General features: G+C 31.9%; 8 protein-coding genes and 1 non-coding gene across 14 annotated transcripts in view; 3 read left to right on the forward strand and 6 right to left on the reverse strand.

Annotated features, from left to right (window-relative positions):
- The window catches only part of LOC114164433, a 3,596-nt gene extending 1,874 nt beyond the window's left edge, over positions 1-1,722 (reverse strand). For 2 of the 3 annotated variants that reach the window (XM_028049103.1, XM_028049104.1), the window contains exons 1-2: positions 1,270-1,722; positions 21-147 (exon numbers count right to left, since the gene is read on the reverse strand). In XM_028049103.1, the coding sequence (XP_027904904.1) occupies positions 21-147; positions 1,270-1,470 (328 nt within the window). In that variant the 5' untranslated portion in view covers positions 1,471-1,722. The remainder of the gene's footprint in view (positions 1-20; positions 148-1,269) is intronic. The other variant, XM_028049102.1, reaches the window with a different exon arrangement.
- Positions 1,723-16,692: 14,970 nt separating this feature from the next.
- On the forward strand, positions 16,693-16,764 carry TRNAD-GUC. Its single transcript has one exon. It is a non-coding gene; the product is annotated as a tRNA-Asp (tRNA).
- A 4,173-nt stretch (positions 16,765-20,937) lies between these two features.
- Positions 20,938-23,297, forward strand: LOC114164000 (protein BRASSINAZOLE-RESISTANT 2). Its single transcript, XM_028048449.1, has 2 exons — positions 20,938-21,597; positions 22,301-23,297. The coding sequence occupies exons 1-2, from the start codon at positions 21,355-21,357 to the stop codon at positions 23,036-23,038; spliced, it is 981 nt and encodes a 326-aa protein (XP_027904250.1). The 5' UTR covers positions 20,938-21,354; the 3' UTR covers positions 23,039-23,297.
- A 342-nt stretch (positions 23,298-23,639) lies between these two features.
- On the reverse strand, positions 23,640-27,848 carry LOC114164001 (DNA-3-methyladenine glycosylase 1). Its single transcript, XM_028048450.1, has 4 exons — positions 27,285-27,848; positions 25,039-25,180; positions 24,803-24,944; positions 23,640-24,670 (listed from the first exon to the last, which is right to left on the reverse strand). Exons 1-4 carry the CDS (start codon positions 27,640-27,642, stop codon positions 24,350-24,352), a joined length of 963 nt encoding a protein of 320 aa, XP_027904251.1. The 5' UTR covers positions 27,643-27,848; the 3' UTR covers positions 23,640-24,349.
- Positions 27,849-29,262: 1,414 nt separating this feature from the next.
- On the forward strand, positions 29,263-35,294 carry LOC114164098 (lysophospholipid acyltransferase LPEAT1-like). 2 transcript variants are annotated; one of them, XM_028048614.1, is made up of 9 exons: positions 29,263-30,060; positions 30,667-30,783; positions 30,893-30,930; positions 31,191-31,255; positions 31,861-31,929; positions 32,568-32,701; positions 33,269-33,409; positions 34,591-34,654; positions 35,029-35,294. In XM_028048614.1, exons 1-9 carry the CDS (start codon positions 29,608-29,610, stop codon positions 35,046-35,048), a joined length of 1,101 nt encoding a protein of 366 aa, XP_027904415.1. In that variant the 5' UTR covers positions 29,263-29,607; the 3' UTR covers positions 35,049-35,294. The 2 variants fall into 2 exon arrangements, with proteins under 2 accessions (XP_027904415.1, XP_027904414.1); XM_028048613.1 differs by lacking the exon at positions 35,029-35,294 and having other exon boundaries at positions 34,591-35,027.
- Positions 35,295-36,101: 807 nt separating this feature from the next.
- LOC114164410 (J domain-containing protein required for chloroplast accumulation response 1) lies at positions 36,102-43,979 on the reverse strand. 2 transcript variants are annotated; one of them, XM_028049080.1, is made up of 9 exons: positions 43,244-43,979; positions 39,797-40,575; positions 39,370-39,692; positions 39,112-39,214; positions 38,517-38,584; positions 38,375-38,428; positions 38,213-38,290; positions 37,540-37,716; positions 36,102-36,509 (listed from the first exon to the last, which is right to left on the reverse strand). In XM_028049080.1, the coding sequence occupies exons 1-9, from the start codon at positions 43,720-43,722 to the stop codon at positions 36,471-36,473; spliced, it is 2,100 nt and encodes a 699-aa protein (XP_027904881.1). In that variant the 5' UTR covers positions 43,723-43,979; the 3' UTR covers positions 36,102-36,470. The 2 variants fall into 2 exon arrangements, with proteins under 2 accessions (XP_027904881.1, XP_027904882.1); XM_028049081.1 differs by having other exon boundaries at positions 38,517-38,581; positions 43,244-43,976.
- Positions 43,980-48,107: 4,128 nt separating this feature from the next.
- On the reverse strand, positions 48,108-51,370 carry LOC114164855 (zinc finger protein GAI-ASSOCIATED FACTOR 1-like). The gene is made up of 4 exons (XM_028049626.1): positions 51,013-51,370; positions 50,473-50,869; positions 50,177-50,376; positions 48,108-49,170 (listed from the first exon to the last, which is right to left on the reverse strand). Exons 1-4 carry the CDS (start codon positions 51,128-51,130, stop codon positions 48,467-48,469), a joined length of 1,419 nt encoding a protein of 472 aa, XP_027905427.1. The 5' UTR covers positions 51,131-51,370; the 3' UTR covers positions 48,108-48,466.
- Positions 51,371-56,795: 5,425 nt separating this feature from the next.
- LOC114163861 lies at positions 56,796-65,740 on the reverse strand. Of its 2 annotated transcripts, none has more exons than XR_003599433.1 (16): positions 65,556-65,740; positions 64,382-64,590; positions 63,793-63,929; positions 63,609-63,719; positions 63,392-63,493; positions 63,190-63,298; positions 62,895-63,095; positions 62,294-62,462; positions 62,119-62,200; positions 61,936-62,029; positions 61,543-61,639; positions 60,671-60,764; positions 59,378-59,445; positions 57,790-57,963; positions 57,554-57,676; positions 56,796-57,342 (listed from the first exon to the last, which is right to left on the reverse strand). XR_003599433.1 is itself a non-coding variant. In XM_028048223.1 (16 exons), exons 1-16 carry the CDS (start codon positions 65,566-65,568, stop codon positions 57,181-57,183), a joined length of 1,950 nt encoding a protein of 649 aa, XP_027904024.1. In that variant the 5' UTR covers positions 65,569-65,740; the 3' UTR covers positions 56,796-57,180. The 2 variants fall into 2 exon arrangements, 1 of the variants encoding a protein (XP_027904024.1); XM_028048223.1 differs by having other exon boundaries at positions 59,373-59,445.
- Positions 65,741-66,781: 1,041 nt separating this feature from the next.
- Positions 66,782-70,805, reverse strand: part of LOC114162096 (glutamic acid-rich protein) — a 4,625-nt gene continuing 601 nt past the window's right edge. Inside the window, exons 1-11 of the mRNA XM_028045873.1 lie at positions 70,754-70,805; positions 70,604-70,658; positions 70,412-70,511; positions 70,139-70,331; positions 69,868-69,921; positions 69,642-69,784; positions 68,676-69,258; positions 68,380-68,491; positions 68,210-68,259; positions 67,865-68,008; positions 66,782-67,174 (exon numbers count right to left, since the gene is read on the reverse strand). The exon at positions 70,754-70,805 is cut by the window's right edge and continues 601 nt beyond it. Coding sequence (XP_027901674.1) covers positions 66,944-67,174; positions 67,865-68,008; positions 68,210-68,259; positions 68,380-68,491; positions 68,676-69,258; positions 69,642-69,784; positions 69,868-69,921; positions 70,139-70,331; positions 70,412-70,511; positions 70,604-70,658; positions 70,754-70,805 — 1,717 coding nt within the window. The 3' untranslated portion in view covers positions 66,782-66,943. The remainder of the gene's footprint in view (positions 67,175-67,864; positions 68,009-68,209; positions 68,260-68,379; positions 68,492-68,675; positions 69,259-69,641; positions 69,785-69,867; positions 69,922-70,138; positions 70,332-70,411; positions 70,512-70,603; positions 70,659-70,753) is intronic.

A 70,805-nucleotide genomic window follows, 5' to 3' on the forward strand; every position in this document is an offset into this window, starting at 1 on the left:
ACTGTAAAGTGTAGACTCACCCATATCAGATCCATTCCACTGCATATTTTCAAATTCCAGGTCATCATCTTCCTCGTTACCCGTGGGTGCTTCAATCACACTGAGAGCATTTCTTTGTAACTTCACTTCAATACCATTTGTAAGAACCTGCATTTGTTTATAAACAATTCAGAACAACTTAAAATAATTATCTAACAACAAGTGCTAACCCGGTTTCGAATAATAAAATCAAGTTCATGTTTAAATATGCTAGAAGAAGGACCCCAGACTAGCTTGATTTCAATGGAAATTGTTCACATAGTCATTCAGTTATGTGTATACGAACAAAGGAATTAAAAGGGGATATCGGGGAAAAAAGAAACAGTTGCGAAGCATTGTAAGATTAAACCTTAGAGACAATACCACGGATTCTGCTGGAGGTAAAACAATAATTCTCTTGCCGGAATGAAAAGGACAAATGGCGTCTATGTGATTCAATCACTACGAATAGCATAGTTTTAATACAAACATAAGCCCAGAACAGTTATTATATACCTTATCTCCCGGAGGAAGAAGAAGAAGAAGAAGAAGAACATGCAACAAAATTAACAAACCCAAATAGAAAAATCGCAGTCAGTTTTGAGTAGAAAACTAAAAAAAGGTTTTCATAAATAGGAAACAATGACAAAATGCCATAAAGCATTCATTCTTAGCTCTGACATCAAATTATCAATATCAATCAGTACCACAAACCATAGCAAAATTTCATTTACTTTCGTCAACAAATAAAAGCAATTACAAGACCCAACCAGTAGCTGATCCTTGTAAGGCAGCCCATAAAACACCAGATCCGGTGACGATGAAAGGCATGCATCGAATACCCACAAGTAATGATTCAGAATTGCGACTCAAAACACATGCAAAGACAAAAACTATCCAAACCGCAACAAAAAGAACCCGGCATTTGAAGTTCTAAACTAAAAGAGTTAGGTCAATGATTGAGAAAACAATTGAAGCAATAGGGTTCAGAATGGATTAACTTAAAACCTGTCGGATTAGTTTTCGAAAAATAATAAGACACCACCAAAGGAAAGGGCTTGAAAGCAATTAAATTTTAGCAGAATCAGAGGAGTGACGAAATAAAAACCCAGAAAATACCAAAATTGACCGGGATAAGACATTGGTTTGAAGAAGAACCACGCAGTCTCACAACAATGCAAACAATCGACATTAGTAACCAAAATTAGAAGAAAGAAATTAAAAATCCGCAGATGGGAAAGAGAAAACTACCAGCCAATGCCATCCTCCTAGACCAACGGCTTTCTTAACAACACCTTGGAGACCAACGAGCACCGATTTGGTACGGTTATTTCCGGTTACCACCACTTTGGTGTGACGTGGCAGCACCGATAACTCCTCTTCGCTGCTGTCTCCGCAGCTCTGCAAATGAGAGAACCCACCATTGACTGAGCTTTCCATTGCCTCAAGCATTTCTAATTCAGCGGTAAAAAGGGCAAAGTCGGAAATCAAATATCAAAATTGCATTCGTACGGAAGATCGTGCATTGCTGGGTGTGAATGTGGGAGTTTGAGGAGCAGAAGAGATAGGGTAGTGGAGAAATTGGGGAAATTCTGCATAGAGAAAAAACACAAGTTGAGAGAGAAAGAGAAAGAGAAAGAAAGAGAGAGAGAAACGAGTGAGAGTGACTGGTATTGTTAATTGGGTGTGTTGGTATGAATCCCGACGAGACGAAATGGCCGAATCAAATACCGCCACGTCAGCAATGGAGGGTGGGCTCTTTAATCATGAGCTTGGACATAGCCGAGGTTACGGCATGAACATCATGGTGGGTTTGGTTTTCAGGAGTTACTCCTCTTCACATTTCTCCCACACACTTACCCCCTTCTATCAATTATTAACCAAATAAATAACCATTCAATTTCCTTTATTTTTGAAATAAATTAAAAACAGTGAATTTCATCCAATTCCAGAATTTATTGATTTTCGTATTTGTTCCTATTTCCATCACTTTACTCAACTACTGAGAATATATTTTTACTGAACAAGAAATTGGTGTTGTAAATTTGAAAATGGTGCCGTTGGAAAGGTGAATTCAGTGGTGGAAGTGGCATTGTAATTAGCAGTGAAGGATATTTGGTTACTACGTATATAATGTTTTGTCTGTTATTAACATGGAGTACTATGATGATATTTCTGGTCAACTTTCAATTGCAGAAAATATGGATTTGTGAGCATGTGCGAACCTACTCATGTACACATCTACTGTTATAAAAGGAATGTAGTAACAAAAGAAAAATGAATAGAGTTCAAATGTTCAAGGGTTCTTTCCTAATTAAAACAACAATCAATAAAAGAAGGATAAGATGGGGTATGGACAATTTTGTAAAAGGATGATGTTAATTTTCTTCATATTATTTCCTTTCTTCTTCTAAATAATTTGCTCGAGTTCTACACTAATTAATCGTATTTTATTTGAGAAAATGTTATTGGAAATGTGAAAAAAAAAATATAACATTAATAAATAATAAGGAAAAAGACAGAGGAGGAGGGAGTAGGAAGGAAGAAGGAAAGTACGTAATAGTAATAGAAAGAGAACGTAATCGGGACACGCGAAATTCATCGTGTGGGCCCCACTTTCACAGAACTCTGTACCTGCCGTCGGTGTTGTCCTATCCAATCCACCACGGGAAATTCCAACTCACTGCGCTCTCTCTCTCTCTCTTCACAGCACCACAGAGCCACAGCAAACATCATAAAAATAATCAAACTATTAAATTAAATTATTATTAAATTTGATACCAGTTGTGTTGTGTTGTCTGGTTTCTCTGCTCTCTCTCCCGCCATTCTTCGCGCCACGAGGGAGCAACAGGAGCCGTTGGATTTGTCTGGATTTGGACAGAGATAATAAAGATAGAAAAGATGACAATAAAGTTGAAAATAAAGGAAGGAACTAAATCTTTTTGGGGACACCATTGGCATAAAGGATAATGCTAAGAATTGGGGAACAACGGTAAGTTTTTGTGAGGGTTACCTGGGTTTGAGTCACTGCAGGTGAACACGTAATGCATTTTTACCGGGTGTGAGCGAATCCCCTTTGAATTTAGATCTTGTGCGCTAAGTTGTTCAGTGCTAACGCTTCTACTGAAACCAAGAAAAATTCGAGTGGTGAGATGAACTCACCATTTATTACAGGAAAGAGAAAGATGAGATGTTAGTAACATCTTCATCTTTTTCTGGACTGAATCTCCTTCGGTATGGTTTTAATGTTTATTCGTTAAAATAAATTGTTGCAGTAAGCTTAGCGCGTAGATTGGAGGTTAGAGTTCTAACCTTCTTCATCGACAATACTGCTATGATAGCATTTTACACAGTATTTTCATTGGCAGTTGAGATTTAATTTGATTAATAAAAATATGAGATAAATTCTTTCATTTATATAACGATATCAATACTTACATTAACATGTATGCTCACATCTCTTCTTTTGTAATTAATAAAAAAATAATAATATTTAATTTTATTCAAACAACTAATTGTATACGACAACAACACAATTAATATACAGTGTGAACAAGACAGCACGAGTTGAGAGTTATGTAAAATAAAACTAAGACTAACAAACTTAAATGTCAAACAACTATACGAAACAACTATAACTAAACTATAGATATTATTTATAATAAATTACAAATTAACATTTTTATCCTTATCTAAGATTCTCAACCATGGAGAAAGTCTAACACATTTACCATTTGTAAGTACAATCTTTATTTTTTCCTTAAACCAGATTAGTGTCATTGTTATTTTCATTTTGGATGATTTGTTGACTTCACTTAACTATTTAATTGTTAAATATAGTTTTTTCATTGTTAACAAAAATTAATTTGATCTATCCTTTTTGAAAATTTTATAATATTTTTTTTAGCAAACACTGACTTAGTTGTTTGCATATATGTAGAAAATTTAATTTTTTTCAAAATATAATTATGAATAGTTAATATTTATCTTTTAATTTGTTAGAATTAACAACTTTTTGAAGAACATAAAATAGTAAAAAATGTAAAAATAATTACAAATGGATACAATAAGTAGTATTGGGATTATAAACTGTATTTGCCGTGAATTTTGTTATAAAAAATTGTCTATATTGAACTAAGTTTATCTTTTACAAGATTAATTCATAAATCATACCATATTGAATTATCCTTTCAATATTTTTTTTTCATTAATCTCTTTTCGGTATATAAAACTAAATCATCTTGATCAGTTATTACATTGGAAACCATCATTGTGCTTTTTTAAAAGTGGTATGACAATGTAAGTTATGATTTGTTTGCTGCTATTGTTATAAATCCTTAATATGGAAATGTGAATGATATTACAATGTAAAAAATAACTAATTGTTATAATTAACTAGGTGAATAAATATTTGTTTTGGGTGTTTTTGTCATGGATAATCAGTTTGATTCAATGAAGTATCAACCAATTTCAAAGTTTGCATGTATCTTTATTATTTATTATTTATTTTAGGTTGGTATCAAAGTTATAAAATAAGTATCATCATATATTTCAAATTGTTTATAAGCCGATATGTTAACATGTACACCATAACCAAACAACCAAATTGTTTGAGATTTCCTAAAACAAAACCTAAAAAAATTATCACGTGAAAATGTATTTTTTTAAGAGAGTTCAAGGTGTTTTTTTGGAATGAAAAAATATAAATAAAAAAGTTTGATAACACACATTTATATAACGTGATGATAATATCTAATAAAATAAGAATTAATCATGAATAAAGGATAAATACAAAGGAAGAGGAAACATACACGATTAAATACACAAATAAGGAAGACAATGTTTTTCAAAATTCAAAACAAAGAGTTCTAAGTGGCACAACTTAAAGTATTTTTAGTATGATTGTTCAAAATGAATAAAAAAAAAAGTCAAATTTCTCATTGTTTGACAAAGAATGATAAATTATTATGTAAATTTCATACAAACAAAAAGAAGTCACGAAAAATTATGCCTGTTGAATTCAATATGTTGTAATGATATGAATGGAAATAACTGCATATCTTCTACTATTATAGAAAAATATAAGCATCATGTCAATGAAAAGTGAATAATATAATATTAAGGATTAATGTCACTATTTTTCTTATTGAAATTGTATAATATGTGCCTTGGTATTTAAATAACTTGTTGAACACAAGGCGATTGCAAGAAAATATCTTATAATTTTCATAAAAAGTAAGATATACAATATTTATCATTTATACACAAGATCGGTTACACATACAAAAATTTAGTATTAATTACATGTTTAGATCTCTTATCGAAAGTCTCAACATCAATATCCAAATATATTTATATTCTTTCTCTCCTCAACTTACTTTTGACATCAAATATATAAACACTATGAACACGAATCGGAGATAGCACAAACAAATAAATGAATGATGTAAGGACTATATAAATTGAAAATGTTTTTATTAAAATTGTTTTGTTGCTAAGCAATAGTAATCTTATTCTTAAAAATAAGGGATGACATGATGATAAAATATTATAAATCATACATGCAAATATTCGTGGACTGATAAAATATAAAAATGAATTTCTTCTACTTCAGTGAGGATTATACCTGTAAACGTGAATTCTATTCTATTTTGAATCATGAAAAGTTTTAAAACATTTTAAGATTTACCAAAAAAATGAAGTTGAAACATCTATCAAGTGTTTAACGGACAGGGGATAGATACTCTTGTTAGGTTTTTATAAAGGGGGTGTCATTAAAGAGATACAACACCATTCTCAACTAGAGATGGCAAATAAACCCGTGCCCGTGGGTATCACCCGAACCCGTCCCCGTTTTGACGGGGAATCCCCGCTTTGACTGGGTATGGGTATGGATATGGGTAATACCCGAAATTTTCAACTGGGGATGGGGATGGGGATGGGGATATATATATACCCGCCCAAATACCCGTCCCCGCTTAAATTATTAAACTATTTATAATTTATTAAATAATCTAAAAAATATATATAAATAAATAATATATTTACACATAAAATATAATATAATATAATATAATATAATATAATATAGTATATATACATATAAATAAAATATACTTATATATATATATATATATATATATATATATATATTTACACATATACATGTAATATAATATAATATAATATAATATAATATAATATACATATAATATATATACATAATAATATAATATAATATATATAATATATACGTATAAAACAAATTAATCATTTAACTAGTGAGATCTTTTATAAACAAATTTATAACATGACAAATTTATAAAAATTTAAAAGAAATATATATATATATATATATATATATATATATATATATATATAAGCATAAAATATCTACGCATATACATATAATATATATACATAATAATATAATATATATTATTATATTTATATTATTATATAATATAATATAATATATACTTAAAATAAATATATATCTATAAAATATATATATATATATATATATATATATATATATATATAAACATAAGATATCCACACATATAATATATATACATAGTAATAATAATATAATATATAATATAATATAATATATATAAATAATTATATATATATATAAACATAAGATATCCACACATATAATATATATATACATAGTAATATAATATATAATATAATATAATATAATATAATATAATATATATATATATATATAACATATTTCTCATTCTCTTTGTTTTTTGTTATACACTTTGTTTACTCTCTCAATTGTCTAGTTTGTTTTTCAAGATTTAATTTTGAAGGTAATTTTTCTTCTTCTTATTACATAATTTTTACTCTCTGTACATGGTTATGTTCAAATAGGTGTTCCTCAATTTCATTCTATGAAATAATTTTTAGGTTACACATTTGATTATCTTTATTTATTTATTTATTTTCATGAAAATGTTTGACTCTTATTTTGTAGTTCTTCTTTTTGTTACTTTGGTTATACACTTTTTTACTCTTTTTTAATTGTTTGGCTTGTTCTTTAAGGTTTAAGCAGATCTTCAAGGTACTTTTCCTTTTATCATAATCTTAATTATACATTTTTTTTTCCGTTATGTTATGTTCAAATGGATATTCTCAAATTTGGGTCACACATTTAATTATCTTTACTCCTTTATGATAATTTTATTTATTATTTATTTTTTGTTTCATGATAATGTTTAATTATTTACTATAGAGGCTTTGATGTGTACAAGAAGTTGGATATGGAACTCAAACCATCTAGGTAAGTTACTCAAATTTATTAATATTTTTTGTTAGTATTTTTTGTGAATTCTCATCTAATATTCTACATTTAGTGTTTGTAGGTGTTAAAAAATTAAAAGGAAAAGATGTTCTCATGAGTGAAAATGAATCTGATGAAGAAGGTACATTATATTCTAGTAATTAAAATTTTCAATTTCAATTATTATATCATATCTAATTTTTCATTTTTTTTCTATGTGTAGGTGGATCGAATGCAAATGAAACCACTGATCATTTGTAAAATTAATAAATATTTTGGTTATTATAAAATTTTAGTAATGTGTAATTTTTTAGCTTTTATATAATTATTTGAATTTTATTTAGTTGTTATTTGATACTTTAATTTGAGATTTATACTATTATAATATTTTTCTTAATATTTGACATCATTTAAAATCAAAAAGAGTATGTTATTTTAATATTGAATATTTTGATAGTATCATGATTCCGTTGGTGTGATTTTTAAATTTTTTTTATAAAAAATATTTAATTGATATATGGAACAATAAAAAAATGGGTATGGGTATAAGAAAACACCTGTTACCCGGAGAAGATTTTTGATAGTAGGACTATACTGGGGAGATACAAACACCAATGAGACCTGAGCACAACCACATAAGGAATTGACACCACTCTCAATCCAAAACCTTAAGTCAATGAGTTTATGGGTCTTTATTCTTATATAGTGCTTTGCTTTCTCATTTATAGTCAATGTGGGACTTAGACTCACACTTGGATTCCTAGCAATCTCCCCTTCAAGGATGGGTCCCTTCAACCACATTGGTACACTCCCGCTCTAGCGGAAAGATTCCCAACCACGAGTACTCATTTTTTGTATCGCCGTTTTTTTTAACTCTAACTCTAACTCTCACAATTTCAAATTATTTGATCTAAGAGATAAAATAAAGAGACACTTTATTACAACATGATGTCACACTAAAATGGGACAACAAAATGTTAGTATTGAAAATTGATAAATATAGCATATTATATTATGCACTATTATAATTAAGTGAGAAACAATTATTATTAAGATAAAATTTTCCCCTTTGTAGGTTCTAGAGTTTTTTATTGATTAATGTTTTTTTCCTATTAAAAACATTTCAAATTAATATTTAAGTGTCTATTTAAGTCCCGATGACGCTATCACATACATTTTTTTCAACGTGCATCACGTCTATACAATGTCGTACATCAAGTTTACACCAATATGGAAGATTAAAGAAGATTGATCGTTTCTTCCAAATGCTTTTTTCCGTGGTCTTTTTCTTTGGATGTTTCCCAAACACAATGTCAATGTTTTCCACTTGGTTGTATATTTCTTCACCATTGCGGGGTCTCGCTACAACTTCATCCTCAGGACTTCCATTAAATGCTTTTTTCATTCTACGATAAGGATGATTTCGAGGAAGAAACTTTCGATGTCTTGTATACACAGTTTTCTGACCGTGCTTCAATTGAATATAACTCGTGTTTTTTTCACAAATGGGACATGCAAAATGACCTTTAACACTGTAACCGCTCAAGTTTCCATATGCTGGAAAATCATTTATGGTGCAAAACAACATTGCACGCAAACAAAACAATTCTTCAGAATATGAATCATACACATCGACACCTTCTTCCCATAATAGTTTCAAATCATCGATCAACGGCTTTAGGTACACATCAATGTCATTTCCAGGTTGTCTAGGACCCGATATCATCATAGACAACATCATATATTTCCTCTTCATGCACAACAAAGGAGATAAATTGTAAATCATCAGCAAAACTGGCCACGAACTATGTTTGCTACTTAAGTTCCCATAAGGATTCATACCATCTGTAGCAAGTCCAAGTCTTAAGTTTCTTGGCTCAGCACCAAATTCTGGATATGTTTCATCAATCTTCTTCCATTGTGGAGAATCAGCTGGGTGTCGACGAAGATTATCACACTTTCTTCCATCAACGTGCCATTTCAGGTTTTTTGCATCTTCTTTAATGGAAAATAGTCGTTTGAATCTAGGAATTATAGGAAGGTACCACATCACCTTAGCAGGTGGACCATCTTTGTCTTCATCGCCACTATTTCCATCAATTTTCTTTTTAAACCGCGATAAACCACATGTTGGACACGCCTTCAGTGAAGCAAACTCGTCTCTGTATAAAACACAATCATTTGGGCATGCATGTATCTTTTGATATTCCAAACCCATTGGACATAAAACTTTCTTCGCTTCGTAATTACGGATAGGTAACGTGTTATTTTCTGGAAGCATCTCCTTTAACAACTCCAACAATTATGTGAAACTTGTATCCGTCCATCCATGCCTTGCTTTTAAACTGAATAATTTCAAAGTTGCTGACAGTCGCGTAAAGTTAGTGCATCCTGGGTATAATTGTTCCTCTGAATCGGACTTAAGAGAATCATATAAATGAACTTTTCCAAAATTCTCCTCCCCAACATCACGTACCATATCTTCTAAATGATCATTCATCCAGTCATCTACATAATCTGTTCCTCGTGACGTTGTAGGCTTGTCTAATACTTCTCCATGCCAAGTCCAAAGTGTATAACTTCTCATTATACCAAAGATGAATAGATGATCACGCATTGTTCCTAAGTCATGACGTATTTGATTAAGACAACGAACACAAGGACAAAAATATGTCCCGTTACTTGAGATTGCGTGTTCTTGAACATATTGCAAAAACTCAGAAACCCCCTTTTCATACTCTTCACTTATGCGACGCTCATTCATCCAGCTTCGATCCATACTATATGTTCGTAAAAAACTCAATCAATCTCAAACTTTTAACTCTCACAAGGTGAGGCCCTACCCATTCGAAAAAATTATTTTTCATAATTTGCTAACACATGTACAAATAAGTCAAACATCATAAATTTCACAAAATTTCGACAGCATTTCGCATTGGTCTCTGAAGTACACGAAATGAAAGTGATTAATCATGATCACAATCAAGTATGCATCCAGAGAACAACACAAATTAGCCTCAATCGAAATTTTATGAAATTTATGCGTAAACCTCAATGTACACATTGTAGCAAATTATGAAAAATAATTTTTTCAAACTGTCCAATCGGACAATTCAAGATTTAATACAAACGATTAAAAATTTAATCATTTGTATTAAATCTCAAACGGGAACTAAGTTTCGCTCACTGTATACTATAAGTATAATAAATCTACATATATAAAATAACACTGCAACAATAATATTCAAAAATAAAATGCAATGAGAATTATTTTAAATGCATATATCTAATAATAAATATAATTTTATTTACTAATTTTACAAATATTATTATAAAATTTTAAATAAAATATAAAAATAGGCCAAAAAAATTAACAAAAAAATAGTCTAAGACTAAAACTATAATGACATTTATAAATTAATACAAGTAATTCTATACATACAATAAACAAATATATACATACAATGAAAAACTAACCTCCTCTAATTGAAAGACGAACTTTGAGAGGAAGTCTAGGGTCTCCGCACACTGCTGGCCAAATGGGAACGAAGAGCAAGTGGGACGAATCTCAAAACGCTGCAAATGGGGATGAAAACGGAAAATAATCGGTTCAAAACGCGTAAAATCAACCCATAATTAAACCCTAACAAGTTTGATGGCGAAAACCTTTTGAAACTCACCTGGAGGGGGTCGGAAATGGCGTCGCCGGCGGGAACTCTCGCGAAAACGATGAACAGCGCGAGGGTTTCTGCGTTTTGCGCAGGATAAAGCAAAACTTAACGTCGGGGGTGTTATGTATGACGTTAAGTGACGTCGGGGGTGGGAGGGGCCGACGTTAAGTGACGTCTGGCGCGCGCTGGTCCGACGTCCCTTGACGTCTGTCGAGCTGGGGGCCGACGTCCTTTTTTGAGTGACGTCGGGGTATTTTTGAACAGACGTTAAGTAACGTCTGCCCGCTCCACGTCAGACGTTAAAAATGTCTCATTATTTACAAAAATGCCACCGCTCATTTTTAACGTTGGGCTTTTTTTAGACAGACGTTATTGGAGTGACGTTAAAGGCCTTTTTTATGTTAGTGATTATACAAGACGAAAAGGAAAATAAAAAATTAAATTAAATTTTTAATTATTTTATACAACAGAAATTAGGAAAAAAAAATACAAATTTCAGCACTTCTTTAATTGCATATAAAGTATATGTAAACAAGAAAGAAAGAAAGAAATATATATATATATATATATATATATATATATATATATATATAAATTTGTGTTAATATGTTAATTAGAAAACAAGATGCAAATGAATTAGGGTAATTATTTGTACAAAGGTTTAACTTTTTGTTTTCTCTTATTTAAATATGTGGAATTACAGATGTCAAAAATTTATAAAAATAAATGTTGGATTAATTCGTTAAATCGGCAGTCTATCTTAAGACGAAACGGATTATAATTTTTAATTTATTTATTTGTGACGGATGAGTCCAGTCTAACCCATTTTTAAGAGATCATACACATGTCGGATTAAAATGGTTCGGGCCCACCGTTTTCACACCCATACTTGGAATGGTCAAAACTAATAGGCACCTAAGTCTCTTTACTATTTGTACCCCTCCAAAAAAAAATCATCGAGCAGCCACCCAATCAAACAAAGTCTAAGCATCGAAAACTATAATTAAAATTATCTCTCTAAACCAGAATTTGAGATTAAAGTTAGTTGATTACAAAAATTTTAAAATAAATTCAAAATTGAATTCCACAATACTGTAATGTAACTAAAGTTAACATATTTTTTTTATCCTTTTACATAATTTAAAAACGTACATTTTTTTTGTATGGTCAAGAGAGTTATTATTTTCTTTTGTCGGTAAAAAAAAACAGTTGTTGTTTTTCACTATAAATATAGCTCAAAGTCACAGAATAATAATACTATCAGTTTTGACTAACTTTCAATGATAAATGTGAATATTTTAATTCAACTCTTAATATATTTTGTTATTAAGTAGTAAAAAGTTTATATTTTTTGAATAAAGTGTGAATACTTTTGTTAAATGTATTACTTAGTTTTTCTACGTGTTATTTTGTGTTAATATTAAATTATGCAAAGAGAAAGGAAGGCAAGAATAAAAACCTTAATACTCTTGTTTGGATCTCCTAACATTTTATTTAGGTTATTGATTTGATTTGATTTATCCAATTTATCAGTAAACTTTATTTACATTATTATTTTACTGAATTATTGATATTATCATTATTATTATTATTGTTATTATTATTATTATTATTATTATTATTATTATTAGGCATTATCTAGTTGATGAATGAAGAAACATAGTGTTATAAATCCATGAAATGTATAGAAGAAATAGTGGTGGTGGAGAAGCATACCCTAATAATGTAATAATGCATTAAGTATGGAGTAGATGGAATGAAGAAGTGGGTGTCTGAAGATATTTAGAAAGAATGAATGGTGTGAGAAAGAGACACGTAATGAGTGTGAAAGAGACAGGTGCATGATGGTTGTGAGGTACCTCTCACATCACAATTCACAAATTCAAAATTTCACAAGGAGTGGTTCAAACCAACACAAGTAATGTCACAACTCGACAAAACAAACACGTGGGTCCCACTTTCCAACAACTTTCTTGTTCCCTCTGCCCCTGCCTACCATTTTTCACGGATTATAAATTATTATAATAACTCTTAAGTTAACCCTATTATTATTATTAGTCTCTCTTACGAAAAAAGCAACACCGAATTACTTAATAAAAAAAAGAAAAAGAAAATATCTCCACAATCGTTTAAGTATTTATTTATGCTTACCCAGAAGGTCTCACGAGGACTATAAATGGTGGTCAATTCAAAATATCAGAGTTTGATATTAACCGCACTCCACTTCAAATTTGTAAAGCATTTATTATTGCAATTTTCATCGTATGAGTGGATACGCTCTTGTCTCTATTTTTTCAAGTTACGTTCTCGTCACTAATAATATCGGAGAGTTAGATGACATGAGATTCCAAATTAATGTAAACAACGTTTTGAAATCATATTCAAATTAAAAATTCACTTTCTTTGAAATTATTATATGGATGTTCGTCATCTCCCAGGTTTAAGTTTGTTTGTTTTTTTTTTTAACTAAGCATACAATTTTAAAATTATATTATTATGTTGTTGTTTTTTATAATTTTAAGTAACTTTACACTACTGAAAAATGGTGTAGCTACAGTAACATTCTTTTTTATCAAGCTATTTATATTATACCGCAAATGTATTAAGATGATAATGGATCAGACGGGTTGAACTGCCTACTTTCATTTTTGGAGTAAAATTATATATTTATTCTAGAAGCACAAAATTTATTTTCATCCTTATATTCAATAAATATAAAATTGTTGTCTTATTTACATCTTATCGAATAACATGTATACTCATTCCTACATTCAAACTTGGCTTTTAAATATTAGTTAAGTAATATTTCTACAAAAAAATAAAATAGCCAACAAAAAAAAAACATTGTACAACAAATAAGTATTATTTGTTAGAATTATAGGTTAAATATGATTTTAGCCTCTTAACTTTAAATAAAAATTAAAATTAGTTTTTTTTTTGAAATTTTTGTCTAATTTAGTCTCTCAACTTTATAAATGAGTTAATTTAATCCTTTAAACTAAATTTTGTCAAGTTTATATAATGTTTTGATATGTTTCATGATAACATTTGAGTTGTACTATTTAATACATTATTGTTTCACTATTAATTGATAAATGAGTTTTACGGGCGAAATAAAAAAAATATTTTCAATATTTTTTATTATTTATAATTTTATTTTATCTATTTTTTAATATTAAAAATACAATTTATTATTTTTACTATTTTATACTAAAGATGTATTTTTAATTTAATTATTTCCGATTTTAATAGCTATTACATTTTTATTTAATTTCAATACTTTTACTACAATTTTATATAATAGATATATTTTTACTATTTATCATTTTAATATTATTTGATGAGTTTATCAATATGCATTTGACAACTATGTTCGTTCACTAATTGAACTAATCAGATGACTCTAACAATATATATTTTGATAAATATGTCCATGCATTATTAAATGAGTTTAACAATATATTTTTTTGTCCAAACACATCTTAAACTTGTATATCATTGTACATTAGACGAGTATGTACAATGACTAACTAAATGAGTCTTACGGTACATATTAAATAAGTTTGTTTATATACAAGTTAAACATTTCTCTCAATACAAATTATAAAGTATGTTCATTTACTGATTATACGAGTTTTGCAATATATAATACACAAGTTTATTCATACACTGAATAGGTGAATCTTAAAAGAATATATTTATACACATATTAGACGAGTCTATTAATATATATTAAACGAATCTATCCATTAACTGATTAAAAAAGTCTTACAACACACACTAAAGGAATTCCTCTATACACAAATTATACAAGTTTATTAATATCTATTATTATTATTATTATTGAAATTAGTATTGCTATTATTATTAGTAGTATTTTTAAATTATTATGATTTTCCGTAATATTACTATTTTATTTAGTATTCCTATATATTGTTCACCGTTTTTATTATAATTTTATATAGTATATATAATTTGTATTATTTTTAATTTAATTTTTTTTCAATATTAAAATAAAATTAGCCATCTTTATTCTATTATATATATATATATATATATATATATATATATATTTCATTTCAATGTTTTAAATTTCAACGACTTTTACATTCTATTTAATTTTAATATTTTTCTTACAACTTTATAAAATAGATATATTTTAATTATGTATAATTTTAATATTATTTGATAAGTCTATCCATACAATATTATTATTACTATTACTATCAATATATTTTTTTATTAATATCAGTATTAGTAGTATTACAATTTTAATTAATATTACTATACATTGTTCACTATTTTTATTATAATTTTATATATCATATAATATTTTATTAGTTACAATTTTATTTTATCTATTATTATTTTTTCACTGTTAAAAGTATATTTAACTATTTTTACTAATGTTCTATATTTTATATATATTTAAATTTTGATATTTTAAACTTTAATAACTATTACAGTTTTATTTAATTTCAATATTTTTACTGGACTTTTATATAATATATATATATATATATATATATATTTATTATTTATAATTTTAATATTATTTAATGAGTCTGTAATTATACTTTAAATGATTATGTTCATTTTCATATTAGACAAATTTAACGATGTATATTTTGATAAGCATGTTCATATATATATTGATTAAATAAACTTAATAATATAATTTAGACAAATCTATCTGTAGATAGTTTAGATGGATATAATGATATAGATTAGACGAATTTATATAACAAATGACCAAATGAGTCTTAACGTTTATACTAAACAAGTTTTTTTATACACAAATTAAACAAATGAGTATGTTATGATTAAATTACAAAGAAAAGGAAGATAAAGACGGTAGAAAGAAAAAAACATTAACAGCTGCTATTAATACTCTTTTTAGTACAAAATTACTTTATGTTCTAGGATCAATGGATTCATCTCATCTTCACTATACTGTCACATCTTAAATTTTGCGTTCAAGTACATTATTACAAATAAAATCTTATCACTTCTAATCAGTTTGAAGAATCATACATAGGCAATACAATCTCTTCTCTTTGCTACTCTTTGGAGTTTATGTTTAAGATTTAAACCTTAAGACAAAACTTACATACCGTACCATAATTAACAGGTACAATTTATATTATTTTTTAATTAAATTTAGAGTTTTACTTCAGTAATTTATATTTTCTAAAATAAATTGCATATTATCAAAGTTCAAATTTAATTAAATAGCAACACCAAATACCTATATATTATACTTCCAACATCATTAGATGACATGTAGCCAAAAAATTAGTTAAATTTTTCGACAGTTTTTCGTCGAAAACCTGCGACTTCCTTGAACTTGAGGGCAGGTTCAATTCTTGAGGAAATAGGATGTATGAAAAAAAAAAAAAAGGTTAAAGGGGGAAGGTTCTTGGTTAAATAACTTGGCCTTAGTTGCAATGTCACTGTTCAAAGTCTAGTATAACTTAGTGAAAAACAGTTTATTTAACTGGCTATTATTTTTGGTTTATAAAAAATTAACGAGAGTTTCAATTTCAGATAAGTTGAGAATAAGAAGATTGAAGATAATTAATTATTAATAATTTTAACATCGTAAAGATATAAATAGGTAAGTGAAGTTCTTTGGACACCACAATCTAATGCCTGAGAAATTTAAAACAACAAGATAAATAAAATGTGTTCAAAGTACAAATCAACAAGGCCGTTGTAGTATAGTGGTAAGTATTTTCGCCTGTCACGCGGACGACCCGGGTTCGATCCCCGGCAACGGCGTTTTAGTTTTTGTAAATCATTTCATTTGGTTTTCTACTGCATTTCATGTTATTTTTTATTTTTCAGCTATTTTTTGTACGTATATATTTTTCTACCTTGTTCAAATTATGTCTTAATTTTCTTTTTCTCAATAATTTATATCATTCATTTAAAGTTTTCTATTTGCTTCAATGTCGAACTATTTTGATTGGGACTTGTGTTATGAGGATTGAAGCACATGAAAAGCTAAATTTTCATGTTAAATGCAGCATATTATGTTGCATGGGGAAGCATGATTTGTGAACTGTGAAGTCTGAAATCTTCTTTTCATGCTAACCCATACATTGCATATTTTTATGAAGAAAAATTAAACTTAACAGCATATTAGCATGAAAAGGTGTAGTTGGAAGGAATAAATAATGTTTGAGACAGCATAAACACTGTTTTTTTTGGTGAGAGAGAGTGGATGTGAAGTTCCACTACTAAAACACAAACTGGGTTCTATGGTACTAAGAAACTGGGAAATATCATTACCCTAGAATAATTATATTATTTATTCATTATATATTGACTTTCTCTAATCAAATATATCTTGTTTCACGTTTCTCTGTTCTCTTTATTATAAAAAACATCCTTAGAATATTTCTCTTTCCAAACATGTTCCACTCTAGCTGTTCATCATCATCCATCTTAGGATTGTTGGTTACACAGGGTGTCTTTAGTCTGTTTCCCATACAAATTCACAAATACGGATCAAAATATATTGGGATGATGTATTGCAATGAAATAAAAAAAAAAATCATTTTTATTGTTTGAAAGTAAAATATGGAGTTAAATGAACTGTAACATTTTAGTTTCCATTTTTTCAAAAATATATTATTCTTGGGAAAATCAAATTTAGACTAGTAAAATTAACATGTCATAGTCTTACGATTCTATTTCATCGAATAATCTCAAATTAATCTTTGTCCATTAACATTATTTCCACATATGAACAAAACTAAATTAAATAGAGTTTATCTGCAGTTCTCTCCTCTATCATTTTATTCCGTATTACGAATTCAAACATTATATACTAGTTTTGATAGATTATAATTTTATGTGAACCATAATTTATACAGTCTTTAATACCTCATTTTTTTTTGTCTGTCAATGTTATTGTTGGCTCCTAGTTGATGTAAACTTCTTCTTAGAGATGGTAGGTTCAGCCTCTTTAGGTTTGGTCCGTAAAAGGCTTGCACATCGTGGACCGGCCTGTCCCGTCCCTCACAATTTGTATGGGCTGCAATTACTGGTTTGTCCCACACATCACTTAACCCGCAGGTCTGCGGGTCTTTTAATTTTTTTTATTTTTATGATAAAACTTTCAATGTTTAAAATTGGGAAAACTTTCACAAAATTAAATAAAGATTCTGGGGATTTTGATGATAAATTGATAATTCAACATTTTCATTATATTCTTTAAATTTTAGCATATTAAAAAATACATAATACTTGTCTTTTGTAGTTATACAATAATTTGGAATGTTAATACAAGAGTCCATAAAAAAAAATTTAATATAAACAAGTGTGAGTTTTTTTTTATGTGGGACGGTCTGTGCGAGTTGCGACTTATGCAGGCCGGACTGTGACAAATTTACGTTCAACTTCTAGGCCCGCCTAGTATATTTTGTGCGGGCTTGTGGGTCGGCTCGCCAGGCCAGATCCTAATTGATACCCCTACTTCTCTTCCTCCAACACAAAATAGTTTTTTCTTTTTTTCTTCCTACTTTGGCTTGTTATTACTCTATTGTCCTCTATTAAAATTCATGTATTTTTCCTTCTCATTGTATTTCTCCTTCTCATTGACGTTTTAAGGTTTACATTTTTCTCTTTACCTATTTTAAAATATTTTTAAAATTTGTATAAGATGATAAAAATTTTATTATCTTCATTGTTATGTGTTATTTAAATTGTTTTATTGTTTGAATACTTGTTCAGTGCAATTTTCCTATAATTGACTTATTATATGCACAATTTTAATTTGTTTGAATTTGAGATCAAGTGTCGTGATTCTATTTCTAATTCTATTTCTATTTTATCCAAATCGTTAAATTAAGAATAAATAAAAATAATAGAGTATTACCATTGAAAGATCTGTAATTTGTTATTGAGTTTTAAACTACAATTCCAAATTTGGTATAGGGAAATTAATCCCAAAATTTCAACTTTAGTACAGGTAGATTAATTCCAAACCTAATTTCATTAAATTTATTATGGTATATAGAGTTTAAGGATTTTTAGGAAACGTTTTTGTCATTATGCACCGTTTCGTAGATCCAATTCTGACCGGTGACCACACAGTTGTGATCATCTCGACCAAGCGACCACCATGTTGTCAATGGCGCATTCATTGGTGTTGTCACTCTCTAACGTGCCAGATCTTTCGTCATTACTATCGCTAATGGCGGCGCATCCGGTAACCTTTCTAGCTGCGTTTTCCTTCATCAGACTCGTCTCCGTGTGATTTTTCATAAATTTAATGGAGGATTACCTTTTGCTTTCTAGCAACGTTTTTCTTCATCAGACTCGTCTCCGTGTGATTTTTCATAAATTTAATGGAGGATTACCTTTTGCCTCTATTATGGTTAAAAAAAATCGAAAGTCAAGATTTTCTATAGTGATGTTACTAGTATTTTATAACCGTCAAATAAAAAATAAAAAAACTGTAATTGTCAAATAAATATGAAAATAACTGTAATTTATGAGAACAATTTACTAGTGAAAACCGTACATAACCTTGAATACACTAATTTAAAATACATTGAATAAAAAATACATCATCAAGTAGTAAAGAAGCATTTACATAATAACACTTATTATTTAACTCACAAAATTTTGGACACATTACTGTACTTCTCTTTATTTGAAGAGATGTTACACAAAGATGTCGTTTTTCTTTTTCTTACAGCGAGAACACTCACATCTTTATATATATATATATATATATATATATATATATATATATATATATATATATATATATATATATAAAAGAAATAATAATTTGTAAAATGGTTTATCAGTTGTTTTTAATTTTATTTTGCTTTCCATCACATGCAGCAATTTAGATTTTATTGGTTTAAAATTGTTGAATGTTATTTTTTCACTTTTTAATTTGTGGTTTTATAAAACACCCACTCAAATATTTTGGGAGGTCTGGTCTTTCTATTAACCCTAACATTTTTTGTGTGCAACCTTGCCATAACATAATTAACTTTTGAAATACTCACTTAAGATTTGTGTAGATTGATTTTATCCCTTTCATGACAATGTAAGAAATCTTTGACATTATTAATAAATAAAACTCAAAATTTCAATTTAAAGCACGAGTATACAAATAAAACTATAATTATAATTTTGATATATTATTATTAGTCTAAGAAATTTTATAATTTATCAAAGAAAATTTTATAATTTAATTGGAACACATTAGGAATATGAATATTTTAACATTCTCATTTAATCATACACTCCTATATGATTAAAGATACCTACTTTTACACTAACTTTGAAAATCACATTTATATCAAATAATACCATTTTTTTAACCTTCTTCATTTTCTCTCACAGTATCTTATTTAAAAAAAAAAAAAGTGTCTCACTTTCTCTGATAGTAATAATTTCCCTGGCAGTGATAATGCGACAAGGATCCAACTTGCCTGCCATCCACCACTTGTATTTTAGCATTTCAGTACTGTGCAAGAGTTTTCATCTCGCGTCTTCTTAGGAACACATCCTCAATAATTGAAGTAAATAAAAATCAGATAATTTTATTAAACAAAACTGACCACTAGTAATTAGAGTTTATTAAAATTTAATGTGATTACGAAATAATAGTTGCATTGCACTGAATTGAACCACATACACAACATGCAAAAGAATAATTAATCCTCAGAAGAAAAACAAGAAAGAAAAAAACAAAAATAGACAATGCTTTAGTGGGTTTGGAGACATGGTTATATTCATGCCTGTGGCAAAACTCTTTCACGCCGAACCCGGGTCGGGTCTCCGCATGGTGATATAACGCATCTTTGTGTTGAATGTTTGACCCGTTTACGTTAAAGTTGAGGAGAGAAACTGAAAAAAGAAAAAGGTTATAGAGAAAGAAAAGAAAAGGCAAAGGCAAAAGCATTTGGCAACAACAACTACATCGAAATTCGAAGCTGCATCACATCATGCATTGTGCCATGCCATCATCATCATCCATAACCACTTTGAAACGCCTTAGTTTCAGTAGAGGTGAGCTATGACCGTGTGTGGACCCCACACTCTCTAATAATTAGGTGATCAAAAGGCAGTGCACATGTTATGCAAGCCCTCCGCACCACCATGCCTTTTATCGCGTCTACCTTGTCAATCACGCCCCCATCCTTTTAACGGTGCTGATACGCGTGGCCTTCAAGATATTCGATGAGGGTTTCCGCATCTTATAATATCCCCGCAACTAGCTTCTAAGAGGAGAGAACAGCTTCTATTCTTCAACAATAACAAGAAGGGGAAGCACACCGCATTCCTCGTGAGCTTCTCTGTCTTTGTTTAGATCGGTGCCACGCGCTGGCGGAACTTGCAATGACTTCCGACGGAGCGACATCGGCGGCGATCACCAATCGGCGGAAGCCGTCCTGGAGGGAGAGAGAGAACAACAGGAGGAGAGAGAGGCGGAGAAGAGCCATAGCCGCGAAGATATACACTGGTCTCCGCGCTCAGGGGAACTACAATTTACCCAAACATTGCGACAACAATGAGGTTTTGAAGGCTCTCTGCGCTGAAGCTGGTTGGACTGTTGAAGAAGATGGTACAACCTATCGCAAGGTACTCTTCTTTCTCGTCTTCTTAACATGCTTAATTTTACGGAGATCTAGCTTTTTCTGATTTTTACTGTTTGATTCAAATCCTGCTTCAATTGTGTGAAGCCTCACTGTCACTTTTTTTTTTTTTTTGGTTCTTGAATGTATCTATCGTTTTCTGGTATCTGTAAATGAGAGAGAAGAATGTGATGTACTTTGGTCCAATTAGGTAATATATGAACCAGCAAGGAAAATTTTCCTCAACCAATGATGTGCCTACTTGGGTTCATGCTTAATTGTGTCAAATAATCACGTTTAGTTATGAATTAAATGCTTAACAGTCTATAACTAGAATAATCACTTTCAAATAGGAATAATAGGTGATTTAGAACAAATTTGTGTTTTTTGTTTTACAAATGGGAGAATTGATGTTGACTTGAGTTGAAACATTGTTTTGGTTAAATTTTGCACCGAATAAAAAATTACACAAAAATTGCTAATTTTGGGATAAAAACATTTACAAAATAAACTGCTTAATTTCATAATCTATTTTTACTCAAAGTGGATGGCATAAGTCTTAAGCTCACACGAAATGTGGTGAAGTAATTGAGCAAAATTGGGATGTCTAGTGTAGATATATGTATGCTTGCACTATTTATATTTAGTAGAAAAAAAAAAAATGTATGTACCGATTTGGTTTGCGGATATAATGATTGTTTGTGGAACAGGGATGCAGGGCACCACTTCCAGGTGATGGTGCTGGCACCTCCACCAGAAACACCCCTTTTTCATCGCAAAATCCGAGTCCCCTCTCATCGTCATTTCCGAGTCCAATTCCTTCCTACCAAGTGAGCCCCTCCTCTTCCTCTTTCCCGAGTCCCTCTCGTTTGGATGACAACAATGCCTCAAATTTGATTCCCTATATTCGACATTCGTTCTCTGCTTCTCTCCCTCCCCTGAGGATATCAAATAGCGCCCCAGTGACCCCGCCTTTGTCCTCACCAACTTCAAGAAACCCCAAACCAATCCCAACATGGGACTCCATAGTCAAAGCCTCCATGGCATCATCCTTCAACCACCATCATCATCACCACCAAAATCACCCTTTCTTCGCGGCTTCTGCCCCTGCTAGCCCCACACACCGCCACCTTCATGCCCCGCCCACTATTCCCGAATGTGACGAGTCTGATACCTCCACTGTTGAGTCTGGCCAGTGGTTGAACTTCCAAGCATTTGGACCTTCTGTTTCTGCAGTGCCCATCTCTCCCCCCTTGAACTTTATCAAACCTGTTGTGAGTCAGCAGCACCAACACAACCTTAACCACCCTGATAACCGTATCCAAGAGATGAGAAACTCAGAAGTGCAATTTGGAGTGCAGGTGAAGCCCTGGGTTGGGGAGAGGATTCATGAAGGTGGATTGGATGATTTGGAGCTCACACTAGGAAGCGGGAAGACGCTTGCTTAGGCCGCAAGCAAAACTGTTTCGTGCGGGGTATGCCAAATTGAAAGGGTGAAGACGTGTTGGACCCTACAATTGTTCATTCAATTTTGGGGTGTTGAAACTTGAGACTCAGTAATTGTTAGTAAATGGTGATGCTCTCTAGTTGCAAATAGCAGTTGGTAAGTAATCACATACTTGTTATTGGAATAGGCAAGTATCAGACGTCATGGCACTTTATGATTATGGTTATTATTTGCAAAACCAAGATTCTTATTTTACTCAACTTTTTATGATATCAATTTTATTTATATTTTAAAGGATTGAATTTTTTTAAAAATATGAATGAATAAAATCAGAATCTATAAGTTATTTCATATGTTTAATTGTTTAGAACCGGTGTTTGCATAGTTACTTTGGCAAAGTTTCTTATTGGAACCATTAATACGTGAATCTAGATTTTCTGAGTTTTTTTTTTTTTTTTTATTGTCATCCTCTATACATTAAAAATACGGTACACAAATTTTTTTCTCAATATATTTTAAAACATTAGAATCTGTCTATTTTAAATAATAGAAGAAGAATAACACAGAAAAATCAACCGAAAATCTAAATTCTCAGGAGAAGAACAACACTTGAAAAACCAACGGGAATCCAAATTCTTAAAATGGTCAGAGATCCATGTTTAGCAAAAACAATGCACTCACATTGTCCTGTTTGATGGACTTGATTCCAGTCTGTCAGAATCACAAAACCCAACTTCTAAATAGAATTTTAAATATATATTCAAAACAGGTGACCATTAACCACCTCACGGATTTCGTACTTATTATAGATATTATCAAATTGACGTATTTTGAAAAAGTATATTTTCTCAAACTAATCATTTTCAAACATAATATCGGTTTGTGAAGTGAATGAGGATAAGTCAGAAAATTGCCAGAGGAAACCCACGATGGTCAAGGCAAGGACGCAGACTAAGAACCAACGCAAAAGCCCCCTGAGATGGGAGTTTCTAACGGTTCTCCCTTATTATCGATTAGGTTATAAAAGAGAATATTCCAAAAACGTGGATGAATATGAAATATAGTGGACATGGGAGCATTGCATGATCAATTCTACATGGTGGCCATACTAAGTTGGAAATTGATTACAGAGAACACCGGAACAGAACAACAACTTATCAGCTAAGTGTAGTCAAAGAAACATGCACCTTCACATGGGAACCGCAATAACTATATGGGGCCTATTATTTTCTGGTTAGGTTAGGTGACACAGACAAACTAGCGTACAATACAATTACAAGTAAAAAATGGACCATGCCTTCAGTCATTTTGTTTATGTCAGCTCCGAAGTTTCATTTTGTACCTTATTCTCCTTAACCTCGGTTTCAAATTCGTTTTTGGTTGTCACATTGCATTCCTGGTGCCTGAAGCACGTCAAGAGGTGGTCATTAACAAGTCCTGCTACTTGCATGAACGAATAAACCACAGTCGGCCCCACACACTGAAAACCTCTACGCATCATGTCCTTGCTTATGACTTCTGCTTTTGGAGTCTTCACTGGTACTTGACGTCCATATCTGAATTCATTTCTTATCTGTTTGTGGTTAACAAATCTCCAGCAGTAATTGCTGAACGACCCAAACTCCTGCTGAACCTATAATGAATAAATCATTAACCATGTGGTTTTGAGATGCATTAGTTCCGACTTTCCTCACTTTAAAATTCAAATCTCCACTCATATAGAAAGTTCCAATGTATTTGCTTCAAAAGCATCATTGAAAGTTACCTTAAGTAATTGTTTAGCATTTTCCACAATGGCACGGAGCTTTGGCTCTGATAACAATGAGCTGTCGTTTATTTTCAGTGTTAGCAACTTCTTTTCTGTAAACTGTGCAACTGATGATGGATCAAAATTTTCAAAAAGCTTCCTGCAGCATTTGTTAAATACTAGGAGTCAGATCATACGTATTCAAATAAAGTGTCAGGTTATAAAAAAAATGGTTGATTTAGAAATAGACATGCCTGAATATGTCTCTCTGGTTAAGAATTGTTGGCCATCGATGTTCTGCCAATGCTTGTGAAAATACCAGAAGTTCAAAGAGTTTTCTATCATTGTTAATTGGAACACCCCATTCTTCATCATGGAAAGCAGTGTAAAGGGGATCTGTTTAGAATGAAATATAGCATTGCTTGAGAAGGTAATAGCTTGCATCCTCCAGTTAAATTTAGCAATATGGAGAAATTGATAAGTGATCTAAACATTAATTTTTATATAACTTATAATCATGCTTTTTAATTTATTAAAAAAAAAAACTTAATTATACTTAACAATCACCCACTAATAAAAATTTGAAATTTAGAACTATCACACACAAAAAGTTTACAAACACAGAGAGGGAACTAGAATAAGCAACTAGAAAGCAAGATCAAATGATGTACTTTCAGATGCAGAGAGGGAATTCTGACTGAGTTTTTAGCTATGCAGAAGCACATGCATGGAAAGTTGGTTGATCAAAAGAATGAAAGCCCATTTCCACCGCCCTCATTAACGAGATTCATAAAGGTGTGGTATGAGCAATAAAGCTGAAGGAGCACCGTAACGTGACTTAATGTCCACACTTAAAATAGTAGTTGTCACACCATATCATTCTCTATTAATTATTACGGCTCAAGGCATAATTTATGACGATGGTAGGAGCAAAAGAGGAAGACTTTCAAATCCTAGAAATTAGTTTAATCCAGACACCCATTTCATCACTGCCCAGGAAATAAAGAAGTTATAGCTTTTAATTCTTTGGGAATTCTCTGAACTAAGTATAAGAAAAAACAAGGGTTATATTTAGTTTATTTAAACTAGTCAAAATACATGGTTGAGTTCATTTTTTTTTTAAATAAATATAAATAACTTTTTAAATTTTATTATAAATACTTTTTTTTAGATTTTTTTATTAAAGATACTTATTTTAGTTTAAAAATGATTAATTTAAAAACAAAAATTAAATGAGTGAAGAAGTTAAATTTAATAAAAATTAGTTATTAAAAGGTAAAAACATTAAAACAATTTTAATTTTAAAAAATATATATTTATTAAAAAGTAAAATTAAGAATAAAAATGTACACATCAAACTGCGATATCCTTTGTATATGTATAAATAAAAACAAATTTTTATTTATTTAATGTTACTATTTTACAGATATTATTTGTCTATATTTAAAGATAATTTTCAATGAGTACAACGTGAGAATAAATTTGGAAAAAAACTCTCTTTGTTATATGAAAGAAAAAATATTAAATAGAATTAATTATTGTTTTGTATTGTTTTAAAGTAATTGATTTTACTAATAATTATACTTCGTGTAAATAAATGACATGTAATAACTACTGCAGAACAAAACCAATTTTCTACCATAAATACCATCAATGACTATGACACTACTCGACCGTACAGTGCTTTTCATAAAACTTAAGAGATCTAACCAAAAAAACAAAAGACAAATACACAAATAATGTTTTTTTAATGTTGTCTTTTATATATATATATATATATATATATATATATATATATATATATATATATATATATATAAGTTTTCTATTTTTTTGGTTACTCAAGGGCCGACATTGTCAAAAACTATTATATTTTTTTAACAATAATACATGATTAAAATAGCGTAAGAAAAAATTAATTATTAAAAAAATAAGCCTTATGTTTATATCATGATATTAGTCTTCAATAAATATCACTAAATCCATTTCTCGAAAATTCTTCTTTATATTGTAATTCTAATAGTAAAAGTATGTTTGACCAAGTTCCTAAAGAATTCAGGCTATTACACCAAATTGTTTCCAACAATTCCTTCTATCACGCTCTAACCCTTGTAGGAAGGGTATTTTGTTCGAAACTTAAAATCAAAGACTACTTTTACAACAAGTTGACTATTCAAAATATAATTTGGACGATAAAATTTTCAGAAAACTTCCATCATGACTATTTAAACATCATGGTGAAAAATCAGTGACCCGAATACTACTCTAATATGTTCCAAATACTTAGAAAATAAAGCGAACAAGAGCGTGTTAATCTGATTAAAGAGCAAAAAATAATAAGGTTATAAATAAAAAACCAATACATGTTTTAAGCCTTGAAATTTGGATGCATGCAGTTTCAGATTCTCACTATTGATTAAAAAAGAAAAGCGGTTTTAACACCGAAAAAGAGAGTGAAAATTCTCTTCTCTGATTATGAGTGTGGGCGAGGTACGCTTACCTGAATGTTGAGTGATCCATTCACATCTCTTGGGAGGCGGAGACACGGTAGTGGCTACGTCAACGGCGTCGGGCACAACCCTAACCGGCTTAAACCCGTTACGGTTCACGCTTCTCCTGCTTGCAGTTGCGGGATTCACCTTTTTGAGTGGTGAGCTGCTTGAACACGAATCCGAGGAACACGTGGTGTCCAAAGACACGTTGCTTGGCGCAACGGCATTTGGAATTTGCGGTGCTAGGTTTCTGAAGCGCTGTGGAGTCTTTACGTGGTTCTGGTTCTTGTGTTTGGGCACGTTGTCCAAAGAAACAACCGTCACTCTGTTTCCGGCGGGTTTCAGAACGGGTCGCGGTTCGGGCATTGTAAGTGTTTGTTTGTTGGATTTGATTTGGAATTTTGATTTTGGAGGATGAGATGAATATATGAATATATAACCTGAAAAAAGGGGAAGAGAGTAAGATTGAAGTTTAGCTTAGGCGAAAGGTCACACTCACTATTGTTCAGTAACGTTAAAGGAATTGGATGTGTGGGTTTGTTGTGAGTTTGTTTGTTGAATTGTATGGAGGTTGGGTTGCTTTGTTTACCGTTAAGAAAAAGAATCCAAAGACTCTCACACTCACCAAAAGGCCACCTAATGCCACCATTCACCTCACTGTCTCTATCCATAACTTCTCCCAACATGGGCCGGGCCCTCACTTATCCTCTATACAAGCCCTGCCCATTCATTTCATGGGCTCAAAAACGGCCTGTTATGAGTGTTCAAGTTTGATTGATTTGGGAGCGAAATAATATTAATAGAATTATTATATGACAAAGTACACGTATATATATTTTTAGTTTATTTTATTTTAGTTAATTTAATTTTGTTTTATCGAAACTTTGTACATGTCACACCATGCTTAAAAAGAGATCTTCTCGTTTAGATTGAGGAGGTTGAATAACTTGGAGCAGTAAATACTCTAAAATATATACATTTTAGTTTAATTATGTTTTCATATTTTGTATCTTTTTATATTTATAAGTTTTTATTTTTAGGTTTAAATACATTTTTAGTCCTCATTTTCGTAGTGTTTGTTGCGGATGATCCTCATTTTAACAGAATGTTTAAAATGATCATCATTTTTGCAATTCGTGTTTTATTTGGTCCTTGTCTGTAATGCCGTTTAAATTATTAACGGAGCATTGTACAGGTGGCACAGTTTGTATTAGGGTGTGTTAAGTGTACTGTACATATGACTATTAACGTTAATTTTTTAATTTAGGAGTAATTTTGCAATTAGAGAAATTTCTTCATCTTCGTCTTTCTTAAGCTCGAATTTGCAGAGGAAGTCCACTTACAAACACAAACTACACAAAATCATGGAAGTAATTTAGAAACCATGCAGAACATCACAACAATCGAAAGACAAACAAACCCCAAAATAGAATTACGAAAACCCTAACCCACTTACCTCGTTGATGATGATTAACTGAAAAATTGAAATGAAGAACACAATTGCAATACAATGATGAAATGACAAGTATTAGCTGCTTTCTCTGCAAATTCGAGCTCAAGAAAGACGAAGATAAAGAAATTCCCCTAATTGCAAAATTTTTCCTAAATTGAAAAATTAACGTTAATAGCCATATGTACAGTACACGTAACACACCCTAATACAAACCGTGCCACCTGTACAATGCTCCGTTAATGATTTAAACGGCGTTACAGAAAATGACCAAATAAAACACGAATTGCGAAAATAAGGACCATTTTAAATATTCTGTAAAAATGAGGAACATTTTAAACATTTTGTAAAATTAAAGACCATTAACAGCAAATACTATAAGAATGAAGACCAAAAAGGTATTTGAGGCTTACTTTTAAAAATCAGATTATTCGGTCTGTACTACTGCTACGGAGGAATCCAACCTAAAAAACTGTAACCTCAAGAAAATGGGTGGGCTTATCCAATTCATTTAATTTCTTAGGTGTCAATGAAATCAGTTCAACAAATATACCGGGGAAACAACTTTTATTTTTGTTTATTTTTTTGAAAAAGATATTTTAAAGAGTTTATTATTCGTATGCTATTGTTTTTTTGAATGTTTGAAAAAAAGAGGAAAAGCGCATTTTTGAGGAAAGAAAAAGCAGGCAGAAGGGGAAATTTTGGTGAGATCCGAATAAGCGAATGAATTAAAAAGAAGGAAAGAGAAGCATCTTCGTCTATCCTTTTCTCCGTTGCGTCGCTGCATTTCCCTTCTCTCTTCCTAAAACCCTAAATCTGCCATGGAAGGAAAAACCAGTGAGTAATTCATCAATCAAAGTGACTTCATCGTTCGATCCACCATGGAGTCCGAGCTCAAAGACCTCAATTCCAGGCCTCCCAACGGCAGTTCCGCTAGGGATGACCGTCCTCTCCTGAAGTCCGAGTCTCTAACCTCAGCTGACAGCATCGCCGAGATGGAGAAGAAGTTCGCTGCATACGTTCGCCGCGACATCTACGGCACCATGGGACGCGGCGAGTTGCCGCCGAAAGAGAAGCTCTTGCTCGGTTTCGCGCTGGTCACTCTTCTCCCTATCAGAGTTGTTCTCGCGGTCACCGTGTTGCTCTTCTATTACTTAATTTGTAGGGTTTGTACTCTATTCTATGCACCCAATCAAGAAGATGAACAAGAAGATTACGCTCACATGAGTGGCTGGAGGAGAGCGGTTATTGTTTCCTGTGGTCGCGCCCTCTCCAGAGTCATGCTCTTCATCTTTGGCTTTTATTGGATCCCCGAATCTAACTCTGCTTCTCAGGTTATTTTAATTGCTTTGTCTTTATTCGCTTTCGCAGTTTCTAGTTCTTGACTTTTATTTGGGACTCGATGATATCCATGACCTAAAGTTTAGCTTACATAGTGTTAACTAGTATAAAAGTAAGAGCATTCAGTATTGTTTTCAGGATTATAAGCAACATAATAAATATAGGACAAAACTTGGATACGGGACTCTTCTCCTGAGAGATTTTGCCTGATATTTTCTTCCTTTTTGTTTTCTGGGTAAGAAAGAAGTGTTGTATGCTGTTCTTGTTTGCATAGAAAGTGTCTACTCCCGACTTGTATTTCTCATTTCCAGTTGAAGTTATGTGAATTCTGTCCCGTTGGAACTGAAAAGAGGATTTTGTTACTTTCTTCTTTCCTTTTTTAGTATTTTCTGTACGTGTTTGCTAGTAAGCTTTACTGAGAAGTGGTGATCTCCCTTTGCCTTTCATTCTTGCGTGGGATCATGAAATGTATTTTACCAGTTATTAGATGATAAGTCTTTAGCCATGTTGTTTCATTATATTTTGCAATGAAAAATGTTGTGTATTGGTATTTGATTTTAGTTCTTCCTCTTTTCTTTTTGTTTATTCAATTGCCGAAGGGAGACAAGCAACAGCCTGAAGAGTCGGACAGACCTGGTGTAATAATATCTAACCATGTGTCATACCTGGACATTTTGTATCACATGTCATCGTCGTTCCCTAGTTTTGTTGCTAAGGTTTGTGTTGTGACGAACTTTCTGCTCCACGATTAGTTGAATATGAATGTATCTTTTACGTATGGTACTGACATTTTTTTGTTTCAATTATTGGATTTTATCGATGAAGAGATCAGTGGCTAGACTTCCTCTCGTTGGTCTCATCAGGTCTGTTGGCTGAAATTGGATTATTGCAACCTTATATCCCTTTGATTCATTTGAGTTCTTTAGATCTTTACATGTTCTGCTCTCTTTTTTTTACCTTAAATCTCCATTTAAAATTGATATTTCATAAGATTAGTGATCAACATATGGTTCTGAAAATGAGAAAGCTAGATTTCTTATAATTCAGTATGCATTATCTTTCCATTGCAAGGGACTGCTAAATAATCAGGTGCTTATATATTTTGGTATATTTGTTGTCACAGTAAGTGCCTTGGTTGTGTCTATGTACAGCGAGAATCAAAGTCATCAGAGTTCAAGGGTGTTTCAGGTGCATATATTTATCGTTGTATGAGTGTGCAGTGTATAATAATTAGACATTGTGTACAATTCGAACAAAGCGAAAGAATGAAAAATCCCTTGTTGTATTCCTTGTTCTGTGCTTTGTGGTTTTTCTTTTTATATTTTAAATGGCATTGCATTAGTTATTGTGTATCTTGAATTATTATTTTTTCTACCCAATAGGCATACCTCCCAATCGTTTAATTGTAAGGCATAAATTACAAGATCCGATATAAAACTTTATATACCATTTGTTAAAAGAGTGCCTTCATTGTTTATACTTAAGGAAGTTTAGAAGTTCTCATTCAGTCTGTTTGGTGGCATCACTCGTTTAATTTGAATTCCAAATTCTGGACATAATTATGAACTAACAGTAATTTATCTTCATTTCCATTTTGTCTAAATTAAATTCATAATTAAGTTCATTTGTTGTATTTGAATTTCCCTTTTGGCATCTAAATATACTTATTTTAATGCCCTGTTTATATCGAATGCTGAGTGGTGGCTATATTTTATCTTCTGCAATTCTTTCTTTGGGACATAATCATCGATAAAATCCCTAATGAAGCTGACATGTGAATTTTCCTTCCGCAGCTGTTGTTACTGATAGAATTCGAGAAGCTCATCAGAATGAGTCTGCTCCATTAATGATGTTATTTCCAGGTTATCATCCTCTTTCCTCTTTTTTGGAGAGAGAGAGATCATATTTTTTCAATAATTAGTTAGTTTTTGGTACCATGTTGAAGATGAAGACACAGTTAGTTGGCAGTTTTTTGAACTTTTAAAATTAATTTAAATAATTTACCCCTTCCCACCTGCATTCTTTATCATGTTAAGAGAAAGGTCTTGATTTTGTATGTACTAACATATAAAATGATTGATGCGGATTTTTCTACTTCTATTTGCAACTTGCATTATGATAGAATTAATTTGATGATTAAAGTTGTATTTCTTGACCTTTTATCCTAATTATTAGTACTGAATGTTCTCATCCACAGGCAAAAGTTTGTCTTTTTTAGTTCACCCTTTTCTCTATAAAAGTCATTTTCACCCTAAAGATTCATTAGTTATGTTCATAACACCTCTCATTTCTATTTCTTAAAATATAACACTGTAGCTTTACGTTCTTCATGTTTATTAATTTATTCTGCTGCTATTAATTGTTGCATATGGTTATACTAGCATTGGTCACACATAAAGTTTCATAGTTTATCAGTTTCTTTCACTCATTTGTATTTATCATTTAATTTAATTATGAATGGAGTAATTTAAGTTGTTCATGCATATTTGGTATTCTACAGAAGGTACAACCACAAATGGAGAGTTCCTCCTTCCATTCAAGACTGGTGGCTTTTTGGCAAAGGCACCAGTACTTCCTGTGATTTTGAGATACCATTACCAGAGATTTAGCCCTGCCTGGGATTCCATATCTGGGGTGAGTACTTCAATAGTAATAAAATGTCATGTTTTCGGCTGAATTCTGATTATAAAAGCCAATCATATACCCCAATGTATGAACTGTTGTTTTCCGATAACTGTTATATTTTGAATCTGGAGGTGTACCCAAGGTTTTGAATATTTTTCTTGAATGTTTTTCTGAATAGAAGTTTGATGCCATGTCAGAAATTGTGAGAATGCTACTGGAACTCTTTATACTCACTTGGTTTGATACTTGGTAGTTGATAATGCAATATCTTTTTTTTTTCGTGAGTAGCTCAAAAACATATGCTTTCTACCTGTGCAAAGTGTAAAAAGTTGTAGTACGTTTTAGAACAGAGACCTGCCTTTGTCCTAAAAAGGATGCTGTGCTAACCATCTTGGAGAAACAATTTGTTTCTGCTATTAGCATTCTTATTTTAATGTTATCTGTTCATTTTCAGTAAGTAGCTCCAATCAAATATAATTCTTTGAAGTCTTTTAGTAATTTGTATTGTAAAAATTGTTGTCTTCCTTAGCAAAATTTGTTTTTTTCCTTTATTTAAGTGTACATTTGTGTTCGCAGGTGCGGCATGTGATATTTCTCCTGTGTCAGTTTGTAAATTTTATGGAGGTTATCCGATTACCTATTTACCACCCCTCACAACAGGAGATGGATGATCCCAAACTTTATGCCAATAATGTTAGAAGGTTGATGGCTTCTGAGGTATTGTTTTCTCCAAGAAAAAAAATCACTTTTTCTCTACTATAGTGTTAATTAAATAGTTAAAAAGGATACAGGTGTTTGTCTGTTCTATGACTGGAGTCGGTCTTTGCTTGTGTATAAATTGACAGAGACTTTACATTCACCAAAAATTTATTTAAAGAACTTGTTTTTTGGGCCAATCCATCTGTTGAAAAAATTGTTGATTCTTTCTGCTTTCAGAATTTTGGGGAAAAAGTGCTACATGCTTGAATTATTGGTATTTTCTTTGAAAAGTTTATTGTAAATTAATTGTTATGTTTTATCCTAGTAAAAAATTTATTCGTTTTTGTATTTATTATTTTAGTAAGATATGCGTGTTTTAAACTAATTTGACTGTGGATATTGAAGGATTTTTTGGAGGAAACGTTAGAAGATTAGGACTGGATGTTTTAGGAGTCTTGTCTTGTTGCTTTGCTCGTGATGTTAATTTGCTCCCCTTGTTAGTGGTACTTGTACTAAATTGTCCAAAGCCATACACTAGTACTCGACTTAGATTGGTAGCTTATCTAGATGTTCGTGGTTTGTATTCAATACAAACAATGCACAACTTACTCTCATAATACTGTTACAGATGGAAGTTATTCCGCGGTAGACACAAGTGTGAATGAAAGGCATCTTACATTATATAATCTGTTGGATGACTTTCTTACAGAGTCTATCATTAGATTGGATGTTTTATCGCATTCATAATTGTATAAAGTTTTATATTCAGTTGAAACTGTATTTTGGCTTGCCTTGATAACTCTAAACTTTTTGCTACTTTTCAAATATAGAAAAATATTAAGTGTGTGAACGTGAACACGCACATACACGCAATGCTGTTTGGTTTTAACAAATTATAGAAACGGTTTGATGTTAATTGAGTACAATATTTAATTGTGATATTGTCCGTAATTTTCATTTTCATCGAGTTAGGCATAATGGATACACTTAAAAATCCTACACACTTTCACTTTCAAGTGCTGTTTAGTGATTATCAAAAGCTTAATTTCTTATTTTTCTTTAATTTTATTGTATATCTATATCGCATGAGATAGTTGCCTCCATGTTATACCATTTATAGCAACGTGCATTGGCATATATATTATATAACTGCTTTTGATGCTAGCTAATTTATTCTATATTGTGTGTTCTACTTGCAGGGTAATTTGATACTTTCTGATATTGGGCTTGCTGAAAAACGAACATATCATGCTGCTCTCAATGGTAATAATAGCCTGCCTAGTGTTTTGCATCAGAAAGACGAATGATAATTTCTGGCCCCAGTCTCAAATGAAACGTAGTTCCATTCGAGTTTTAGTTTCAAACTTAGTATCTGCTTAAGAATGGTCGGTTTGCGTTGGGGGTATTCATAGCTAATTAGTATACATTCACCTAAACATCTGAATGGTACTTATGTAATTCTATTGTAAATAATGTGACCCATAATGCTTAATTGACGGTGTTCTATTGAGGCACACAGTTCAAGATCCATTGGTGTTGCTGTGCGTTCGCGTTTTTGATTGTGATATATGACCTGAACTCATTTGAGAAAAGCCATGTAACCTTAGATCTGAATCTTCTTTTTCGTTTTCCTGCAGGTTTGTTTTCCCAATGCTAATTCTTCGGATTCGTGGTCTGTATATTCATTGTATGGTTCCATTATTTATCAGGAAAGAAAAGGAAATTAATATAGAAAATGATGTGCAGAACAAGTATTCATGTTTGAAATGTATTTATCTGATAACTGCCTCTAGAGATTAGAGCATTAACGGATTTCTGAGCGGACGCTCAATGTATCTATACCTGTGATCAGCTTGTAGGATCAATAGGATCCCACTTCAATATAGGGTGTTCTAAAACATCATATCCGATTATTGTTATTATTTACTGTTTGTTGCATTAGGTAGAACGAGTTGGGTGGAATTTTTTTAGGGGGAGGGAGGGTGAGGAACAAAGCCACTTAACCGCAGTTACACTACTGAACTCCATTTAGCAACTAATGCTGACATCTAGAGTTCAATTAATAAGGCAAATTTAATCTTGAATAGAGGGTACAATTTTGTAGGGGCGCATAGAAACGAAGCTGTTTAGGTTGATTCTTTAATTAAATTAGTATTATTGGAGCAAATGAGTTTTTACATAGGTTTAATGACAATCACCTTGTTGGGTGAGTTCTAAAATCTTACAAATATTATTACGCACTTTAAGAGTAATCTAAAACCTTAAAATGATGAAATATATTAGTTTAATTACAATCGCCTTGATGGGTAAGTTCTCTAAGAAAGGAAATGGAAAATTTGTTTCTCTCATAATCGTAAGATTGTATTTGCAGCTTTGTTAATTGTTGGATTAGCCTGGATTTCATCAGTAGATTCAGCGCACATGATTCTTAATCCAATTGTTCGTTGATTTATTGCCGGTAGTAATAGATGTAGAGTATTTCATTACTATTTTTTTAATGCTTTCATCTTGATTCTCTATTTGTAAGTTTGTGTTTTATTTGTTTGGTTAAATGATGAAGATTAGATTCACGTCTTTAGTTGAATGGCATATATATATATATACGTGTGTGTGTGTGAGTAATTGTAACCTCTTAATAATAGATAACTAACAATCATTTAACATAAGTATTAATAATTTATTTTTCTAAATTAAGTAGGCTAAAGTATAATTGCAGCAAAACTAGGGAAACTCATCTTTAAGTGGAAAAGAATTCCCAATGACGCAGAAAAGTGAAGCTGATACACTAACTGTACCTTCAGGTCAGTGACCTCTCTATATATTGTGCAGTACATATACAAGTAAGAAAAATAAACTATCGTGTTGGGGGGGAAAAATACTGGTGTATGCATACCAGACAGGAAAATTACATATTTGAAAACCAATATATTATAATTGCTACGAAATTAATTACAGGTATATAAAGTAACACTTGCTCTTGTGATAAGAACAAGATCTATCCCCTTATTGGAAGCCTATGGAGGGAAGCTTTGCAGAAGGTATCAACCAGAGCTTTTACTCAATAAAGGCTTTGACAAAATTAGAGTGCACCGAGCATATTGAATTGAGTCCATGCCTCCTGCATTGTAAAATATGGACAGAGTAAGTCCCTATTTTGAATAAGTTTGAGACAAAAAAAAAGCTAAATGATGATATGTTTCTTAATCATTTCCTGCATTTCAATACCTTCCTAAGAATTACCATAGTCCCTATGTGAAATTAAATGTTCATAAGCATGAATAAGGCTTCCGCACAGCCATCCATCATTAATAATTTAGTATATTTTTGGGTTTTGAAAAAGTGTTCGTGCCTCATGACTATTTGACCTTAATTAGTGAGTTGTATCCACAAGTTTTGTGCACATATAAAAGATATGAAATAAATCGTACTAACTTGAGTTTTCTGTATTTCTGCACCTCATTTTAGGGCATAATAGGATTTCATGGATAGAAATAGATAAAAAACATATTTTAGTAAGTGTATGCAAAATGATCACGAGTTTCTTTTGTCTCTGCACTGCAAAATAAGCTCTCTAACTCGGGTCGGGTTACAGGTTAAGGAAGAAGAAAGCCAAAAGTAAAACATAAATTTAGCTCAGTAGCTAAGCTGGTTTCTTCTGCATGTCTCTAGAATTGAATGCAATAGCGGCCATGTGGTACAAAATAACTTAGAATGATCCAAAACAATCGCACCCTAAATTGTTAGAAAGATTTTGGTTAGTTAGTTAGTTAGTAAGAACCTCACAGAGAATGGGAGGACAGATGTTTAGCTTAAGTAGGAGTTGAAGGGACAAAATCATAAGACATAAGTGGACTTAAACATAAATTAGTGTTTGACTTAGTTACTATAGTATTTGACTTAAACTTTGTCTTCTAAATCAATTTTGTAAGATTGAATTAAACATAAATTTTTAATAAGAGTTACTGTAGTGTTTGACTTATGTTTATGACTAATCCTGCGTGATATAAATAAACTTGTGTGAACGCACAACTCCCAATATTTCTTCTTCTATAACAAGGAATGCGTGTGATCAATTCTAAGGAATCTAGTCATAGATCTGAAAGAGATAGAATGATTGTAGTTGTAATGAATTACCACAACTATGTTACCTGTAAAATATCAAAAACTTTTTCTGCGATATATTTCTGGTCTGAAGAAGCACCCTTCTGCTGCAACTTATCGGGATGCAGGCATAGTAAGGCTCTTTGATAAGATCTTTTCACCGCGTTCCCTTCAATTATATCAACAAGAGGCACAGGCTTCCATCCACACTCCGTCCAAAGTACCTTTATGCGTGATGAATGTCAATTTAATAAGAGTTAGTACTTAGCACGGAACTTTGGATAATCAAATACTAATTAAAATTGATGTTTTATATCATTCAACACACAATTTTATTGAAATTAAAGCAGGAACGTTATCCCAGAGTTGAGAAACTCTCAAAAGAGGATAAACTTTGTCTAGCCTTCGTAATGCACGCATAATATCTGCTTAAGCCCTACTTAGATCACATAATAGGAATACATGTCTGCCTCAGAACTATCCTGAATAACTATGCACATAACTCCTATTTAAGTAAATAACCATCCCACAAGATTAAATACATGCTTTTCTCATTATTCCATCGAAATAGGTTTATTATGAGACTCTCTAGTCCCATTTACGTTAAAAGCACAACTTGAAGTAATGGTAAAATGGTTCATCGTATTATTTTACAAAAACGAAGAAATCAAATTTTCTATCAAATGTGACTAGAGCAATAAGGAGTCTAGTTTTTCTTACATGCTGTAATGTCGATAGCAGGGATCGTATGTTTCCTTCCTTCCCTTTAGACCATTGTTTTATCTTCTTGTCAATCATCTACATTGTAAACAGAGATAAATACTTAATATGACTGTTCTACTATAACCTTGAAACAAACAAATCTAGCTAAGCATATATTACTTGAATTTCTTGCTTTTGTAATTCCTCCCTCTCATCTTCAGCTAATACTTGGACCTGAAAAACCCAATATAGAAGCTTATCAACATAAGCCGCTTAAATCTAGTACTCATGAAAGGAACTTGATCAAATATGAAAGAAATACCATGAAACTCCCATGGAAGGACTCGTCTTTATCTCCGATAACAGTAAATGATATATCAGGAATTGCTGCTAACAAAATCAAGTTGTTTCATCACATAATTTAATCATCAAGTATTCAGGAAAAATCACATCTATAGAGTTTAAAGCTGATCAAAGATTGGTGTAAGCGTATTTCAGGCTATCTATAAACAATCAACTTCCACGTTTGAATAATAACTAAGGTTTTTCACTTGCAACGAAAAGCTTCTAATAGTATTTTCTTAAAATAATTGGCACCATATTATTCGTTGATTCTGTAGATTGTAGACCATACAGTAAAGGAAACTTACTAGAATAATGATTTAACAGACAATATAGATTAAGAAGATAATAAATGACCACATAAAATTTAAATAAAACCTGCTGCATACTGCTTGTCATGTAGTTATATTTTCCTATTGTTAGATGTAGGTTACATACATGCCCTCACTAAGTTTGCCATATCTTGTCACCATGCTAGAGTAAAGAGGAGAGGAGTCTATGCACAATTCGATCGCTTCCCAAGTAAACCAATTCTCAACTGAAGGAATATTGGGATTTGGATAACTAAGCAATACCTGGTTCTGATATATCCTCTTGATGAGAAAAATTGTCAGCAGATATGTTGGTGTTCTCTATGGTAGAGTTTTCCTCCTTGGATTGTTCAGGCCCACTTTCCACCTGATAGAGTTCAAAGACATATTAAACACATCCGGTGTTGCGAAACCAGAATTATACATGAGATTTATCACTAAAGCATATTTAAACAATTCATATCCTTTCAACAAAGTGCATTTACTCTTCAAGTAATCTTCTTAAGTTGTGACAGCACTTACCTTATTCTTTTTCCTTAAAGCATCTCTCTGCTTGTGTGTAGAACCCTGAGGTCGAGATTTGGTGTCAACTTTTGGTTTTGCTGCAGTTTCTTGGTTGAAAATTCGAGCGAATTCTTTGACCTTTCCTTTAACTAGGCCTTTCCCCATATTCTCACCTAAGCTTACTGGACCCTGGGAAGTGGCTTTGTCATGTCCTACATCTATCACAGAAACCGTCTTTTCTTCTTGTTTCATGGGATTCACTGTAACATCAAAAACAGCAGACAATTTTTTTGTGCTTTTCATCCTGTTTTCTTCTTTCTCCCTAATCATCTGATTATTATCTGTCATATGAAATGAACAATAGTATTACAGACTGGAAAGGTAGTAATATGTGTATAAATACACATACATATATATACATAATTTAGAGAGAAAATTACTTCACCTTGTTTCTTATCACTTTCTTTGAAAAGAAACTGTAAAGGTTTAGACTCAAGCTTCTGACTATTCCTTGCTGTCTCAGTTTTTCCGGAGAAGCCGTTCTCGCCTGCAGAATGAGTACTTGATTCTACTGCTCTAGCGTCGTCACGTGGGATAGAACTGGCGGGAACATCTATGGTAACCGTTTGAGGGCCATATGATGTACGTGACTGAGGCTTGGCAGAAACTATTTGTTCTACAGTCTGGTTTGAATCTGCTCCATTTTCAGTGGCTGTGGAAGTAATAGATACATCTTTTCCATTATTCATCACAGAGGAACCATTGTATGGCATAGATTTTTGTGTGGTAATTTCACTGACAACCCATTCTTTAGTACTTGAGCATCTCTCGAGTTTAACCTTATCCTTAGCCTTTGAGGCTCTTTCTGTCCTAAGAGACATCACCATTGGCACACCTTTACTTGCCCATTTGTATATTGAGAAATGGAATTGACCGTTACTAGCACTAGGCGAAACTTCGCTGATAGATATGTCTTGTTTCATGATGGTTGCTTTGTCTGCTTTATCAGATGGGCTCGAGTTTGAAAACTCCTGTGATAGAAGACTTTGTCGGTAAGGTTTTAAATCCTTCTTCAACTCCTTTCGCTGGGTTGAAAATCTGGATGAATAAGAATCTGGAAGGCCTTGTCCATTTGAAGCAAAAAAACCATCGTTGATGTTGTTAGTCCTCGTGGGGGAACCAAATGTTGGAAGATCCACCCCATTTGTCAATTTGGCCGGAAGGCTGTCAGTTTAAAGTGGTGGAGCAAGCATCACCGGCAAATTGAAGATGAACAAGAAGAAATCATTAATGAATTGATTTGAAATTCGGAGCAACTAAATCATGAATCCCTCATCTACTGGGGGGAGAATAGGGAGTAGTTCTGTAGCATAAGAAGTTTATTGATTTAGGATAAGATAAGGAGTCATGTAGGGAAAGAAGTGCTTTATTTTATGGTTTCTATAGTAGTCTTTGAAATCAAAATGTTTAGGTTTCTCACTTTAAATGGTGTTTGTAGCAGATTCCAGTTGGTGGAAGCCCTCGAGTAAATATCTTGTAATCTCTATAATAGTAGTATTACATTTGCAGTATTTTCATCAAAAGTTTTGTGAAGTGTCATTATTTCCGAAAAAAATCCCATACACTCTCATTTTTCTGTTTGCATTATATTATTACCTAGTTTAATTTTGTATTTTGTATTTAATTTATTTTGTGAAATTAATTTTAATACATTATCAGTACAAAGCTTTTACATGGTCATTTATTAAAAATTACTTTATATAAAGCACTGAAATATATATATATATATATATATATATATATGTGTGTGTGTGTGATAATTTATGATTTATTGACTCTGTTAAGAAAATAAATTATAATATATTTCAATTAAATTTTTTTTAAAAATATTGTTTTTTTTTTTTTTTTAAGTTTGAGTACTGGTCGCATTAAAATATTTATTAAGTACCGATATATCGGCAATAAACAATATTTGTTGATTATAGCTAACTTAATTATTTGTTTTAAAGAAACTTGTAGATAAAAAACCAAATTATAAGTTCTCATATTAGAATTGCGGTCTAGTTTTGATGTGAACTATAATTCTTGGAATAACTTTGTGTATCATAATTGGAGATGGACATTACTATAGTACTTACAAAGCGTGCATATAACCTTTATAGTGGTGCTTTATATACATTTGACTACCATTTTTTCTTGTAAACTATTGATGTTAATTTGGTATTTTTGAGTCTCTCTCCATTTCTAAACTATTGATATTTAATGTTATCACATAATATTTAATGAATAATGAATATTACTCATAAGTGATATAAATCTAAATACTCCCACTTAATATGTGGAGCTTTAATTATTAGTGCATGTTATACTGAAAGTAAATCTGTTAACTTCGATAATATCTGTCACAAAAATCGTATTAAACATTGCTCTTTTCATTCCTCTATTGTTGAATTTTTGAAGTTCCTAATTTATATATATATATATATATATATATATATATATATATATATTTATGTACTTCAAAAATAAATTCATATAAAAATGATTAAAAAAATGTTAATTTAACAATCTAATCAAATGTTTACCTTATATTAATATAATTATTTGTTAAATAAAAACTATGATATATTTTTTTCATTTTCATCATATATAAATTACATATTAGTTTTCAATTATTTAACAATATATTTTTCAAAAATAGTCAAAATAAGTAATAAAATAATAAAAGATATACATGGATGACAAATGTTTAAAAAGTATAGCATTTTATAAATAATTGAAATATTATTTTATCATAGTAAAAATTTATTATATTAGTCTCATTATTATAATTCTGAAAAGCTTTCACATATAAATTTAAAAGTATATTCCCTTTACTTTATATTGTACATACGTAGTTCTCTCTTTTTTAAAGTCTGCAATAACCTCCTTTATATAGGATAGATATATAAGGTAACATTTCTCAGAATTGTTAGGTTTTTAGAAATAAAGTGTAGAACCTATAATATTATCTTTAAATTTCTTTTATTGATTCGATAATTTCTATCAAATAAATTAAATTACATACTTTTTAAAATATTTTTTATTTGTTGCTCGTGTATACTTTGTTAAACAACTAAATACTTAATACTTAATCTTGTTTCTTGTTTACTTCCTTTTTCATTCACCTTTTTTTTTCTATTTTCTTCTTCTTCTCTGTATTTCTTTCTTTTAAGCTAAGACAAGGGATGACCTAGGTATTTTTGGAGCGATTTACTATCCTTGTTTTTGACAAAAATATATATCTAAAAGGATGGAAGAACATTAGGTGTGGCTTCAGACTAATCCACATGTGATAAAGAAAAAAAAGGTCACAACCTTGAAGGGGTATTCACAGATAGACTATAATAGGAAAAGTCGAGACATATGCAGTGTCATTGGAAATTTTCATACTTATAGTTAATTTTATCGTGTAATTCCCAGAGTAATATATTAGTAATAGATCACTTCCCAGAAACATTAGACCACTCTATTACCTAACCAAAGGGTTAGTAGTAATAAATTGATCACTTAAACCATATATAATCAAATTTCTCATTTTAGGGTACACAATTACTATCAAATATAACTATTTTTTTTTACACAAAAAATAGATATAATTCCTAATTTTTATATAAGCGTTATAATTTATTAATATTTTTAATATAATAAACATTATATTTAAACGGAATTACTTGTATTTTTTATAAATTTTTAATTATAATATTTAATGGTAACTCTTTTTCTTTAAGTTTTAAAAATGAGGACATACAGGCCTTGTACCGTGTGTTCACTATTATTAATATTTAGTATTTTTATACTAAATATTATATATATTATTTATTTATGAAAATAATGGTAAGAAGAGAAAAACCTGAATGGCAGAGGGAGAGAGGCAGCAACGGGATCGGCCGCGGGAGGTAGAGGACTGGACACTCGAGAGAAGGTGAAAGGCTCCCCAACGCGTTTCTTTGGCGTAGAACACACACTCGCAGACTCCTCACCTCCGAATATGTCATCGAAGAAGTCATTGTTCTTGTTCGCGTGACGCCTCCGGTTTCCAATATCCTCTCCGAACACCGGTTTTTCCCGCTCCGGCGGCCACCTACACCAACCTTTTTCCCCTTCCTCTTCGCTCCAATCCTTCGACTCGCTCAGACTCTGCCGCGCTTCGTTTAACGATGACCTCCGCGGCGGCCCCCCAAACACATCGTTGAAATCAACCTCCATGTTCGAATTGCTCGACGACGACGACCTCCGAATGAAGGAATTATTACCATTCTCATAACTATTATTATTATTATTATAACCTAAAAGAACACTCTCTCGTTGAGATGAATAAAATGTCTCCATAAAATAACGATTCACAATTCACAATTCAAACCTGGCGGGAAAGTGCTGAAGCGAAAGTACGGAGTACAGAGGATTGTGTTTGTGAGATGGAAGGGGAATTTGGACGAATGAGTGAGTTGGAGAAGAAGAGGACAATGGTGTGTAGGGCTAAGGGAATTGTAACAGAAATTCCGAAGCCACAAATTATGACTCAATGCGGATTGGTTGCTAGAATTTCTAAGGGATAAATCTAAAGTGGTGATGGCGATAACCAACGCGATGTGCTCCATGTTTTGGATTTACCATAATTTTGTGTGATACTAATTAAATACGCTCTCTGCAAACTAAACTATGATTATGACTACTACACTCAAAGACGCGATAGCCTCTCATTTCATTGCTCTCTACTTTTGTCTTTTCCTCTCGCATTCGCAAAATCTATTCATTATTTGTGGATACATGGAAAGAAAAAAAAAAAAAAACTGCGCATGACAGATAAAAATAATTTGAATTAATTAACAATATAAAACATATCATATGTGTATTAGATGAAAATTAAAGTCTTAGATTAATTACTTGCCAGATCAATGACTACTATGTAACATTGATGGAAGAGGTCCACTGATACGTTACGTTTCGGTACTTTTAGGTTGGGAGTTGGGCAGACGAAAGCGACAACAACAAGCAATCGAAAAAGGGGAATGAAACTATAATTAACCTTAAACATGTTTTTTGCATTACTCTTTAGAATCATAATTTAAATACAGTGTTTTTATTTTAGGTATATGAGGTTCATCTTTATTCAGAATCGCGATGTTTACCAGAAAAACAGAAAGGACATACAGAGAGACATGGAACACACGTTACCCCTCCGCGACCTGGTAACGCGTGAAACTGCAACTCAACTGTCACCAACCACTGCCCACACAGTAACGTAACGGATTCAACCATTTGCATTTGATTCATGACTAGTTGTTGAGACTCTATGCCAATTTAATCATGCATCTAATCATAATTTAATCAACTCTTTATATTGTTTTCGAAAGATATTTGTGTTTTCGACAATTAACTCAATTTCATTTCTAAGTTTGATTCACTTATTCTTTCTAATTTGATCACCTTTTACTCCATCTCTTCAATTCAGCCTTTCTGATATACTTCAATGGATTTCATTAAAGAATTTAAGTTTGCTAATTTCATCAATAATTTAAATATAAATATAGTTTTTAATTTTATTGAAAGGTATACGGGGAAATGATTCTTAATGAGACATATGAATTAGAACCACAAAAGCACTTAAATAAGGATGAGGTGAGGATATTTGGGTGGACTGCGAAATTGGGGGATTCACTTGGAATAATTGGAAGAAAATTAATGGAGAGTGATATACGTTGTTGTAATTGAAAGTGACATTGTTTATTTTGATGAAAACATAGCAAAAATAAATACAAAGTTTATTGATACATTTAATTAATTTGACTGAATTAATAAAATCGATTGCTTATTTTTTAATGTAATGTTAAAATTGTTACTAATTGTATTTTTTTAATCAAAAAAGAAAAAAAAATAGTAGAAAAATTTAAATAAAATATTTTTTAAAGTATTATTTATTTAAATACATCATTTGTTAATTAACTATTTTATAGGTCTTTAAATTGGATTTGGTTACTGCTGTGATTGAGTACGCTCAAGTAGGAAGAGGAATGATAGGGAGAGAAACCATTTGCGAGGCTTAAATTTTTTGTCAAAACTCAAAAGCACAGATGACAATAGATTTTGTTATTTTCAAAGACATTTTAGTGTTGGATAAAACAAGTTTTAAATTGTGTAATTATTACTTTATAATAAGCTTACTTAATGTCCTGATCATTAATGAGCATGAGTTGAGTGTGAAGTTTTGTTGAAAATATATGAATAAGTTAAACACGGTATATAAGATAAAATATGTTTTAAAGTTCTAAATTGAGGACGATGATAAGTTAACTTACTTTTTTTTTTATAATAAACTACTTACTATACTCTTTAACATGAGTTCTCCATTTTGAAGGACACTAACAATATGAAAAATAACCTTGATCCGAACAAAAATATTGTTTAAACGTGGTCTTCATCATTATTTTTGTTAATAATTTTAACTATTTCAATTTGTATTGACGCTTCTTAAATTGTAAAATCTAAAATTGTTAGAACTTTTGTAAAATCTAAAATTAAAATAAGTTCAATTCATTTTTGAAAAAATTTAATTTTTTTTAACCCAATCCGGCTCAAACCCGTAATGAGCCAGGTTAACTCACGGGTTAGAACTCATTTTGACACATTTATAACTAGTGTCCTCCATGAGTGATGTATCACAACGATGGTCTGGCCTGCACTTCTAGTAGTGGAGGCTCGCAACTCCCCCTTTCCTAAGAATGTGCGTTGTAAGAAAAAAGATAATGAGAAATTAAAATAGTTGAACTACAACAATAATTTTTATTTTTTAATTAATTTTGAAAAACATGAGTTACGTCGATGCATGTTGGAAGTTCTATATCAATTAGAAATAAGACAATTTCATAGTTTATAAGTGGGGTGGGGTGCAAACTTTACGTTACAAGCTGATTTTGTGAGGTTGAATTAGACTTAAACTTCACTATCTAACATGAGATTAGAGTTAGGTTAGAGCCTATATTAGTATAGAATAAATTTTAACATCATCAATTAATAAAAATTAAAACTAATATTTTTGACATAACAGTGACCGTATATAAATTTTGACCAGAACCATTTCTAATTTTACATTAAACTTGAGAAGGTATATTTTTCTCATATAAATATCTTACCCGATAGTTGTTTACAATGGTTGTGAAGTTAACCGGTGGGAGAAAATTATTAAACCTTTTTATCTAGCAATAGTAATAATATATTTTTTTTTATCGTAATTGTTAAAGTTGTTTTTGATAAAGGCTTTTCACTACTATAAATTTTGCGGCTCTTATTCACTCACACACAGAAAAGAACAAGTTGCAAGAGGGTTGAAATGAAAAAGTTGCATGGTTGATTTGGTTGGTTGGAAGTTGTCTGATGTTGGAAATTCTTGGAGACAAGTTTGAAAGTTGCATTGCATTATTATGCTAATTCGTACAAATGCAGAAGTTGGACCCGCTCACACTGCTGCACAAATTGACTACCACCACCGTCACCTATCCATTCCCATGCATTTATCTTACCCACTTTTCAACCTTTCTTTTCTTACAATTCTTTTTTCCATAAAATAATGTGTTATCATCTTTAACAAAAATATATCCACCATATCTCTACTTTTAGATGGGTAGACACTAAAGATGTTTCTGGTGTAAATTTAGCATCTTGAAAATGTTTTTTTGATGAATTACAATAATATACGGGTAAAATCTTATTTACATAGACCCAGTTTGTGAAAACAATTAAATTTCCAAAAAACAAGTCTCTTCGTAAAAATTAAAGACAATGAACCTAATAAAAGATCATTGAAAAGTGCGTATAAAAGTACCAAGAACATATTTTCTCTCCAATAAGTCATATTTGTTGTACACATCAAAAGAAAAATTGAAAAAAAAAGCACACCACTTTAATGCACTTTTAAAGTCTAAATATTATCTGATATGTATTCGCTCTTACTTCCGACATATGGAAAGCGTCTTAGCATTTAATATCATTGATGGAATCCTAAAACAAAATGTAATTTTTTTCTTAAATAAAAAAAAAAGAGTCAATTTGGTTAATTAAGGTTCTTTCTTTCCTTCTGCTATGGTCCATGTCTTGTTTGTTTCTTTGTCCCTTTGTTTTTGTCTTTCTTATACAAAAAATGCTCATCTGAGAAATACTATTTAAGTAATGCGCAAGCATGGTACGTACGGTGATTATAGGCTGAGAGAGAACAGTTCTTATACTCGGACATAAAATATGTGTGAATAGAAACTAACAGAGTAGTTTTTTCAATAGAGAAACACTTCAAAAATATTTTAATTTTGTTTGGAACTTGTGGACTTTGCTGATCGTGACTCTTTAGCAATGATATGATCAACATGACGGTGAATGGTTCAATGAATAACCAAAAATGTGTTACATGCTTATTGGAATAAAAATAATTACTTTTTATTCTTTTGGACATCATATTTTTTTATTTTTCTCTTTAAGAGGGACTTATCCTTTACCTTATTTGTAAAAGGTAAACTAATTACATGGTAGGACCAACTTTATTATTTCCGATTCCAATTTACTCGTATAAAACTCAACATGAAATAATAGAGTAGTAACATCCAAATAAAGAGTAGTAACAGATTCAAAATCAATATATAAGTAAACAATCCCCTATTCTTAAAAACAAAATATTATTGATTGATTCAACCATACGTACTATTTATTACTATAGTAACTCGATTAAATTTTATAGGTTATCAAAACATCATTTCTCAAAAATAAGATTACAGTGGCCATCTGGCCATATCTACATTTTGACGACAGCATGAGCACACTTGCTAGAGAAAAGAAAAAGTGAGAAGACATTTATACATATAAATATTGCAAAGATAGATTCTAATGCATTATACAAGTAACTTTATTCTATCGTTTTCTGATTGCCAACAGAGTTTGGCTGATTAACCCGTCACAAAAATTCCGGGCGTGGCAAGAAAGACCGAACCGTTTCGTTAAGCAGATGCAACTAATTAAGGTTGTGTGTGTTTGTTTTCCGTCGGAGGATAAAACAAGCACACACTCAGACTATGCAGTTCTTCCCAGTTTTCTACCGGTGAACTCCTCCATCACCGGGTGAATCAAAGTTCCCTCCGAAAGACGTGACCAAAGCAGAGAGACCACCCCTGCTTGCTCCGCCACCGATGCTAAGACCGAGAAGATCACGGGTCACTGGCTGGCCCACGAATGGGGTAGAAGGGCCCAGCATCACATCACTCCCACAGGGAAGCCCAAGCCCAAGGTTATCCACCACGGGCTGGTTCTCTTGCTTTACTTGGCCGTTCCATTGTGCTGTTGCGGTTGCATTCATGTTAAAACCCTCGTCTTTCCCCATGGATGATGGTGATGTCGTTGCTAAGCCTAGGCCACGAAGAAGGGAAGCACTGGATGCACCCATTTGAGCTGCTTTTTGGAGCAATGCAGTGGCAGATAGTGCAGGTTGAGATGCTGTGAAGTGGGAAGGGTCGTTGTTGGAGAGATATAGTGGTGAGGACAGGGAGAGGGATGTGGGTTCTCTCAGATTAGTGATGGCGTTAGGGTTATCGGAGCGAGCCAAACTTGACATGAGGTTGAAGAATGAGGAAGTTGATGGTGACGGTGATTGAGACTGTGACTGAGTTGTCGTTGTGGACGGTGCCAACACACTTGCGAAAACAGTGGTGCAAGAACTGGAGCTGGAAGGGGTGCTGCTTGTCACGAAGCACGTTGCTTTTGGAGACATCGGTGACAGCTTCCTTGGGTTTTCTGGAATTTCTAGTGCCAATGACAAAAAAAGGTAAACAAGGGTAAATAGTTGAGGACACAAAACGAGGAAAAAGAATTAAGACAAAAGTAGCAAAAGAGATAAAATAGGCAAAAACAGAGTTAAAACTTGAAAAGAAAAGTAAGCTTTTTAGTTTTTAAATGATTATATATAATTATACTGTAAGGGAGTTAAAAAGCATGAAATTGAATATGCATGGAGCAAAAAGTGAAGCAATTATAGAGGTTTTTCCTTTTATTCTCAGCTTCAACTTCAGATATAGTTTCTCCTTCAGAACAACTCCACCAACCGAACAAAAAGCTTTACACCTTCCTCATATGAATGTTTTTTTTTTTTTTAGGAAAGATGCAGCTTTGGTGCCTGATTACTAAGAATTTGATCGTAGAACTTATTGGCACATGTGTATCACGAAGGAGAGTACCCAAAGTAACATTGGTTTTTTTTCATATGAAATTTAAGTTAATAATGATAATTTCGAAAGAAATCATGGCTTAAAAAACATGTTTGATTTTTATTATATCTAAAAAACCATAATTGTTTAGCTAAGGAAATAAAAAATATCTCAAATAAATTTATTTTGAAACCTGGACTCTCTTGTTATCAATTATTAAGCAATTTTAATAAATTGAGAAGAAATATAGTGAGCGTAGATCCCATCCTTATCTCCTCTGCAGACCCATCCTACCGACCCTTTGCTGGGATTGGCACTATCCACTACAGCTAGACTTGTCGTTTCTCCAACAAACACAAGAAAACAAAAAATGTCAAAAAAAAAAAATGCATTTGTACCACGAGACAAAAAACTCATCCTCCCAATTCAAATCATGCCGGCCTCATGCTTTAAACTTATAAGCTACATTATTTTATATATTCATCTTAAAGTATTTCCAGTTAAAAAGTTGACGAAAGTCTGAAAATGTTTCTGAAAAGTTCACGCAGGTTGAATTGAACCTACGAAAAACAGAAAGCGAAATACGTAGCAGCACAACTACGTACCTGAGCTCTGAATGGACAAGGTTGGAGACACCACAGACGCAGAGGGAGTAAGTGGAGGCGCAGGGGGCGAAGAAGCCACATCAGCGTTGCTACTGCTAACATTCTGGACCTGGGCCTGGGCCTGGGCTTGGACATTGGTCCTGGCGCTCTCTTGCGCTAATACATCGCAGAATGCTCTGTGCGTGATGAAACTATCCCTCCTACAAGAAGATAAACATTACTGTTAGTGACATTGCATTGGGGAAAATTGAAATAAAAAAAAAAAGTAGATAACAGAAGAGAAGTATTTTTGATACCTAGAGAACAAGGTGCCGCAGTCGCATCGGTACTCTCTGCTGCCACAGGTTTTCGTATGGGCTTTCCAGTCCGACTGTACAGCGTATTTCTTAGAGCAGCGTTCGCATTTCCACTTTTTCTCGCCGTGTTTTCTGCAGAAGTGCTTCTTGATGCCGGTGAGGTCGCCGAGCGCCCTAGCGGGGTTGTGGTGGACGCACGAAGGCTCGGGGCACACGTACGCTTTCTTCCGCGGTTCCTTGCTCCCCCGCTGCCGCAGCTTCCACGGCAAGTTGTGACCGCGCCGGTGAAGCTGCAGGTTCTGATCGCGCTGGAACCCTTTGTTACAGATCTCGCAGACGAAACGGTTCGTGGCCATCAGTGTCTTCGGTGACAAAGCAATCACTTCAGCATCTGGATCTGAAAAAATAAAAAATAAAAACACGCAAAATCCAAAACAAGGAATATTCATAAAGTCACTCGAACTGAATATATTTATTATATGTAAGACATGAAAATTATGGTTAAATAAATTGAAAGTAAATGAATCAGTATGAATATACCTGGCATTCCAGGGAGGTTTCGCTTCCGTTTGGGAGGAGGTGGCAGAGGTTGTGGTTGTGGTGCGATTTCCGAAGCTGAAGAATGTGTGAATGGTGAAGGATTCTGAGGCTCCGCCATGGTTATTTTATTTACTAAGATGAACTGAAGAACTCCTCCGGAAGTTCTTTTTTAATTACTTTGCCCTTTTTGTAGGACTTATTTGTTTCCTTCCCAAAGAGAAGTGGTGGTTTCCCTTTCCGTCACTGCTTACGAAGGTCGTCTTAGGCGGCACACGGTGGAGGAAGTTAAAGGAGAGAGAGAGACAGAGAGAGAGAGGGAGAAATTATTTGAAACGAGGATGATATGTCATATGTACTGAAAAATACTAACCAGGATAAAGCGGCAGGAGTTAACCATGGTTAAGCTGCGAGGGGGACAGAACTGTTCAGAAGGTTTCTATCGAAGAAAACAAAAATAAAATCTCTAACCTCTGTATTTACTTTATTAGTAATTAAGAAATTAACATAGAAACTACGTTAAAAATACATAAAAAGTTAGGATACAAGGTTATATTGATAATATTTTTGGCAATATTTTTACCTTAAAAACATAGAGAGAGAGAGGATATAACGTGGGCGCCAAGTTTTCCGTGGAAAATAAAAAATGTGAATCCCACCGTCCACGTGTTACAAGAACCGGGTTCATGACCTTTGTCGGGAGCAAAACCTCCTAGCGGTGCTTGTCGTGTAGTTCAGTGAGTATCCATATATCAGAACGAATATCTTATTTATTTATTATTTCCACCTAAAAACTCAGGAATAGTTAAAGTAGCACAAATCATATTTATGGGTAATTGTTTGTTTCATGTTATATACCATTATTATCATTACTACGTTCTCATAACACTATGATGGTTGTCAATTCCTAACCAACAATAGGATTGGATTGTGTAATAAGGGATAATTGAAGGAGTGAGTTTGTCTCACTCAATTGTAATCCATTATATTCAATAATTGAATAATTAGTGACACTTTAGTTAAAACTTTTATAAATAGTATTAAATCTTAAGCTTTTAGTTTATAAATAAAAATTAAAATCCGTTGTGTGTGTATTGACTTGTAACATCATAACTCTACATATGTAGCATTAAAATTTGACTAGTCTTGTAGTCACGTGCAAATATTTTGACAATTAAGTAAGATGTGTATAGTGTAACATGATGAAAGAAATATAATTGTAGTATAACATTGAGATAGTGTCTCTAATGCATGATGGTTACATTTTTATTTTTTCATAAAGAAGAAATAATAATGAGACATCACGATACTATAATATTAATATTAATTATATGTTGAGACTAAAATAAAAACATAATTATTATGCAGGGGCATTTCAGCGTATTAATGTCATTAGAAAATATAAATGTTATGATATAAATAGCTAATAATAGGTAGATTTCAAGACCAATTTCTTTTTTTTTTTCAAAGATGTCATGATTATGATGATAAAGGTGAAGGGCATTTTGGTCTTCTTAGATACTTGTTGCAATTAAGCTTTATTGACTTGCATTGCACTTCACCGTAAACACCATTTTAGAATTAAAATTATCCTAGAGAGACAGTCAACCGAAACCGAAACCCTTAATTTTAGATTTTACATTTTTAGAGTATATAATAAAGTTTTTAAATAAATTAATGCATTAAAAATAAATTGTATTTTAAAAGCACAATTGCGTATGTAAAAAACATCTTTTAATTTTATTAATTTCTTTAGCTAGAATTTAAGATTTTGAATTTTATTTTCAAAAAATACACGGTTGAATCTTCCATCTAATGAAAAAAAATAATAGTTTTAAAAAAATGAAAGCTACATTTTTAAGCAAATTTTTATTAATTTAAAATAAAAATATACTCAACTCAGCATAATTGTAATTAAAATATGACTCACTGTCTCCCAATTTGTTTGAAATTTGTCCAAATACCTTTCAGAAATTTATCAAATTTCAAATGGAATTTAGGATAGCTTTGAGGCACGAGAGTTTACTTTTTTTTCTTTTAGTTCTTACTTAATTTTTTATCGTGAGTTAAATGTAATTATTTTTAAGATTAAATATATATTTAGTTTTTGACCTAGGTGTGAAATTGAAATTCGTAAATTTTGATATATTTTAATTTTTAAATTTTAAAAGTTAGTATATATATTTGTTTTAATATAATGATATTAATTTATTTGAATTTATTAAACAGTGATTTAAGCTAATATTAGTGTAATATGTAAAAATCACGTAAATAATTTAAATATCATTTCAAAACACTTTTAACAAATAAAAAAATGTAACATAATTCTATTAATAATAATAAAATTTCAACATTAAAATATAACAAAATTTAGAACATAAACAAATTTGTCTTAAAAATATATTTAATTTTTTTATAATATTTATAGACAACTCATTATATTTTTCAGAAAACTTGCCTTAAATCTACGTTTTTATTATAAATATATGAATTTCAAATAAGATTACAGATTTGTTGTAAAAAAATACCTACAACATTTTATCTTAGAGAAAATATAGCAAAATTATTATCATTATCATTAAAAAAAATTCATGTAGTTAATTATAATTAGGTAACCAAAGTAGTTAATTATAACTATTTTCTGTTTTGATAAACAGTCAAAATTTTAATTTTGAAATAGAAATTGTTTTTAACATTATAACTATCAAAGTTAAGTAGTAAATTAAGTAAGGAGAATGGCATATGATTATTAATTTAAAGTTTTAGAATTAAAAAAATGACTAAGGAATATATTGTAGAAAGTTGCATGATTGGTAGAAATAATTAAGAAAGGTAGTAATGATGAGGAGAGGGGGCATTGGCAGTTCCCATCAATAGATGAAATGAGAAAAGGGTTGAAATTGAAGAGAAAGAAGAGAAGAGCAGCCAAAAAGATAATCAAACTCCAAATCATTACATTTTTTTTTTTTCCTTTTGCCATTATTATGCAAACTGCAAGCAAGCCAAGGGTCCCAAAACCCACCATACCTTACAGCTGTATCTCATCATCATCCCATCACCTCTCACTCAGATAAGTACTTCAAAATATCAAATTATTTCAATTTTATTACTATTTTTTTATAAAATATAGTTTTATCCATTTTATCATTAATCTAGCCTATAAATTAGTCAACCTTTTTTCTCTCTCTCTCTCTCTATTTAGATAGAGAAGACATCTGTTTCTCAATTTATACATTAACTATTTTTAATAAGATGCGAATAGATTATTATTCTAAAATACATTTAAAATGTGTTTTGTTTGATATTTTTTTGTCAAGAAGAAATATGAAAACATTAACAGTTTTTTATACCATTTTTATATGCGCCACCAATTTACTTTTTAGAGTAATATGTTAAAAGTATAATTATATTATTTGAATAAATATTAGTTAAAATACGTTCTTTGTATTTTTTTTATTACTCATAATAAGAAATACATATTCAAAAATTAATTATTAAAATATAAAATATATATATATATATATATAATAATATTTTATTAATTATTATTATATGTGTAATTTTTAATCATAGAAACTAATAGAGTTAGTTATATTTATAGAAATGAAAATGCTGAAAGAGTATCTAGTGCAGTTAAAGGACAAATATGTATTAATTATTTTCAGGAGAGTAGAGAAGAATAAGATGTGTACGCAAATAAATAAAAAATGGTAGAAGGGTACTTAAAAGGTAATTATATAACATAAACTCTATTACTTATCTCCATAGATTTGGTAAGGGTCAAAATCAGAGGTGAGAAAAAAAATCCTAACCCGACCGCATCCGTCCAAATGAATCAAAAAATAGGTAGGCGATCAGTTTTACACGGATTCGGATAATATTGGATAAATGGTGAGATATAGAGAGTAAAAGCACTCATATTTAAACCAAACTCTAGTCGTCGTTGTTGTTCTTTCACAAAGAGGACCCTCACTCACCCTAAAACTTCAAATGCTCAATCCCTATGCAACATTCCTCTTCTTTTAGGCCTCAAAATCACGATAAGTACAATTTATGGTGTACGATATGCGTCTCCTCCGGTGTATGATCTATGTCTTCTCCTCCATGGCGAGTAATCACATCACACAAGACCACGTAGACTCAAGTTCGATGACGCAGGACTATCTATCGCCTGTGTCGCACAACACTGATGCTACCACAGTGTGTCACTCACTTTTTTTCTCCTTTTCTCGATTGATTTTGGATTTTGGCGATCCATTTTCCATAATGCAGAAAAAAAGAGAAAAGGATGGCTTGTTCTAGGCTATTCCTTCTTTCTACGTTTAGGGCACAGAGAGCAGAGGAGCGTAAACATCCAACAACAACAATCATCCATCTAAAATAACTCACCCATATTTAATCTAATCCGAAATTATCCATATTCGCATAGAACAACAAATTAAGTGACCGGATTGGATATTAAAATATTAAATTTGGATTATAATGAATCAGTTAGGTTGGATCCGAATTCAATTTAACCCAATCGCTAGTCGGTCTTAGTAAAAATATATGAAAACAATTTTTTAGAGTTAAATATATTTTTAGTTATAATTTTGATGCAAAATTAAAATTCATCTTAAATTTTGATATATTTTTATAATTTTAAAAATAAATAGATATAGTTATTTTAATATTATTATATTAGATTTTTATTGTGTTAAACGTGTTTTATACTAGAATTTTAGCTATTTGCGATGTTTGACATAATTCTAAAAAGAAAACACATTTGACAAACAAAAAAGTTTTAACCAAATTGAGTTAAAAAAAGTATATTTATTTATTTTTTAAATTTGATGACTAAAATATATCAAAACTTTAGTTAAAAATAATTTTATTTCTTCGTTAAAGTTAAATAATTCAAAATATATTTAACCCATTTTATTAATATTCAGGCAAATATATAGGTATAGATACAAGGTCAATGTTTTCTTTTTAAATAATAGTAAAAAATCTACATTTTCAAAACATTTTTTAAAAATAATAATAAAATATCTAAATTTTCAAAACAGTTAACATTTTACATATTATTTCCATCAAACACTCCTCCCTTCGTATGATATTGTATATATTTCTTTTATAAAAATTTTGAACAAAATGATATTAATGATTTTTCCTTTGAAATTTTGTAATAGATATTTAATCAAAGTTATTCACTATTAAAAAAAAAAACGGCCACATATCAGTCAAATGAAATGAAAATTTTGATAGTAAGAATTTAAAAAGTTGATCTAAGTTTTTCATTATTTTTAACTCGTCTCCAACCTCCCAAAAACCATAACAGACAATCAATTTATACCGAGTCTTTCTTCAATGTTATGTTAATATCACACATGTTCTTATCAAGAATATATAACCTTGGAGACAAGACATCATTTAAATAAATCATACATATAATAATTTTAATAAATGAAATTTTTTGGCAATAAAAATATAAAAGAAATTGATTTAAATTTACCCTTATCACTAGCCTTATAGCCAACCTGCATAAAAGATCTAGCTGGAAGGCAATCAATTTTATCCTCTCCAGCCCCACTCCAAAAATAGATGAACCCAACCAACTTTACAAGATATTAACATCGGATGAACTAAAAATAGACAAACTTTATATAGGTAAATATTATTAACATACCTGCCCTTCAATATTAGTGCTCTATTATTGACATACCTTCCCTTCAACATCAATACTCTATTATTGATTAACTCTACAAACTATATTCATATAATAATAAATATATTATAAGCATGTCTTGTTAGTTCAACTAGTTTACAGTATTAATTAAAAATGTCCACCAAGCATGTTAAAATAAGTAAGTCTACCAAAATATACCATCCCCACACTGCAACATTAACCATAGTAGATTATGATCCTATGTACTCTCAAAAGGCACATTATGAACAACAGATTTCTCATCTAAATACGTTCCAGATGCTGTATATGTATATATATCACTATCACATTTCGTATCTAGGAGTTCAAATTGGGCAGTACGTGTGTGTGTGATATTCCAAGGATCTCACTCGATAACTATGTTGTCGCATCTTTAGAGGTTAGATGCTTGAGATGCTGAAGATTGAACTTTCCAGCTATCGACAAATGAAGCACTCGACCAAGCAGCATCTATAAATACCCATTTATGAACGGCACGCATTAAATATTTGCCCTCTCATTGCATCAATCGGCATATGCTCAAATGTGTAACGCTCAGGTCCAAAGTACACTCCCGTCCTTTCTAAAAGTGCAATACTTTCATCCCTACCGTATCTTGAAGCATATAGTCTCAGGTACTCGATGTCCTAAATAAATGTCACGAAAACGAAATCAAAGATCAGAATGCATGAGAGAAACACTTGTAGCTTTATGCCAGCACATGTCATGAAAGTAGATCTTCGGGCAAGAAACACGGACGGGGAAAACCAAGTAAATAAAGAGGCTGTGACATTTTTTCAGAACACAAAATGTTGAGGATATCTTACAAAATTGTGAGGAAAAGATAAAATGTTTTACCTGCAAGCCATTAAGTATGCGTTCTAGTCTAAGAGAAGCCACTGGCTGATGAGAAGTTGAGAACACCTCACCGGGATAGTATAGGACTCCGTCTCCAGGGGGAAGACCATGCCTGAATTTTATCTGTGTCCAAAAAAGTATTTTGATTGTCAGAAAATAGTCAAATTATCAGTGCGGTATAACAAGTTCTAACAACTCCTTTTTTAAGAAGATAGCATAAAAAGCTATACAATCACCTCTGCGCTGGCTACAGTTGCCTTCTCATAGCAGTTGGCCCCCCAGTATAAAAATCCTGTGCCACCCTCTTTCCACACACGCCACATGACGGCACGGTGTTGGGTACCTCGCATTCCAAGATGCCAATTTGGATGAGGATCTGATGGTCCCATACAGACATATGTCCACCATTCCTGTAGCAAAACATTAATATGCAGCGGTTGTTATTCTTCTAGCTTAGGATATTCCATTATGCATACAAACATCTTGCGATTTGTTTACCAGTTTACTTGGGAGTATTTCTTAGTTTCCTCGTTTTTCTCCTTATTTTGTTAGGATTCTTAGTAAAATAATGGATTTTTATGGGGAGGGGAAAAAAGAACGAAGAGAGGAAGAGTGAGATCATATAGAACTTGAATTGTTAAAACAAAAAGAGGATCAAGAGAGATAAGAGGGAAACAATACAAAAACACAAATCCAAATAGAATAAAAAGGAAGATATGTTCAAAATAAGACAAGTTCACAACATAACAAAACCAAGTCAAATATATACTATAATCCATAATCAAATTTCTTTTCTATTTCCCTCATTCTTTCTTCTACCTCGCAGGTTTGCCAATCTGCCACCATTGTCACATTACCACCTAGCCTGTTTTTCTAATAGCATCCTTCTCTATGTGATCAGATTTAAGTCCATATTATTAGTTTATTTAAATTAGTTAATCTTGTCTTAATTTATTTAATTTTATATATGATGATTTAAGACACAGTAGACTAATTTAAAATTAAAATCTTTTGAAATTAACTAAAATAAAATATTTTAAACTTATGATAAAAAAGTCAAAACTAAGTTAGCCAAAATTCGTTGATTCCATATACATATTACATACAAAATTTAAATAACTACATGGGATCTACTAGTATTTTCTCTTTGGATAACACAAGTAACTTCCATATTTAAAATATTAAGCTACGTTGTTGTCAGTGTCCATTTTGGATCCACTTACTTTATGGTTATTATACTTACACTTTATAATTTTTCAAGAAAAATATTAACAACACATGATTTAAAATAATTATATAACTTTTATTTCCTCATTGCACTTGGGAATATTCTTTCACCAGTTTCGATGCTTTCTCATAAATAAATAATAACTAATAAACAAAATCTTCAACAAGGTTAATTTTTGTTATTAACCTTTGTAATTTCTGTGTAAAAAAGGTAAGATAATAGTGTTGATATTTTCATTTTGTACATTTAATTAAAGATGATTATTTTATAACTACCTTCATAAGAAGCTAGTAACTTCCCTATACATGATTAATTCCTGGAGTCAAAAATATGGTTTCTAAGGATTTGAAACGAAATTTTGTAATGTTTTCCTCTAATAAATAAACTTTGGTGACAATTCCCATTTTGTTAATTTATTTTAAAGTTTTTCCAACCCGACACCCTTGAAGATTATTTATACACCACAAATTCATAATTAACTTGGGAGAATACCAGATGTAATGATCACAGGTGGATATGTACACGTGAGAGGGAGAGGTATAGGGGCTATCCATAATACACAAGAAAAAAATAATGAAATTATAATATTACCTCACCATTCTCTGGTTGTAATTCAGCAATAATATCCTTAACCAGATCTTCCCGATTGCCCAGAACCCATTCACTGCAAAGACATATTCAATTACTAAGCATGCTTAAGTATAGAAAGCTTCTGTTTTTCTTCCTTCCCTATCTTATTTTCAACATGGTAAAAGTGATTTCTTCCAAGGGCACAAAAAATGCGACCTGAGAAATAAACCCATCAAGGTATCCAAAAAATAACACCATAGTTCAGTAACCTAACTGAAGTCAAACTCACCCAAACCACAAAACAACCAATTTTCACAATGAAGTCCTTCAACAAATATTAGCAATCTGTTTATTATGAAAGAACATTAAGTGTTATTAACTATCAATGAAGCACAGATACTTTTATTTGTTTCACATATCCAATATTGATACTTTTGGATAATTTACCCACCATACATGGTGAAGTGCCCACACATTTTTAGTGCATTTGTATTCAATAAAACTGCAAGAAACATCAGTGTGTGTGATACAGAAACATAGAATAATCTCTTCATAAATCAAAGATAAAGATCGTTATCTTTATAGATAATTTTAAAAAAAAAAGTATGAGATTGGTAGTGTTATTCCTTTATGTAACTAATAGAAAGAAATATGATGAAAACATATCTTATTTTGTCATTTTTAGAATAAATACATTGCTGTATTGGTATATATCGCATGCAATATGCAAGTAGTATCCGAGCATCATGTTTACTACATATATAAGATCCTGAAAATCGGTTTAATTGGAAATCCAAAAATTGCTTCACCACAAACAGTGTCTCACAACATAAGTGAATTGCAGGAATATCCGGTCACACTTGAAATTGCATAATCAATGATTTCAGAAAGTAAGGACAGAAAAATGTACTAAATATCAATCAATACGAATTTTGGAAAACAAGTGTAGAATGTGTCTAGAATAATGTGCACTCATGTTCAATAGCAATTCACTCTGAGAGAAGGACTATGCATCAGAAAGAAAAAAATAGTGTAAATTAAATACATCTGTGATCAGTATAAACGGGAACAAGACCCCAAAATGTATCTCCTTATGCCCTAAAGTAGGTAAAAAAAACGAATAATGAAATCAACATAGGAAATCCCACAAAAAATCATATATGTCAGTGCCAAGAGTAACTACAAAATGAAAAGGAAAAGGATAACTTTTAAAATTACTATTGACATACCCTTGGTCAAAAATAGGAAAAGTTAATAGACTCAGTTACAAAATAAATAGTGTACTAAACTCAGGATAGACATAGGTTAGTATACAATACCTTGTACAATAAATTTGATTATGAGGACGCAAAAAACTTGGAACTTTAACAAAAGCCTCAAATGGAGTAGGTGCAAGAGGCGCATCATTTGGTCCTACATATAACAAGAATCACACAATAAGATAATTACGACAGGAAAACAAAAGTTCAGCTGCAGAAGTTAAAATGAACCAACTAGTTGGAGAAAGCCGAGATGAAGTTGGGATAACAGAGTTATTGAACAATATATGAATTAATTATGAAGTGTGTTCAACAATCATCAGAAACATGCAGCAAAAGTAATAATCAAAAAAGCAAATTTCTGACTGGAATCATATAAACACATACACAACTGTTATTTATTTTCCCAGGTCAGTCACAATACTTTTATCAGATCGTGTTAAGTACTATCTGAACAAAGTCAGAAATTGTCAACCAAGATGATTTAGAAACAGGTAAAATATTAAACCCAAGAATCTGCCTGTAAATAATTTATACCATTCTACCTAAAACCTAACAACATTAAATTTGCCATAAATGAGAATATATGTTTTGTTTTTAGAGTAAGTAATATGTAGAAGATTGGAAATGTTCAGCAAAAAGAAACTGGAAGTCATTACGCAGGCAAAACTATTCTTAGATCCAATAACAGTAGAGAGCGCCTAGATGATACAAATTCCAACTATCCAATTAACTAATTTACGATATGATTACTGTCAGAATTATAGCCATGTAGAAGTATTTGCAGTAATTATGAGAAGTGCATTTGTTAAATAATCCAAGCCATTGTCAATATGAGAAACAATCAAAAACACATCCTAAGGGACAAATTATCAGGTAGTCTACACATACGACGGTAGAGATTAAGATAACTTAAGGTATATAATACATACCACAATAGTAAGTAGTTAAAATACGAGCATCTGGAGCATACGCATGAATCTCACTAGCCATATTGCGAACAGAATCATATTGTTCCAAGTTCAGTGGCTGGAAAAATTATGAAAACAACAACAGGTAATCAGGGTCACAGCATGCTGGACCTGGTAAATAGTTACAGTAACCAGACAGTAAAAATATAATGAAGCTATTAAAAAATTTATTAGACAGAAACGCAATAAAATAATTAATCAATGACTACTGCAAGAGTCACTTGCCTGTTTTCTATTTTTCTTAAGGAGCGCTATCCAATCAATAGATACAATACAGGTAGATCTAAACTATGATGTCATTCTAGGGAAGAATTTTTTATATTTTAGAAAAAACGGTAGCACACATGTGTATACCTCATCCCACAAGTAAAAGTAAGCTTTTCTCCAGTGAGTCTTGGTTCTCAATATCTCAACTTGTTTCTGCAAGTAATCCTTCGCCGCATCATTACTGTGGCACATCAACAGGTGGGTTGAATCTCATCAGTTTTCATCACAAATATACCTGACAGAAGCGAACGGGAACAACTGACTGTATACCCGGAGATTACTTGTTTATATGGTACAGCATATGCAGCCAACCGTGGATCTGAAAAATATTCATCTGACTTTGGATGATCCGCTACAATGGCAAGAAGAGGGGAAGTTTCAGCAATCCCATATTAATTCTCCTTTTGGAATTGATTCTATCAAACTTACTGCCACAGAAAAATACCTGGCCATGGAGATGTGTATGTCAAAACACGCATTCCATCAGCCCATTTACAAAAATACGGGCTGATTCTATATTGAAGAAGCCATTTGAAATGTTGATCCAATGCCTCATACCACTCAGCTGTCCCTTGTTGAACACCAAATCTATCCTCAATTACAGTATCCGATATCTGGTGTAGTAAAGGTAAAAAAAAGTTTGCAACAGATAAACTTTCCTAATTCCTAATTCCTAATTCCTAATTTTACAAAGATATAGGAGGAGGCACTGATTGAACAAAAAGCGGTGATATCAAGCTTCAGTCATGGAGTTTGTTAGAAATAACTTAGTCATAAGTTTCTAGAAAGTAATGACACAATTGAGACAACATAAATGCCAGTTATGTTTTCTACAAACTGTTAAGAGATATAAGTTCATTACATTAAATGGTAAATATCTTAGTAGATAATCCTCATTATAAGTAATTAATTTTTTTTTCTCTGCTACTGCATCATTTTACATTATAAATAAGAATACTCACATGTGTACATGACCCCAAACATTACAAAAAAGTAAATTTAATCATCTGGATTTAAATCTTTGGCCTTTTGCAGCTAGAGGATACACCAAATACAGCAGGGAGCGAGGGAGTTTCAGGAAGTACAAATTCCCAAACAGTCAGACTTAACTTCACCCGTAGAGAGAGATTTGAAATTGCATCCTCATCCATTATGTCTACTGGTCCATTATCTGAAATGAATTCGGAAAATGATGGAGACAGAAGAATCCTTCTTAAAGATGCAGTCGCAGATTTCACCCTTTCAACCTAAACAAGATATGCTTAAATAAAAACCCATAATAACATCAAGGTCAACAAGAGTGTAAAAATGAGGAAGAGTGATTTAAAAAACAAAACCCACCACTTCATCTAATGGTTTTCCATCAATTGGCTCAACAACATCAAGACATCCCTTTAGGTCCCTATATAATTGATGTTTCTCAACCTTGCTTAAACTTTGAACAGGAGATCTGTGCAGTGGGTAAAGTTGACAAAGTTGATAAACAGAAATTGCTAAATTAAGTGTAACACAATCATAAGTAACAGAAAAGAAAAAGGCTCACTCTGCATCTGCTTTTATGGCAGTAATGAGAATTTCTCCTTCATATTGTCCTGGAGGTTGAGAACTAGGAACATCAATAGATAGCCAAAGAGCAGTAGTCTCCCTAAAGAAGCAAAAGAATGCCAAAAACAGTGAAAACTGAAAAAGCAGTCAACCCATCCAGCAACTTTTGCACACAGCACAAGAACTCAAGAAGAGAACAAAAATCAGACAAGTACCCAGGAAATAGGTTTATTTGACTGACTGGAAGCCCAACAGGAACAAGAGCATCAGGTACACCTAAAATGGGCACCACCCGCCGTAACCGTAGTGACTGACCAACGATCAGTCTGCCAAAATTGATGTCAGCACAAAATGGAAGTAAATCATGTATTTGTTACATATAATTTGAAAAACTCCAACCTGTCTCCAGATGTGGAGCATAGGTCATTGCACTGAATCTGCACAGTCCCTGCAGCACTAGCACCACCCCATGAAACCTTTGGCCGGATAGCTATTTGCACACTCTCCCTCTCATTTCTAGCCGCCAGCAGGTTTATCTTGTCAGGAGCAAAAATAGCAAATGTTTCAGGATTTATAATTTCTTAAGATCAATATGATTCCACAACTTTTTTATAACAAACTCCAACCACAAACCTAAGGTAAGAGCTTTTTGGCTCTAAAATTGAAAGTCATATGTGTGTCTGGTGAGCAATATTATATCTATTACCCCCTAGCTTATTAGAATTTAAATTTGCCATGCTAAATTTGTGCATTAATTAACCATATAATACGAACCACTTTTAGACATGCATCAAGTGCTGTCAAGCATGTAGTTACGCAACTATGAAGGGAAGAGTCGATTTACAAGTGGATAACACCCTTGACAAAATGTGAAATAATAACATTATAATTATCATGCAGTTACTATTCATAAACGACAAATACAAGGACATGCTAACAGAAAACGTAATTGTGTATAGACGAATTATTAAAATAAAACACTACTAACAGGCTCCAAATGTCTGGCCATATCTTGAGGTCCAACATTTGCTGTGTTTGGCATGCACCATACATGAACTAAATCCCTAGTTGGAATTTCTGTGGGGTCAACTGGTCCCTTGACATTCAAGCCAAGTGTGCCACCATCATTCCACCCATAAGCTGTACCACCTCCTGCAACACCTTCAACCGGTGGCACAACCACATCTTGAGAATTCCCTGCCAGATGCATCAACCAGTTAAATTGTAACAACTCGGCACAGGTTCACTAAAGATCAATGTACTCCACGATGTTTTGTTTTCAAAACCAGAACAGTCCCATAATCCACTGGATTACTAAAACAAAGGTCAAAATAATACAAAATTTCAAAAGTACCTCTTTTTAGACTATATAACTATCTCATTGAACCAGTTGAAGCACAACAACTAGCCATTTGATACAAGATTCATTATTAAACTCATTAAATGCGAGTTTGGAAATGTCTCCAAAGGGTACAGACGTGAGTAAATTGTAGCCTTTGATTCAAAAGATACAATAGCTAGCGTCAGGGGATGATCATCAAAGTTTCAAACAAGCTATAAGATTTTTTTTTTTCGTAGTTCCACTCAGTCAATCCATATAAAAATAAGTAGAGAAGTAAACCAAAAAAAGGGGAAAACAAAAACAATAAAAATCAAGGCAGCACATAAACAAAACTTTCAAACCTCTCACAGAATTCACACACAGCTCCTCAATCAAATCACACAAATTCTTCAAGTTACTTTTTAAGGAAGTAATATCAAAGATAGCAACACGGTTAAATTTCGAAAGGCCAGCGGATCATGTAGATTCTCCACAGAAAGGCCCTCTCAAACTTCATTTTACATAGCTACCGACCTAACAATCGGCATAGATCGGTTAGGTCTCTAAAGCCATAACAAAATAAGTAACATAATCCACAACGAAAGCAAAAAAAGCCGCGGCAATGCTAAGCACGGCACACAGAAACGTCGAATCCGTGTGATTACGCCCAAATTGAAGCGTGGGAAACGAGAACTCGAAACAGGTGAAACGAGCGAGGTTTTGAGGTTAGATTCGAACTGAAAACGTGAAAAGGATTGGCAAAACGGAGTAACTGAATTGAGAGTGAAAGGGAATAAAAGAGGTTTGTAGGTAAGCGAGAGAAAGGAAAGTGAGAACGAACCGGAGTTGTCCATGACGGATCAGTGGAGACTGTTCCGATGCAGCGGTGAGTGGTGAAAAGAGAAATGATCACGTTATGTTTGAGAGTAACCAATGTTTTTCTCTTTGTAGAGGCAATTCAGATATCGGAACAAAGGGAAACAATGTTTTTAGTGAGTAGTAACTACTTCGGGTTAACTTCACATTTTCTTTATTAATGGAAAACATACTCCATTTCACACTTCTTATTTTCACTTTATTCTATCTTTCCTTTTTCCTTTTTTTTATTACATTCATCATCACATTTATTGTTCTTGGATCTTTCTTTAATTCTCCTCAATTCATTCCAAAACTTGTAATCTCTCTTCATCAATACCTCTACTACATTAAAATATTTAATTCAAATCAACTAGATTATTTTTAACTAATTGAAAATGTGTAGGAAAAACAATGTTAAAAATCATTATTAAAGCCATTCAACCAACATATCAATTATAAAAATATCTGTAGTTCAAAAAAGTGAATAATAAAGTACCTAATCCAAGATAATGACTATTTAAAAAAAATAAAAACAATTATGTTTCTAGCTTTAATTGCTAATCCGAGATTTAAGTGATAATGGTAGTAATATATATTTAGTAATTAGGAAGACTTAAAATCTAATATCTAAATTTTCAGAAGATTTACTGATTTCAACAATTAATAGTATAATATAATCTTAAAAACTAAATTGTTAATTTCGTCTTATCCTTTAGTTCAACTTTACCTATTTCGTTTCATTTTCAACCTCGAACTCCAGCCAGATGTCGGATTGGGAATTTGCGTGTATGCAACGACGGTGCACTGTCCTCAAAGCATGTGAAACGATAAAATAACATTGGCCTTCATAAATTATAAATAAATTTGACTAATACTGTGTTGTTCCCGTTAATGTTATTGACTTGTAAAATCTAGCATAAGGCAATTGTTTATTATGTTTCAAAAATGAATTCCGAAATTGATGGGGTGCAGAAAGAAAATGACGGGTGCAAGAAGTAATTGCCTCAGCAGTAGTACAACCACAATCTGTGTCGATGCAAAAAGTGAAGAAGTCTCCAATATTTTGTGAAAATTACTACTTTTGTTACTTGTGACAATTGCTTTTGGCACATTAAAAATTGAAAAACATAATCTGTTTCTTTTTCTTCTATGCATTTGAAAAGAATTTTAAGAGTAGAAGAATATAAAAGCAAAAAAGAATTTTACAGAACGAAAAAAAAAACAAGGTTACTTTACTTAACCATTAGTTCACATACGCTGAATTTATCTTTTTTCAATTATTTCAGGGGTGGAAATAAATTAGATGATAATGATGAAGGTTTAAAGGTTTAACCATACGAATATGACCGAATTTTCATCAAACTCTCTGCCCTACGCCTTGGTTGGCTTCTTCACTAACTTGAATGCATCAAATATTGATGCCTTTGGTTGAACTTTGGAATTCTGCATACTGTGCTCTGTATGATGGGAAGACTTCCTCAATATTTCCAAAAGCGATACATTTGACTCTTGAGATACAGAATTCGAGGTAGTATTTCTGTTCTGTGTATTTCTTTGGAACTTGGTAGAAGCCGCTTTCGGTGGTTGACTCTCCCTTGGAATCTGTTAAGCTCATTGGGAAAAGAAGCACATATTCCAGATTAGCAAATTGACCAAGACGCAAGCACAACAATGTCAAGTAAAGAGTTAAAAGTTGCGTGCTTATTATCGTATCATCAGAGTATCAAACTCCAAACGAAATTACTACTGTTATGCTAATAGTAATTGCTAAACAGATGCAAAAGAAATGTTGTAAATATTATTTCTATAAGATTAATTATTATTGTTAGAACGTTGAGACACCTCACAAAAATATTTGGAAGAGTATTTGATGCTCATTAATAAAACTACCATATATCCATCAGAAATGATTATGTTGTAAAAAAGGAAAACTATAAAAATAATAAGTGTTTCTGAATAAACATCTCTCTAAAATATAAAAATAAAAAGATTATAAACTAAGAAATATATGCATAAATTAATGTATAAAAGATGTCAATAATTTCACCAAAATTTTACAATTAACATAAACAAAATTTAATTTCTAGAAAAACATTTTTTTCTTTAAGATAATCACAGAAAAGTTCATGAAAACATACTGGTTTTAGCCCATTTTTAAGTAATATAAAAAGGATTTACGCGCGTTTTGCACTAGAAGTATTTCAAAACAATCTCTCTGAAGTCTGAAGTAATGGCAACAATTTTTCAAAAACAACAGAAAGGTTTATGGCATATTTTTCAGCTAGTTATTACCGCATCAGACGAATCCTCTGATATCAAATATGAACTTCTGCTGTCGCTGTCATCTCGCCCAAATACAAATGATCGGACTTTGCATGATCCATGCTTTCGAGAGGTGGGCATAAAACGATCTGAAGCCCGACCGACAAAAGATGACTGCAATATTTAAAATATATAAAAAAAAACTAAGAATTGGCACATAATATATAATTGAAGATAATGAAAACGCACTTTTGTGATCTAAGTATGTTCAGATAAGTATTTAAACATATAGAGTATGACGCATGTAATATAAAGGGGCGTTTAACAAGTAAATAGCTTCATAGTGCTACATTTAACAGACTAAAAATAACCAACCTTTGATGGTATTTGTATGCTCTGTCCACTGGTTGGCATAGCAAACATGGCTGCAGCATAAATTAATGGCAGAAACCATTAGTATTCTCACGACCTAGAAGCTTTATTGATATACATTGCACAGGTTTTGCTCACTGCAATGTGGTGAAAATGGAACTTGTAAAACTTACAAGTAGTTCTTCCTTTTCTCTTAGAATCGGGCACATTTAATTTCTTTATGAGACTGAAAACACCCCTGCTACTTTCGTCCTCAGCTGGTGAAAAGAATGTAGCTTTCTCTTCCTGCTAGCACATAACAATAATTAGATCAATTCCTATTTGATTACATGAGTATATCAGTACACACGGAGATGCAAATTATATGAATTTAAGTTAAAAAAAGTGATAGTAAACTTCAGCACATTTATAGAAGACATAATATCTGCAGTAAGCATTCATTACGGTTTGCTTAGAAGTGAGAACTCACAGTTTTATAATAGAGGCATTGTCTAGCTAGCTTCTCAGTTTCTTCATCATCAGATGATACATATTTATCATCTTTATCTGAAAACATCAGTGGGATCATCTGCTTCATCTTTTTCAAAGTGGCCTTCAAGGATTCTGCTGGAGCAGCGTATTCTTCAGCTTCATCATTTTCATCGTCATCATCACTTTCATTTTCTCTGCTTTCCTCATCTTCCTCTTCAATCAATGGTGTTTCTTTCAATTTTGAGCCACAATTTAGTTTCTGGAGTAGATTATCCACTCCAGCTGTATCTTGTTGCTGAAGCCACTGTTGATGAAGTTGGTCACGCTTTTCTTTATCATTTGGCTTTTCATCGTATTGAGTTGCAATCATGTCATTAAGTTCCTCAATATCATCATCATCGTCTTCTTCACCTTCATTATCTTGGAAGCGCTGTAGATCATGATCACTGTCATCCTCCTCTTCTGCTTCTTCATCAACAAAAGCCCTGACAGGATCTCCATTCGGCAGTAAAGTCAAGTCAACTGATCCATGTACACGTGGATCTACGTTCTCCTTGTCATTGTCCTCCTCATCAGAAGAGCTGGAAAAAAGTTGTCAATGTTTTGTATTTTAGAACAAAGTGAGGCAAAGGTAACCACTAACCAGTTCGTTGGCAAAATTTAGAAGTCGCGTTTTGCCAAAGAAAAAGATCCACGGATCAATATTACATATCAATTACCATCTTTTACGTCATAACAAGAGTTTGCAGACACAAGACCACGACGTATTGAAATTTGACTAATTTCTATGTGTTTTCAAGATTTTAATAGAACCACAGTTAAGAAAAATTAAATAATAACGCAAGCTTCATAGTAGTGTAGTATTGACAATATAATCATAGATGGCAATGGAGTACTGAACATTCAATGTGATTCTGCGTTAGCAAATCTTTTGATAAAGCAAGAAATAAAATCAAACACTTACACATCATCATCAGGATAAGCAGAATCAAGTTTTAAGTTCATTGATAGCATTGATGGGGCAAAAACTTCTTCCGGAGGATTGTTTGACTTCTCGTTTACAGCATCTTCCTTAGTGTCACTTCTTTCAGAATCAGAGAAGAGTTCCTGGAAATTGCATATAAACAAGCAATTAGTGTACAAAATCGACAGCTAACGGCAAGGATCTCAGAAACAGACTGATGGAAAACCTGTGTATCACCAATAGGAGCTCGGAATGCATGTTCAGACTCCGAACCGAAGGTCTGAAATTTAATAGAGATGTGATTTAAAAATGTTTCAAAATACACACACTTAGAAGAAAAAAAACTCAGTATAGCACATACAAATGCCACACTCCCAAAAACATGACCAAAATTAACACATTACATTTCCGCTAGTGTGAGCAGAAGAAAACACCTAATGGCATTTCATAATAAAAATGAAACATTATCTCACACTAAATTGCATAGATTGACTCACAGTGGGAGAAAGAATGCTTCCAGAACAAAGATTATCTTTAGCAGCGCCAGATTCAACATTAGACGTCCCAGAATCACTCTTCGCGGGTGTAGGGCATGTAGCTGCCATTTGTTCCGGTTCATCCTTTTCTACATAATCAGCTACCCCCTCATCCATCAGGGTATCGTCATCATCTTCAGAAGAAGCACTAGATCTACAAACCAAGTGAATATAAGTGTGTTTTCTAAGGTTAAAAATGGGTGCTAAGCAAAATCTTTATGCAAATCCACCTACTTCTTTAAAATCTCCAATTTCCTCTGCCGAATCTTATCCAATATCGAAGAAATTGGCTTTTGAACGAGAGGAGCAGGTTTAAAGGCAGCATCTCTAGTTTCTATTAAAATCACAGCAAACAGTTAGATCATGTAGAAACTCGAATCAGCACTAGATCGAAAAGTTAATTACAGCTTAAAACTTAATCCGTACCTCGAAGGAGCCTTTGAGACTCGGCTCGAAGATTTTGCATGGTTTCTCGCCTTTCCTGTTAGATCATAAAATCCCCAAATTAGCAATTCCGAAACCATAAGCATCAATACTCAAAAACGTCTAACAAAATAGGCAAATGCAGTTATCCACCTTCTCGGCCTTTCTCTTATTGATGGCAGATTCTTTAGACTTCTTTTCACTC

This window comes from Vigna unguiculata, chromosome 9 (genome assembly GCF_004118075.2).
Source record: "Vigna unguiculata cultivar IT97K-499-35 chromosome 9, ASM411807v1, whole genome shotgun sequence".
Taxonomy (NCBI): domain Eukaryota; kingdom Viridiplantae; phylum Streptophyta; class Magnoliopsida; order Fabales; family Fabaceae; genus Vigna; species Vigna unguiculata.

Bases quoted from the DNA above. Each gene is read 5' to 3' on its own strand.
- LOC114164000 (XM_028048449.1), top strand. From the start codon at position 21,355: ATGACTTCCGACGGAGCGACATCGGCGGCGATCACCAATCGGCGGAAG. The intron at 21,598-22,300 runs GTACTCTTCTTT...TTTGTGGAACAG, and splicing joins ATGGTACAACCTATCGCAAG to GGATGCAGGGCACCACTTCC.
- LOC114164001 (XM_028048450.1), bottom strand. From the start codon at position 27,642: ATGCCCGAACCGCGACCCGTTCTGAAACCCGCCGGAAACAGAGTGACG. The intron at 25,181-27,284 runs GTAAGCGTACCT...CATTCTAAACAG, and splicing joins ATGGATCACTCAACATTCAG to ATCCCCTTTACACTGCTTTC. The intron at 24,945-25,038 runs GCATGTCTATTT...CAAATGCTGCAG, and splicing joins AACCAGAGAGACATATTCAG to GAAGCTTTTTGAAAATTTTG.
- LOC114164098 (XM_028048613.1), top strand. From the start codon at position 29,608: ATGGAGTCCGAGCTCAAAGACCTCAATTCCAGGCCTCCCAACGGCAGT. The intron at 30,784-30,892 runs GTTTGTGTTGTG...TTATCGATGAAG, and splicing joins TCCCTAGTTTTGTTGCTAAG to AGATCAGTGGCTAGACTTCC. The intron at 32,702-33,268 runs GTGAGTACTTCA...TTGTGTTCGCAG, and splicing joins CCTGGGATTCCATATCTGGG to GTGCGGCATGTGATATTTCT.
- LOC114164410 (XM_028049080.1), bottom strand. From the start codon at position 43,722: ATGGAGACATTTTATTCATCTCAACGAGAGAGTGTTCTTTTAGGTTAT. The intron at 39,693-39,796 runs GTGAAGTAATTT...TTCATATGACAG, and splicing joins AGAAAGTGATAAGAAACAAG to ATAATAATCAGATGATTAGG. The intron at 37,717-38,212 runs GTAAGAAAAACT...TCACGCATAAAG, and splicing joins TGCTATCGACATTACAGCAT to GTACTTTGGACGGAGTGTGG.
- LOC114164855 (XM_028049626.1), bottom strand. From the start codon at position 51,130: ATGGCGGAGCCTCAGAATCCTTCACCATTCACACATTCTTCAGCTTCG. The intron at 50,870-51,012 runs GTATATTCATAC...TTATTTTTTCAG, and splicing joins AAACCTCCCTGGAATGCCAG to ATCCAGATGCTGAAGTGATT. The intron at 50,377-50,472 runs GTATCAAAAATA...ATCTTCTTGTAG, and splicing joins TGCGGCACCTTGTTCTCTAG to GAGGGATAGTTTCATCACGC.
- LOC114163861 (XM_028048223.1), bottom strand. The intron at 63,299-63,391 runs GTGAGCCTTTTT...CCCACTGCACAG, and splicing joins GCCATAAAAGCAGATGCAGA to ATCTCCTGTTCAAAGTTTAA. The intron at 61,640-61,935 runs GTATACACATGT...TAATTTTTCCAG, and splicing joins ACTTTTACTTGTGGGATGAG to CCACTGAACTTGGAACAATA.